The sequence below is a fragment of the Spea bombifrons genome, chromosome 8 (assembly GCF_027358695.1).
Source record: "Spea bombifrons isolate aSpeBom1 chromosome 8, aSpeBom1.2.pri, whole genome shotgun sequence".
NCBI lineage: Eukaryota > Metazoa > Chordata > Amphibia > Anura > Pelobatidae > Spea > Spea bombifrons.
In genome coordinates, this window is record NC_071094.1 from 34862849 (window position 1) to 34934937 (window position 72089).

The 72089-nt window shown below is 38.9% G+C and overlaps 2 protein-coding genes across 2 annotated transcripts; one reads left to right on the forward strand and one right to left on the reverse strand.

Annotated features, from left to right (window-relative positions):
* Nucleotides 1-11906: 11906 nt before the first annotated feature.
* On the reverse strand, nt 11907-22438 carry LOC128503602 (UAP56-interacting factor-like). Its single transcript, XM_053473737.1, has 9 exons — nt 22298-22438; nt 16868-16990; nt 16340-16476; nt 15349-15449; nt 14073-14154; nt 13854-13903; nt 13528-13602; nt 13124-13238; nt 11907-12479 (listed from the first exon to the last, which is right to left on the reverse strand). Exons 1-9 carry the CDS (start codon nt 22365-22367, stop codon nt 12384-12386), a joined length of 849 nt encoding a protein of 282 aa, XP_053329712.1. The 5' UTR covers nt 22368-22438; the 3' UTR covers nt 11907-12383.
* Nucleotides 22439-26814: 4376 nt separating this feature from the next.
* LRCH2 (leucine rich repeats and calponin homology domain containing 2) lies at nt 26815-51450 on the forward strand. Its single transcript, XM_053473648.1, has 21 exons — nt 26815-27157; nt 36023-36167; nt 37017-37143; nt 37355-37460; nt 38327-38463; nt 38986-39119; nt 39391-39478; nt 39839-39950; nt 40401-40504; nt 40586-40653; nt 41237-41350; nt 42751-42828; nt 45959-46004; nt 46643-46753; nt 47701-47745; nt 48919-48963; nt 49349-49406; nt 49726-49838; nt 50086-50223; nt 50537-50614; nt 51331-51450. The coding sequence occupies exons 1-21, from the start codon at nt 26833-26835 to the stop codon at nt 51448-51450; spliced, it is 2292 nt and encodes a 763-aa protein (XP_053329623.1). The 5' UTR covers nt 26815-26832.
* Nucleotides 51451-72089: the final 20639 nt, after the last annotated feature.

Consider the following 72089-nt stretch of genomic DNA (forward strand, 5'->3'; position numbering starts at 1 on the left):
CTGACTTCAGGACATAAAAAAAAATACCCCTCCTGTGAATATTAATAAAAATAATCAGAGATAACTGTGTAAAAATATACGCCAAGGTAAATAAATAAACAGTAAAATCATTCTTAACGCAGGAACATGCACTATTTCAGCACATATGTTTTTTGGGAATTATGATAACATATTTAAGAGGGTCAGGCTTAATGAGTCACTGGTCAAAGCTTCAAACAACGAAAGAATAAAGACAAAATACATTAAGATAGCTTTAATTTGGATCTAGGGGAATAAGACCTGTATATCTCTTATTGGCAAACAAGTATTCTAATTTAGAGTGTCAGCATGTGGATACAAACTCTTAACATTTTATATTTAGAATCATGCAACTGAACGTTGGAGAACTCTGGATAAGGTCATGATAACTTCTAACAGTTTATCGATATTTATTCAGTGGATAAAATCCTAAATGTTGCATAAATATGTTTCTTTCACAAGCCAAATGAAACAAGTGAAGGTTCAACTAAACAGTCTTACAGATTCCTGTATTTGCATGAAGAAAGTTTATTCATATTTCAGAAAATGGCTACCCTGCTGATAAATGAACCTATTTATAACAGTTCATACAAAAGAAGTCTTAAAGTCAGCAGGGTCAAAGCCCCCCAAAAGCATGAAGAAGTCCTTTCATAAAAGAATAACTCCAACCAGGCATTCAGAATCAATGCCACTGTACAAAGTATTTATTTCACGTAATGAGACTATTGTTATCCTCAGAACTGAAACAATATATCAGTCTGATCCTGCCACAAGGGCACCCCAGGCCCAAACATGAGGAAAGCTTCCTCTACATAAAGAGTCAACAACTTTGTTTTATTTTGTATCTTTTGGGCATCTTGTTGGAGTTGACCCTACATGTAAAAGTGAGTCCCAACATGGACCTCCTTGCTCACTTGTGCCCAGCAGAATACTATTTGTACCTATGGAGACTGAAACATGTACCTGGTGCTGTTGGCTTTTTCCTGTAGAGGGAAAATTGCCACACTTTTTTTTAGATCATGGTCGGATCAGACTGATATATTGAGGGAGATTTTTTTCTCCATAAACGCACATGTAAGCTAGAACTTAAGATGTGCCCAAGCAGTTATACACTATAAGGCCGGCTATTAAGTGTGTGCTTGTCCTTAGCAAGTTGATCTTAACCCTTTTTGTATAGTATTTTATCTCTTGGTGTTCACTCAAGGTGTGAAGGTGAGTCTGCATATGGACTTCCTTGCTCACATTTGCCTAGATGTAAGTGTACTCCACTGATGAGACCCATAAAGGCCACAACATATGGGGTATTGGTTTCTTCATACAGAGGGTCCGACTGATTTGTCATTGGTGATTTTTTTCTCTGTAACCCAAGCAGGGGTGCACCATAGGACAAGCTATGAAGCGGCTGTCCATCCTGAGTGAGTTGATCTCAAACCTTTTTGTGTGGTAGTGCCACAAAAGCGCCAATGTATACTTTAAATGGCTTTTTATTTAATTGATTTTCCAGTAACCCTTTTTATTGATAATGTACACTAATTATGTTTGTAAAAGATACCAAAAATACTACATGCTTCATATTGTCCATTCTGTTGATGCCTTTTGTTGGCAGCCATTTTAATTTTAGTCACATTGGTCAAATATAAAACCATTAAGGGAAAGCAAACAAGCTTCTACATTAACGAGAAGGCAGAGGTAGTTGTAAAACATGTGTGCGTTATTATATGGCTAATCATTCATGCAGTCTTCTAAAGCCTGGAAAGTTTTATGTTTAACTGACTTTGAGTGGTAAGCACATTACAAAACGAATAAGGATTAAAATGGCCCTCTCCAAGGCTTACTTTGGTATGGGAAAATATATGTTTTGTAATTTTTGACAATTTTTAGGTCATATATAAAATCATAAAAATGAAGGTGAATTTTGCTTCTTACTTTATATAAAGGGATATTTCCTGTCCAGAAAGTCTGGTTTCTGGAAGCATTGCATGGGGTAGTAGAGTAGTTAAACCTATGTCGCTGTGGATTTGCTCCGTTGTAGTTTGCTAGCAGGTCGAATGCTTATAGAACAAGGTCATATTCTATGATTTCTGTTTGTATGCCCGAAGAACTTGCCATTGATCAGACTAATGCACTGAGCTGCGCAATGTGTTCTTTCCACTCCCATATTCCTGTTGCATAGAATCGGCAAAGTAGCTTTGAGCTTAGCTCCGAGTCCTTGAACGAGACCTGGCCATGCAGAATCTTTCATAGTTTTCCTCCTTTTCACTTCCTCATTCTTTTTATTCTACCTCTAATAAAAGATTATGCCACATTTCTATATTAACCCTATTCTTCTCCAGTTTCCTTGCCTTGACATACACAATGCTTACATGCATAAATACAGTAAAATGAAAATAATAGCACCACTTACTGGCATTTACACTCTAAAGTAAATTATGAGAGTCAACATAAAGGGAATACAACATATTAGGTGTCATATGTATCTGCCACCCTATAGTGAGTGTAGACCCTCATTCTATAAACTGATAATGGCTGCTGATTCTGGCAAATGATGGCCACTTACTGGGAGCGTTGGGGCCTGACAGGCAGGAGGACGGAGCACAATCGTGGTCAAACAGTTCAGAGGTCGGGGCAGGCAGCAGAGGTTTATGTAAGCTCAACAAGCCAAGGTCGAGGGACTACCCGGGGTAGTTTAGAGATGAACTCAGGCAAGAAGCCGGGAGGTCAAACAGGGTCACACAGGTATATTGAACAAACTAGCGTAGGGGGTGAAATGTGCCTGTACCAAGTCAGACACCACAGCTTGGAACACACAAGCAATGTCTGAAGCCAGAACAGGGGTTATATATGGTCAGGGAAGGAGGCCCTACCTTTCCATGGCCATCCCTAACTTCCTGTAGAGAGATCAGTGCTGGACCACCAATCAGAAGGCTGCACTGTAACAGAATATACACCGCTCCCCGGTACAGGAGAAATCCCGTCACGGGATGTGGCACACAAGCAATGCGAGTCCAGGGATGCGGCCTACATAGTCAGCGTCCTCCGCCGTTGTGGCCTGGAGCAGGTAGTAGACCTGTTTCATTTGAGGATTCTGATACTAAAACTTAAAAAAAATAAAAAAATAACCTCTGCAAACTTGCATAAACATCGTATTGCAGCATTTAAGCTGTTTCAATACCAACATTTCAGCCTATGTAATATAGCAGGGTCTTCATCAGGGCATGGCAGGATTATGACAATGATAAAGGTATCTAAACACTAGTATTGATATGTATGACTCTTGTATTAGGGAGCAACTTACTATTATTACTAATAAACACAAAGATGAAGACGAAACATGATGCAGCTTCTTCTAGCTACCACGTCCCTTCCTTCCCCCGTCCTAGGACATCTGCTGCTTTTAATAGTACAAGCTGATCAAAACCCATACAATCTTTATGTGGTTGAAATGAACAAAGTCAATAAATGGAGTGGAAATGGATTCCGACTTGAAACTGTGGAATGTTTGCGATATGAAAGAAGAAACGCAAGATTTCTGAAATAATGCACATTCAATGCTTTTATATGCTGCTGAAGCAGAAATATCCCTGTTGTGGCTGTATTTATTCATACTAGCAAAACATGGCATGTGATTCACAGGAAGTGCAGTCATCTAATCAGGATAAAATAAACAGAGCTTAATAGAATTTTCAAGGTCTGCATTCTTGTAGTAAAAATGAATGTGTCATTATGATAGATAAAAATGGTAATCCATTGCGAAAAGCTTAATATCTATCATTTGGTTTTATGTACTGTTAAAAGGGGTTCTTTAAGACATGAGCAAAAGGTTGTGAATAGGGAAAAAGGACCTGGGACATACCCATTTACATTGCATAGAAACACATACCTTCCAGTTGCCCCTATTTAGATGGGACAGTGTTTTTTTACCCAGAACCCTCTGCTCATTGCTTTAATTCCCCCAGATGCCCCTCTTTTCTTGAAGCTCAGAATGTTTGTAGGGTAAGCGTGTATAACAGTGCTCTACAGCCCTAAAGGTCATATAAAAGGAAAACATAAAATCTGGTTATAAATTAAAATGTGTAAATTAAATATAAATTTCTTCTATTGTATTAATAGCTGTCAATAGATCATAAAGTCACATTAAAGTCTCAGTAATGTCTTGACCCCAGACACTCCTCTAACTGCACCTCCTAAAATAAAAGTGTCTCCCCTTGGCCATTCATACTGTTAGAATAGATGGACACATAGATCGCGAAGCCGAGCTCTCTATAGAAATGCTTGCAGGCAAGGATGAACTCTAGAGAGGGGTCTAGATGATTGGTAGACAATTTACAGAGCTTGACAGAACTGGAACCAGTGGGCCGCTGACCGCTCCTTACTCCATGCTGCAGGTCAGGTGCTGCAGTGTGGGCCACCGGTTGGATATGCCCAGGTGCACACTGCGTAAAACGTAAATATCATATCTCATATCCAGCTGTCGGTCTTGCAGTGCCAAGGCCACCTCATCATCCCTAGTCTGACCCTGCTGATGTATATAACAATTAATAGTTACTGCATTTATGAACCACTAGTCATAGCAAATATGCACTATGTACAATATCTGTTTTGTGCTCTAACATGGGATGTTATTTTAATCTTTAATATCTCAAATTATTTTCTCTTTATTGACAACAGTAGTATAAATAGCACATTCCATGACATCACCATTTGCCCGGAACACGATGTCTAAAATAAGAAATGAGAAAGGCATTTGCTGTATGTTTAAAGCAATACGTATGAAATATTAATATTTAGCTAAAATGTCCCCACAACACATTAGGAAAAACTCAGCATTCACAAGTAATTATAATATATCATTAAATAAGATGGACATTATTGTTAATGTTGGCTCAAGAGAGATAAAAGAGATGCCCCCAAGCGGGACACGCTGTAGGAGAGGCTATGAAGTGGATGACCATTCTTGGTGAGCATCTCAAATTTGTTCTGTATGGTATAAATAGTGTGAAAGCTTGAAATATCCACTTGCTTGACTTCACAAGGTTTGACTTAAACATTCTGATGTAATAGACCAAATCCACTTACTGAAGCTCATTTTGTCAAGAGACTGAGCTACCTGCCATCCCAATTTTTTTTGTTTTCCCTGTTCCTGATATCTCAACTGCTCTGGAGAACCCCTCAATCTACTCAACGGCCCAAATTCTGGAACGCATTCTTTTTGACAGTAAAAGTTGTTTTTCTTGTTCCATAAATTTAGGGCAACTTTTTGGTCCAATTTCTGCAAGAATGCCATCTGGGATGAAGACCGCCAGCTCATCCCCTTATATTGGTTTAACAAAACAGGAAACCCAATTGTTGAGCTGTAGAACCCAGAGAGTTTTGTAATTGTAAGCAGGCAAACATGAAAGAAGATGCACACGCAGAGTTAAACAATGTGGCTTTTGTATTTCATGCTTTTGGTGATTTTTTGGGAAAAGCAGTCATGAGCTGTTTCCCTCTCATCCTTATAAGGGTAAAATTGATTCAGCTTTAGGAAATATGTATGACTTTAGAAGTCGCTGCAAAAAATCCATTAGCTTTAGCAGGATATGTGTATGGGTGGAGTCCTCCATGAGGTTATTATGTTTTATTTTTTCAATCATATCAGCATAATTCTGGGACTTTTCCGTTATCACGAGTTATAATTCTGTCTTTGCCAGTGCCAGTGAAAACATAACTATTCTGGTTTTAATGAAGTGGACGTTAAAATAAAGTTCCTGCTCCAAGGGCTACGCTAAACATTAACGTGAATGAGCTCATTAAAACTTCACATTTTGTATTGTTTATGACACTTGCAGGAAGGAAATATATGTCTGATGAAAATGCACTTTCAGTCCTCATTAAATGTATTACCCAAATTAGTCTAATACCTGTCTTCATGGAAACTTCATTGAGTAACATGCGCTCAAACAGTGACATACTAATGGCAAGAGTCCACGAAGAGTCTGAAAACTCCAGACTGTGTTGCCCCTTAAGCTTGGAAAATGTATATATATATATATATATATATATATATATATATATATATATATATACATGCAAGGAGAGGTTTATACAGAACATAAAGATGCCTTTTACAACAAAAGTATCCTCTGTTTCTGCCTCCTATCAACAAACCATGAATATAATATACACAGTTAGTGTATCCTTGGAATAGTTTATTACACATGTAATATCTCATTCAGTTTACAGTGGGTATAAACCTACCTGCACACTGAATCACTCTGTATTGTTTGACAGATGTAATCAGAACAGGGAATTCATGGCAAATGTAAAAAATATACAGTGTGCAATGCAGAATAGAATAAAAAAAAATCAAAACTAAACTCTGTAAAATACAGTGAGGCTGTTGTCAAGGTTGTTACTATGAGATATGTTTAGTTGTCAGTTACTCACATTTATCACACAAAAACTCACTATTTTATCCTTAAAGTCTATGAGATTACCGATAGAAAGGCAGAAGATGACAAATCTATATATAATAGATATTCCATGCCTCTTTGGCAGGGGCAGTGTTAATCTATCCATCAGGGGAGGGCTGACACCTTCTAGCCCAGGGGACAGGTAAAGCCAAGTAACTAACATACACACTCACACTCATGGTAACACAAACATATGCACACTCATGCTAACACACACATATTTACACACTTACACACTCGTGTTTACACACACTTTCTCTAACACACACATACACACTCGTGTTAACATGCAAACACTTACATATACATACTTACGCTAACACACATTCCTTCTCACACACTTACGCAAACACATAGAGGCTAACACACTGCCTCTCGCACACGCTTTTACATACACATTTATGCTAACACACACTTACACATACACACTCGTGCTAACATGCAAACACTTACATATACATACTCACGCTAACACACATTCCCTCACACACTTACGCAAACACATAGAGGCTAACACACTGCCTCTCACACACGCTTTTACATACACATTTATGCTAACACACACTTACACATACAGTCTTATTCCAATAGACATAGTCCCTCCCTTAGCCTCCCTAACTCTCTCCTTCAGCCCTGCTGTGTTCCCGCGTCTGTGAGTGGACTGGTCCATGTCGGTCTTGCCCTTCAAGAACAATTTCAGTCCAGCCCAGGTGGCAATTGTCCCCAAGGCCAGCCTGTCTCTGCTATCCATACAAAGGCACCTCTATTAAGAACTGTTCAGCTCTGTTGAAGCAGCAGCTCAGTGTTTCATGATTATTTGATCCATTGGGGTTTCCCCAAGTGAAACAGTGAATGTAGACATGGACCACCTTGCCCACCTGTACTTAGAGTAATACAAGCAGTATCCTTCTGAAGAAAGCAATGGAGCCAACAATATATATTTGTGTCTGCCGTTATGGACTGCCATTGTGGGTGGAGTGACATTAAAATGCTGACCAAGAGCAAGTGAACTAAAACTTAAGATGGTGTTCAGCACGGGTATACTGTAGGACAGGCTGTTGATAAATTGTCCTTTTTCAGTGCATATTTACTAGAAGAGGGAAAAATAAGAAGCACAATCAAAATTTTAAATAAAAGTTACTTGGGGCTCAGTGCCACTACTATAACTTTCTACAAAAGCCACTCAGTCTATTATTTTGCTGATTTCTAAGGGGGATTTAGCTGTTTCACGGTAGATAAGCGTTATGTTGTGCCAATTTATTTTTTTGGTTGTAAAGTTTTGGAGTAAAAGATATACTGACAGGTGGAAGGTATTTGCACAGAGTACAAGGCATCATTGTCAAGTTTTCAATGGGAAATGGCTCAGAAAATAGACTCAGTCCTTCACTGGTTCAAAAGGATGAAATATCCATTTCATTTGCCTGCACAATACCTGGTTTGATGCAACAAGTTAGCTCGGCTAAACATTTCCAAAAAAAAATTCTAATTTATAAATATAAAAATTAAAGCAAATGTGTCTCAGTCCATACTAAACACAAAAATTACTCCTGTAGGAGACTGATGGGATTGGGGTCTCTTTGTGGGGTGATGACAGCTACAGAGTTTGTGACAGTTTTAGGCCTTCTTGCTTTGCACCTTTCCGTCTCACAAGTCGCTCATCAAACTGGACCAAGCTAAGGCAACTACATCTTAAGTATTAACCCTATTCTATGAGACACGCTGTGTCATTCTAAAATTAGGTTCTTCAAAGTTCCAACCACTTCATACCCTTCTTAAAAAAAGTGAAAATAACAACATTGTAAAGCCACATTAAGAAGTTCCAGGAAAACAATAAAGTCCTGTATTTACTAAGTAAAGCAGATTTCCCACTATTTCTGCACTTTTGGATTATAAATGAGTCACAGATATTTCATGCAACCCGGTTGTTTACAGTGTGAGACAGTCAGGTCAGAGATGAAAAGAAAACCGCGATGAATCATTGTTTAAATCGACAGTAAAGAAAACCTTGCCGACTCCTGGCTGCAATCATAAAAAGAGAATAATACTCTAGCGAAGTCAACTGCTTATTAATGGACAGCTGTACCATAAACAGGAATAAGCAACTGTCCTCTCTCACACTCCAACAGTTGTGCGCTGAGGCTCCTATGTTCAGCCATATGGCATTATGGTATCCACACTCCACAGCAGCTGCCGAGCATGAGGTTAAATACCCATATTTATAAAGCAGATTCTCTTGGTATAGGGCGATGATTACTACTTGGATATGATGGATAGGAAAGTCGCAAAGCAGACATTGTTAAAGCTGTGTATCCACCTGGGTTACAGCTGTAAATGGGACAAATGGGTATATTCGCTAACTTGGGCTTTTGGACAGTTGAACCTCTAATCTCCCTGATAATAATAATGCATATTTATCCATTTTGAAGTAGAAGCTCATGGGGATTGACCTTTCATAATAAAAAATGAAACCAGATAGAAAACATTTTCAACTCATCTTCAACTCCTGGTGTGAGTCCCAAGGAACATGGTGGCTTGCCATCGCTTGCTCCTTGCCCCCATCCATTCAACTAACATCCACTGGCAAGAAAAGAACCCTTGCTAATAACACAATCCATGACACTGAGGACTCTTCTGTTGTAACATACCCTACATCCTAAATTGTTTAAAGCCCAAGCATGGCCAATTTGCCAGTGTTCTCTGATGCTTCATTGCCATCAATGCCATGGTAGACCTTTTAGACTTTATCCTCTATGGACAAAATGATACAATGCCCTCAGCTGCATCGCTCCAACACAGCTCGAATGATAGCAGCTATTTAAGAATGGGAACCATTGGGTTAAGTCAAATGTTTACTCAGTCACAAAAAAAATCTGCTTGGAAATTTTCTGGATAGGCTTAAAATAACCAGACAGATTCAGTCCCAAAAAATGTAACTTTCAGCATCTAGCACTTTACACGTCAGTGTCAACACTACCACCTTCTGGACATAATGAACTACTGGAAGACATGTCCGCTTGTGTCAAATATATTTAAGTCTAACTGCTTCAATTGCATATTATTTTTCTGCCTGGTGTTAATATTTAAGCCAATTAAATATCTTCATAGATTATTCCTCTGATACAATTTTTGTGCAGTCTCTTTCTTGTTATGGAATTGTGAACACTGACCTTAACTGACGCAAGTGAGCCCCACAGTCCTTTAAATAATAGCCTGGGTTTTGGGTTTGTGATCTCCTGCATGAGTTGCCGATGAGCTCTTGTATGGATTTCGGTTGGCCGACCACTCCTGGGAAGGTTCGCCACTGTTTCATGTTTTCTTCCCAGAATCTTAGAACATTTTAACTCTTTCTAGACTGATAGATGTCTTTATTTCTCATCTGTTCTTACATTTCTTTAGATCGTGGCATCATGTGCTGCTTTTTGAGACCTTTTAGCCTTTTTCACTTTGCAAGACAGGTTCTATTAATTGAAGTTTAGATTCAGCAGGGCTGGTAGCATTCATGCCGGGGTGTGTCTAGTGAACCCAGTTATCAATGTGGCTAATTGGTTGAGTTAGTAACTATGAGGACTATTACTTTTTCCCTTCAATGCATAATCATCATTTAAAAACATTTTGTCTTTACTCGGGTTATCTTTCTCTAATAATCAAATTAGTTAGATGATCTAAAACGCTGGTAACAATGTTGATCAGTAATTATTGAGTATTATGTGAAAAGGTGTTAGCAGGGGTAGTTATTTGTAATATTGGCTATCCACTGAAATCCAGTTGGTGTTGTCTTGGCTCAGCAACAACAGAGCTTGGGTTCCTATTGAACAGTGCATCCTGTATATAGTTACGTGTCTACCGAATCTAATCCTAAATATCCTACAAAACAAATTGCTTGAGTTTTTATGTTTCACGTAAATATTAAATTACCTCTTGTGATGAAACTTTGGGACACAATCCTTTTGTTTTATCAATTTATTTTGTTCTTTTAACCCACACGATTGTTAATAAACACAAAGGACCAAGAACTAACTTCTACATCACATAGATCAGTAAGCAAGATGACAAGAACCCAATGAAATAAGGCACTGGGTGCTGGTAAATAAGGCGTTGCTTGTCACAGATAGTATCTTAGTACTTCACAGAAATAGTCAGAACACGGGCCCTGGGTGACACATAATGCCATTTTGCTGAAGAGTTATTTACAGGCTAGAATTCACACACATATACCTCAAAATAATCGTCTTGTCTAGAAAGGGGAGATTTTTTTATGCCCTTCATATTACAGCTGTCTGTAATCAACACATTATTGTCACGTGAAAAAGAAATACGGTTACGAAATCTTTTAGGGCCTCTGAGGTTCACATAACTTTACATCTTTTTCTATGTCGGCCCAATAGAACGTATCACCTTGTATTAATAACCCCCGGGCTATATTCCTTTTTATGATCGCTTGACCCAGAGGGCAGTATTCACAATGGTTTTTCAGGACAATAGTTGGCTCATTGTTTTGTGATGTGAATTATTATGTGATTATTATTATATCATATTATTACATGTGGGGGGTCATCTATTGTTTTGAAGTACAGACTGAAGGTACAGGGTGGAAGTTTTATTAAATAAGTGATGCAATGGAACAGAAGTGACAGGAGTATCAGGCAGCATGAGGGATGTACAAACAGCCTTAAAGGCTGCATCTGACCCACTGGCCTCCAGCTATGCCGCTAAACGTTAAATCGTGCACTCAATCAGTACTCCCAACTGTACTGTACAGGTCTTCATATGGGCATCTGTGAAATAAAGCCTTGCACCTTAAACGGCCTGGCATCATAGGTCCCCCCACTAATGTCTATGACTAAGAACTGCTTAATCAGAATTTTTTTTATTTGATTTATAAAGCATCATTATATTCCAAAGCGCCATACCTGGGAACCCTGAAGGTTGAGGCAGGAAGTCCTGCTGCCGTCTCAGGACACCACCCTCGCCATATGGAGTTTTATGGTGGTGACCCTGAGAAGTGTTCCCAGGTATGCGCAGTGCTGTGCTCTAAACAGTTGCTTCTTGGATATCACAGCCAGCTCATGAATGATCCCATGAGTTTAATTTTGTACTTTGAGACAGATTCCAGATTGTCACAACCTGAGTGAGACCTTTGTAGACTCCAAATGAGTCCATGTGTCAGTAGTTCTTAACCCAGTCCTCAAGGAAGGATTTAGTAACTGCCACACTCTATTCTAGTAAGGAGATTAAAAATAACTGGACGCCAGGTATGTTTTAAAGGCTGAGTTGGGAACCATTGCCATATTCCACTCAATGTTCCCATGTCTCCTCACTCCCCATCCAGTTGTTCCCGATAACCCACCTAAGGTTACCTAAGGTTTAAGCAACAGAAAAGGGTGCTATTTTTCTGTTCCTACATCATATTGAATACTTTGTTGTGGCAATCGTAAATATTAGTAAACAATAATAACCTTTATTTAACAGTCAGATAGAGGATTAGAAAGGCAGCTGAATGAAACTGCCAAGGCACTGAAGATGTCCAGCTTCCAAACACTGCAAGAATATTATCCCAATACACTTAACAAATGGAATCATTAATTCGATTTACTTCAGTTACATGTGCAAGCAAAAGCAGTCTGCCAAGCCCTAGATATAATTTACAGTCTCTTTCATCAAAGTTGGTTTCCGTTAATTAAATCGGTGCTTGTGTGAATGCAGCACGGAGGTGGAAATAACAGCATCAGCCCTTGAGTCACTAATTGGTCTTTGCTAGATAAACATATCATTTTTATACCACCTTCTTTTTCACCTCCGTTGTAAGTATTACCAGTGACAAATAAACTGCAAATCTCAGTTTTGTTATTTAAGGGTAAAGGTATAAAACAGTCCTGCAGGCTTTCACGGCATCAATTGGCTGCGACATTGATTTTATACAAGAAGAACAGTCCGTCCTCTACTTCTGGATGGTGAGAACTGCCCTTTAATCTGGAGAGAGGAGAACCGATCGTTCAATGTGACGTTGGTCTGCAATGAAAGAAAATACAACGTAACTTATCTTTCTGTAGTATTAACGCTACACGTGTTCTGCAATAGGGCTCAAGATTTTAACAGAAATAACAAATAACTGAAACATTTTGTTACGATTTTAAGTTATTAACTTTATGATGGCCTAGCTGTTGTTTTTTGAAGGGCAGGAGGGTACAATAAAACTAATACTGACAATCATCCAGCATATAGGGCACCATTTGGAATGCTCTCAAAATCAATAATAGGCTATAGTATGAATTATAGTATAAATCTTTAAATTATTATTTGGTGTTAAATCTTCTCTACTAGCCAAACATGGAAAAATGTCTAGGACGTAACTATCACTAGTAATTCAAAGGCTACAGATGAAGCCACCAAATTATGTTTATCTGTAGATTGAAATTTAATTTGTCTTTAATTTCTGTTTTAATACATTTCATAAAACATAAATAGATCTGTTCTATACAAATCTACGTGTATATATAAGGAACTTTTTCCTTTTCAGGTTGACTCTGACATCATAACGTTTATTAAAGCAATATTTTTTTTGATAGAAAGGTAATACTTCATTGGCCAAGGTGACACTCGTCTATTGCATGTCCCCCACAAAACCTTAAGCAAATGGATCATAATTTACTTACGTGGTTAACCGTGGCTCGGTAGTTAAATCTAAGCGGGACTCCTTTTGGTAAAGGGGACTGGTCTATTGGTTTTCTGAACCTCAAACCTGGACGTTTCATTCCTAGTTTGTTATATCTATAAAAAAAATAGTTTTAATATGATAGTAAAGAAAACAACAGCAATAGGAGTTTGTTATGATAAAATCTATTAAATATATGCGTTTGTGTTAAGGATACAATACCACATGAATGGCTAATAATAAGTACAAGGCAAATATAACAGGCCAAAGGATCAGATGTAGGGAAAATAAGGTCTACAAAATTTGTGTTAAACAAAAATCTTAAATTGATGGGAGGAAAAATGGGGAAGGAGATTGCATTTGGGCGCTAACACTTATAAGGCTAAAAGGGAATTTTATACTCACGTTTTAGAATGGCTTGCTTTAGGGTTAGGGACTGAAACAGTTAAAGTTGATCCAAATCTTTTATCTGTCTGCCATCTAGTTAAATGAGAATTAGAAAAACAAACAAAGCATAAAGGGTTAACAACCAACTAGTTAGTCCTTATCTAAAACATGCAACTTGAGTTAATATTGGGTACCTGTTCTCAGAATACGTATTTAAAAACAGCTATGAATTATTTTAAAAAAAATATTGTAACATACCATTTTAAGAGCTACAAAATGACTACAACAAAACCAGGAATTCCTACACATTTCATACAGCAAGTTCTATTTTAATGAAAACCTACCTGGCATTGGGTTGCCTCTTGCCAGAATTTAGAGTCATGTGTTGCGTTAACTAGAACGGCAAGAAGAAACAAATTTTGTACACATGGAGTCTGTTTAATTCAGATACATGATACATGAAAGCAATGTGTGCCATTACTTTCTCAATATATGAAAAGAGTGTCCATTCATCTGGTAATGTGACGGTTAAAATGTGTGAGGTTAATAGAGACAAAGCATACCCTTCTGTTTTGATTGACAGCATTTGATCTTTGTTGCCTTTGTACTTGGTTGTACTGCGGTCTTCTGTTCTGTGCTTTATTTCTAATACAGAGGAGATAAAAATGAAGACTTATTGCACGGGACAAATTGTATTATTTTCTTTTTACATAATGCTTAAATAAACATTGCTCAAACCTTTATTACTGATAAAAAAAACGTAAGGAGACATATTGTATTCATTTCATTTTCAATGAATGAAAAAAACTCAGTTTTTAAACATTTAAAGATGTAAATGCAGAAATTTAAAATATCCCATTGGTTAATTACTAAGAAATTTTTTTAAGGCACAGTTACATAAAAAAGTGATACACTATTCTATTTTATAATAAACCATTATTTTTTTTCTTGATTGCATCATTTCACCTGAAGCTTGCAAAACACTTTTACTTAGTGTATAATACACCACCTGTTTCTGTATGTCATCGTATATACTAATTCTTATGTCCTGTCTACCCATTGTACAGCGCTGCGGAATCTGATGGCGCTATATAAAACAATAAATAATAATAAGTCATCTTGGTGGATACATAGACATGTGCCACTAAAATGATGCCCTCTAGTGGGGGAAACCAGACTCTACATGTCTACAACTCAATTATTTGTGTATTATAATTTCATTTATTGCTAATAGATGTATTTAACCCCTTAAGGACAATCTTCGTTCCTTAAACGGGCTTTGTCATTAAGGGGTTAAGGCGCTTTACATGATATCAATAAACTGCAGTTAACCTTTTACTGACAAAGTTCTTCAGCCCTTTCCCCTGTCTGGGACTATAGGTCCTCACTTTGTACGGCTTGGAGGAGAGAAGGGATATGAGAAAAATATTAAATGCATAAAGGTTTCAGGAGGAGAAATATTAGGACGAGAAGACATGGGACAGGTATGAGGCTATCCTAAACATAGGACAAGGCCAAGGATCAATTAGGGTTTAAGGTTCTTTTTAGTAAGAAACAATAGGCAGACTAGAAAGACCAAATTCAATGGCCCCCCTGTTTGCTTTATTCAAACCTGCTATACAGCAAGACATTCCCTCTGTACTGATTTGAGACCCGTCACCAGAACGTCTCCCGGCTTCAGGGGCTACAAGCTTGAGCTTGGGTGAATTCTGCCATGAACATGTCTGCCCCACTCTTTTGGATTGAATTTGTGTTGTTGTAGATGCTACCAACAGATATTTTATGTATAATATTTTAGTAAGCATGTGTTATAATACGCAAATACATTTCTAGGTTTACCTTGCAGTTAAAACTCGCCCAGAGACAGCTGCCTGCCTGAAGTTCTTCTTCTGCGGTTGACGTCCCTCTGAGATTAGGGACTGTGCTGTGTTCACGGAACTCTGAAAATTGTAGAAAACAAGAATAATTTGCTTTCGCTGAGCTGCTGACTAAGGTGAGTCGCAGTAATGCAGGACCGTACCAGGGGACAGTCCGAGTTTTAGCTCCCATCTCAAGGTGAAGGGGCAGATTATTTATAGGAATGCGCATGACCATTCATATGTGATCTTTGCTAGAAATGTCAATAAACAGAAGACAGCTTCCAATCCTGTTGAGTTCTCCTGTTGGTCGTGCAAAATGCATAATAATCACTCCCTGATTTAACGATACATTCTGTACAACCTGCTTAGCTGTTTTTGTATAAAAAAAAACATAAACAAAATAAGATCAGTTCTTCATAATGCATAGTGAAACCAGCGACGTGGACTATTTAATCTCACCTGAACACACCTGCTACAGACTTTAAAGAATGGAACTACTGACGAATAGTGTAACAAAAGGTTTAAGGAAAAATACACAGAAGCATCGCTTAAAACAACAGACATGCAAAATAACTAGAACCAGAAGCTTCTGCTTACGTCAAATATCGCTGTCTTAGTACATAGCACCGTATGGTTGTTGTGTAGCAGAAATATAATGACCTCATAAGTTATCAGACTACAGTAACGAGCAGGTACAAGATACCACAACCAAGAGCAAGCCATAACCCTTTGTTTCCTTTGTTGTGGGGGGGTTGTGGATGTAGCACCGTGCCGTTATCGGACTTGTAGGTACCCTGTCCCTATCCTAATAATAATTACTGATTATTTGCCTGCCTTAAACTAAGAACCCCTTTCATCTCCATACTCCCTGCGCCGATAAGCAACCTAACAGAATATTGATGGGAATCATGTGAAAAGATGGCTGCCCTTGTTAATACAGATATGTTGAATTTCCTGCATTCACAAACTACCTGCTTATTTAAATGTTGGCGATCCAACGGGCTCACTCCTTTCATGGAGGCTGCTCTTCTCCGTGTCACTGGGCCGTCTTGGTTATTGGCTTTGCCAGAATATCCACGTTTTAAACCAAACCTCTGTCTGCCAGCTCCTTGGAAAAAAAAACAAATGTTAGTCCCTTTGTTAATGGTAACATTGACAAGAAACTGGATAAGCTAGTCTTGGTCTTTCTTTGGGTTTTGGTGGCTACCTGGTTCATTCATTCTTTTTGTAAGATTGGGGGTTAAGGGAAATAAAGTCTCACAACATGCCCCCTACGGCCATATTGTTCTGCCACAGGTCACGTTCTATTCTGCGATCTCTATTCTCTTATCACAGAGATGTACATTCTTGGTGCGTTGTGGATGCTCACTTTTAAATATTGCAGCCCGTAAATCTGTAAAAAACATTCTTAATCCATTTTAGTGATGGGGTTATTTTATCAGACTGACCAAAGCAGTAAGAGTATATGAAAAAAAAATTATATGTTAAATTGTACATACCTTGATTTCTCTGAGTTCCTCTAAAAAAACCCTTATTTTGGAAATTGCCATTTCTCGCTTTGTTCCTTTGGTTTCCTTTTGGCTTTGCAACTGTCTCAGCATTCTGAAGCTTTATGATGTCATCTGAATAGGAAATACAATATCAACAATATGGAACATTAGAAACCATTAGAAATATGATTGCAGCCATATATTGTTAAAATATTAAACAAAGTATTATATATTTACAGTCCTAGTGTTTCATTATTCCAATTTCTTACATGTATCGTTGGAACATTGATTTATAATTAAAGACATATTAATTAGTTACAATGTACTTTGATTGCCCCTGGGGGTCTTCCTCAGTACTTCTTAGCAATCTGAAAGGAGAATCCCACATAAAAGTAAATACATAAAGAATAGTCAAGCTTGTTACTGACTCCTGGCAAACTGGAATTATCAGATGACGCAGTCAACTTCAAGTGAAAGCTAATGCTGGCTTTCGGACCAACAACTGCTCCCGTCAGCCAAGTGCTGTGTCAACAGAGTGAGTGGGTAACACAGCTGTTTATGTGACGCCGAGGGACTTGTGTTTCTTAGTTCCATCGTAGTAAAGAAAGTGTTGGTGATGGAAAGCCACAGTGGATCCAAAGACAGGACCCAATCAAGGGAGGTTGCAGGCCAAAAGGCACAGCTAAACCCACCAAGAAAGCAAAGCCTTCAGTGTCCAGATAAGGTGCTAAATCAATAAAAAAAAGAAAAATACACAGATTCAACAACAACAAAAAACAAATGCCAGAGAACAATCTTTCATTATGTTGTCCTGTTGTGCGACCATCCTAATTAATGACACAAACCAAAGTAAGTGAATGAGCAGCATAGTGAGAAGGATTGTAATACCAAACATAGTGGGAATTAATTAGAGAAACAATGGACGAAGAACCCCCCAAAAATCGAATTTACTGTACTTACTCCCACATTTTTGGATTATGTATTTTCTTCCTCTTCACAAAAATCTAGCTAGCAGAATCAATCCATAGTACATTAACTAGAAAATGAATAATTTAATGCATGCACTCCATTATGTAAATGAATGTTTAACAGTAAAATATATTCCAAGTGTGCCTGCGTTCACGGAATTACATTTATAAATATACAGTACTGTAGACTATGAAGTATATAACCATAATAAATATTTTACAGCAACTACTGAAGCAAATCATTGTTTTGTCTCCTTAATGTCTGTTTTAATGAAATATGAGGCATTAGTGCTTGACTCGGAGGGATGTTCACTAAATGTTATTTAGGAGGCGAATGTGCACAAGGATCAGGAGCACTCATATGTCATACCTCCCAACAGTCCTGTTTGCTGCATTAATTATGTCATATTAAGAGCAACACAAGTTTTCCCCAATCCAATCTGTACAGTTCATGTAGGATTATTATTATTATTATTATTATGATTATCTCAATGCAAGACACACTTTAGTAAATGTAACCTGTAGTATGTTCTCACTGGCAACAATGCTATTTTTTAAGAAGGCTTAAAAAGCATCTTTTAGGAAGCCTTGCATGGAACCAAGTTCAAGACACAATTCCAATAATGCTCTAGAAACCTCTTATATAAGAATGTTTTATGACATTTTATGAGTCAGGAGTAGCCCTAAAGGGAGCGAATTTCATGGTAACATTCATTCACGACAGATCCTTTATTAGAGGGACAAAAGGCACCTCCAATCCATTTTTGTATCTTTTATATTTTTAAAGTAATGGTCAGATGGCATTTGTGATTTCTTTCCTTTCCCTTCTCATTAATGTACCACTCGGTGCTGCTTTCGCCCCTCCTCTGTTCTTAGAAATTGAAACAAGGCCTAAGGGGTAAATAAAATCATACAACGTTATGAAACACAAAGGGAAAAAACAGCCACGGGCCCATGGAAAGACTCAAAGCTGTCAGTGTGCATAACGAGATGTACTAACGGAGAGTGGCACCACAGACAATGCAAGCCAGTAGCTGCGATGTGTGGTTAAACAATAGACTGAATGCCCTTCCAAATGAGTGCGACTTCATGCCTGTCGGGATAAGTAAATCAAGATCAAAGTGAATTAAAACCGGCATGGTGATGTATGTGGTACAAAATAAATATAGAACAAAGTGAATTAAAACTAGAATGTTGGGGTACATATAACGTTCGGGTATAAAATCACATCATGATGGATTCTGGATAGTGTTTCTACCCTGATAGTGTTTCTACTACTACTGAGTGCCTAGGCCATGTTCCTTTGGCTTCGCAGTCCCTTCCTTTTGTTTCCATCATTCCCTTTGAACACCTTTAGTACGTGTGGTAATGAGCAAAGACCTTAGAAGTCTTCTTCCAGCTCAGCCTTCTGCAATACCGCTCTTCTAGATTATAAACATGCTTGAGCAGGGCCCTCCTTACTAACTATAAATCCAAATTGTTATGCTGTGCCCTATTGTTATGGGCTATTTACCCGTTATACAGCACTGTAGAATATGATGGTGTAATTATTTAAAATGCTAAACAAGAATAAAGTTCCCCCCAGTCCACAAGCATTCTAAAACTGCATTCTGTATGAAAGTACTCTACAAGCAGGACAAAATCTACAACCACAAACTCATTTCGTTACAGACTTAAATATAAAACATGTATTAAAAAATGCCCACTGAGAATCACTGCAATGCTTCAATGCAGTGCATGTGCTGATGATTTATAAATAATTCTGAATAATTATCAAGCATGCTTGCCATTCTTGGGGATTATAAGAGGTTCATTATTCTGGAGCTGTCCTCTTTCATTATTGCATCATCTATCAAGAGGAGTTAAGGACCATGAAGGAGGTTGTGATTTGAAAGCGGGCGGCACACGAGTAGTTTAATTGCACACCTCATTGATGAAACTGGTTCCCACCAAGTGGTCCATCAAAGAGCGCTCATAAAATCCTCAGATGAGATCACAAATCTGATAAATGGGTGTTGTTTGGACTGCATGCTTCGTAGCTATCAATGAGATGGGATCATTCAATGCTTCATTCATTCATTCATTCAATGACATTTAATGAGTTAAGGTTTAAAAGGAATAGTTACACAATACACTGGTGGTCTCTACTACTGGCTTCAGGGGCCATATTCATAAAAACACATGGGATTATGTGATATGATACAGTTGTGACGGAGGACATCAGTACGAGGCAGCAATTACTCCATATGGTATTTATTTGAACAGCTATAAATTCATATAAGTAAAATATTTCCCCTTACCTTGGTTCTAGCAAAGCTTAATAGGGGCGGCTGTGTTTTACAAGTCATCCTAAATGCAATACTCACGTTATACAAGCAAACTCACAGCTACCAAGCCTAATATTTACAAAGAAAACATTATGTACCAATAAAAAATACATCAAAGACACATAAGGCTTTGAAGACGGCTTTCAAACAAATTATGCTGAAAGGTATCGCAGCATATACTCGCGTAAAAATATTGTCTACACTGTTTATTTATTTACAAGTGCCTGAATGTTACACATGGCATGGATGTTTAAAGGTTCTCCCTAGCCCTATTTTAGCACACTGGGGTCCATTTTAAATTGACCTCAATGCTTGTTACTGCATGCAAATTGGTACAGGCATATTTTAGTTATTGGGGGTAAAAAATTAGATTTTTCTTCTTATGGATATCTTGGATCGTTGATGCCAAGATTATTGTTATTATGGCACAGGTGAGAACTGGGCAAGAGGGTAACGCTATGGGTTAAGCTGCACCAGTTTGTCTTCCACAGTGGTTTAACACATGGCACATGCCTAATCTGCCCTGGCCACATTCCAACTTGTAACAGAAGCAGAATTGACAGCATGTAAGAACCAGTCAGCCCATTTTCTTATCCTGTTGGCCTCGTCATATTCCGCAAAGACTTATGCCCATCCATGTTTAAATTACTGCAATAACATCTACAGCATCTGATGTTGGGCTGTTCCACTTATCTACCACCCTCTCAATGAAGTCACATGTCCTTACATTAATCTCATCCTATGTTGTACCAAAATTCCTTCTTTAACTACTGCATTTCAATGTGTCTATCATATCCCTTCTCTCCTAACTAGCCCTCTCATCTGCTAACAGGGCTAGAATTACACCTGCTTTTGCCCAATCACAGGCAAGACCTGTTCTTACGGTAAGTCTTGGTCGCCAGTGGGAACAACTGTTTATTTAATTGTAGTGGGATTAAATATTTGCTTGTCCTGAAAAATGGCAAAGTCGGTCCTGCATAATTAATGCGGCAAGATTCCCTGAATGTCTTTTCATAGTTATATAGCCATGTATTATACATGACCAGCGCATGACTTCTTGCAGATGATGCTCCTTGGGTTTTGCCCTTCATTATGTATGAATAAGTTAATGAGGTGTCAATGTGAGTAAACCTCCAAAAGCCAGACTCTAAATTAAGACTGCATCTAAAGTGTCCAAATAAAAATAGCCAACATGAATGCAGCACGTATCTATGAAACCAAAAAGTAATCCCATCAACATATGGACCTGTGATACACGCAGCGAGCAGACAGACACACGAGACAAACAGCTGAACAAAAACAGCTTTTTTGGTAATGGAACTGTTTGACCTGCAATACTCAATACCTGTGAATTATTCCACTGCATTAAAGCTAGTCTCTATGGATATGGATATTCTTGCTCACAATGATTTATATGGAAAGCACACATAGTATACCCACCGACACTCACACATTACCTATATAATACCTACACTCTGATATTCTGCACAGGTGAATAGTAGCGTGTTGATGCAGTAAGAATATGGTATGGTCTGAGCGATATTTATTCTCACCTTAACCATGTTTCACTAGGTTATTTTTAGAGTAATAAACTGCACACAAAAGCCACAAACCCGGAAGAACATAAAAACAACTACAATAAAAAGTCTGACTTCTAGTTTATGTGCACGCTTGGGATATGAGAGAGGGAGTGTAGAAGGAAAGAAGTAAATAGTAAATAAAAAATAGAAGGAAAGAGTGAGAGAGAGAGATCTGAGATGAGTCATGGGTAGATGAGATGAGTCTATAAATAACCCCACTTCACTCTTTGCCATCTCTATACTGTTAGACACAGCTCGACTGGGGGTGGGGTCACATTAGATTATAATTGAAAAAAAAAATATATATATATATATATTAATACCGTATATATATATATATATATATATATATATACACACACATACAGACTAATGGCCGCATAGACAGGCGCATACAGAGCTGTAACAAACCCACCCTCTCCTACTCTCCATGAAGTTATCTTTCTACATTCTAAGTGTATGAGTGTCTTCCAAATGTTCAGCCGGGCCCCTAGGACCCCATGAGCAGCCAAGCCTGAGATCTATTGAAACTTTGACAGATATCTGTGAAGTCCCAGCACCTACCCAGAGACATGTCAATCTTGCCATTGTCCGCCAGGACACCGGGCGTCTGCGGGTCCTGTTGATCCTCCATGGCCGGCTGTGCAGATAGTAGTTCAGCAAAGACTACAAATAGTGACACTGAAGCCGACAGCTGTGCTCAGTGCGCCCCCTGCCGGCAGGAGCGCGCCATCACACCTCCCAGCCATCACCTTCCATGTATGGACGCAACTAAACTGGCACACCTACTGGAGAGGGACAGTGACAAGCTCGCTGACTCCACCACCAGGGATTGTTTAGGAGTTAAAACCTCCATCCTGTGTTCAACTAAGACTCTCATCATACTCAGCCAGCTACTGGAATGCCTGCAAGTAATTACTGAGTGCATGCCAACAACAGGGGGATACTTGCCTGTCTTTGTTAATCTTGTGATGCTGGGGGGCATTCCACACACAGGACTAACCACCTGCCCATGACCCTGGCTTTGAAGGTCACAATGAGATAGATGAGAATTCAGTGATGATAGCAGTTAAAATGATGTGATGGAAAATATGTGATACATTGTAAATGTTTCACAAACTGTATTAAATTAAAAGAGTGAGGAAAGTATGTATTATAACGAACATGTTTTATTATAAAAGCCCCATAAAATATCCACTATTTCATTCAAAATAAAGCCAAGAAAATTAGAAAGTCTGTCCCCATTAAATGAAATTGAGTGAATTCTGCATTGCGATGGACAGCTTTGCAGCAGATAGTCCTGAGGTGTCCTTCTTCAATGGCTCCTGGCAATTCAGGATGAAGACAGAGGTGGAGGCTTCCCTTAATTGTGTTTTCCTTCCATAAATATACAGTCTATGATTATCTTTTTATTTATATTAATACTGCAGTCACAAAATGGTTACATTTTAAAGTAATTTCCAGTATCTTAAAGGAACAGTTTTATGTCCCTGACACCCCCTACTATATCAGAATGCTATTCTCTGTATTTTAATATGCATTCTTCTAAAATGACAATGAATGAAAAAGAAAGTACTTAACTTACACAGAATTTGGAGCCATGCTGCAAAACTGCCTGCTTTATCCATGATCTGGTACTTATTGCCACTGATTGGCTGCGTGAGCTGTCAATCAGTGTCTGGAAAGTGCTTCCACTGAACTCAATGGGATGCATGCAGCATTCAGCAGAGCCAGTCATGGAACGGACAGGAGGTGCGCTCATTACATGCGGGGCAGAGCATTTAGCTGAGGGGCAGTGAGGAAAAGGGGCAAATGCATTTAAAAAACAGACCACACAAAAATGTAAAGGGATCACACAGCTATCCTATGCATTAAAGTGCATATCATGGCTGGAGTGCCCCTTTAATTATGTAGAAAGCACTGCATATACCATAACTAATCCTTTCCTCTGCTGCACATGAGATCTTTACATCTCAAAAGGATGACCATCAGAACTCTGTAATTAATAAGAATAAATAATATTTATTCTGGGCCTGAGCATCACTGTGAGTTGCTGAAAGGCTGCCTCAATTCTTGGGGCTAATGAGATTTCTGTATTTGATGTGACATTACTGACTCACTGCATGTTAGTCTACAAAGCATGAAATTACAGAAAAAAACTAGTTTTATCTACCAATCAGTAAAAAAATGCAGTCATGTCTCCAGAATGCAGGAAAGTGGATGACAGCTCATCCTCCAAAGAGGATCTCGTGGCATCTTGTTTTACAGTCTAACCTCATTTGTATGAGCATAGGTAGTATCGGGTCAATATGGTGCTGTATAATAGCTCTTACTGACATGCTATTTGAGGATGATGAGTTATGTAGTCCATCATTATCCAACCCTGAATATATCACATATTATATTTATGTATGATTATTATTATTTATTTACCCTCCATTACATTTCTAGTTACACGTGTCTTTTTGCTTGTAAGCCCTGAGTAGAAGGGATCTCCTCATCATCTCTGTGTGCTTCTGTATGTCAGAACGAGTATACAATCCCCAGCACCGAGTACCATGGTATGCTATAGGGATTTACAACAATATGATAATGTTTGACCTATAAACAGTATTAATAGATGTTAACCCAAATTCTCAGTATTTCTAAGCAACCTCTTGTGTTGATAACTATGTGCGTGTTGTATTGCAAAGTACCTTTTCTTTTTGTACAGTCAAATCTGAGTTTATTTCATCCTCCATGGTATGGTGATAATTTCAGATAACAGCAGTGCCTCTAGCGTATACAACTGGAGCACAATCCAAGGCCTCAGGCGATTAATTTGGTATGATTGCCTGAATTTTAGGTTGGGTTCTTGGTGTCTGAATTTTAGAGTTCAAAACAGATTCACGCCTTACATTCTTCAAAGAGGAATTTATACTTTGATTTATTTGGATATCTTCTGCTGTAAAAAGTGAGTTTAGGTCATTGCCAAGGTCAAGCCCATCCCATCTTTCTGAAGGCCAGAGCAAAAATTATAAATTGTGTGTGCATTTTAGTCTGAGAGTGGACTCAAAAGAGCAACCTACCTGGCTTTACGTGTGACACACCACAGTCCTCATCCTCCTTCAGCTGATGAGTGTCTACAGTGAATCAAGGATGGACCAAGAATCGAATAAAATCCAGTTTATTGGTTCATGGTCCCACGCAAATGACCAGAGGATGTGGCACACAATCACATGTGATGGCGCGGAAGGTAAATGTTATGCGAAGATGAATCTTGTAACACCATTAACTCATATTATACATGGGCCATACCATCTGCTATAAAACAGGACCTGATACAGCAGGCAACAGAGTACAGGTGAACTTGCATGCCGGCAGGACAATGTTATTTTGACTCAAGGAGTCAGTATGCTAAGTGTCAATAATACATACCATTGGTGTTGGTTACTTTGTATATTTAATGCACGCATTCCCTTAAAGCAGAAAAAAAAGATATTTGAAAATACCAAGCTTTGATGTTGGTGTACATGACCAATGTGTATTCATTTGTACAGGGTGCTTCCAATCAAAAGAATTATGTGCTAGATTTTAACCCCATTGAACATGCGTAACGCGGAAGAAACTCCGCTACACAACATGCAATAGTGGCTCTGTTAAGACACAAAATAATAACTATATCTTTAAACAGTCAAGACAATGGCACATTCTTAAAAGTATCACCAAAATAGCGTACTCACCTTAAGTAGCCATACGCTGAGTTAGCAGATTTCACTTGAGGTGTGCAATTATTGTTATTCTTTTAGAAAAAGGCATTAACGGTACCAGATTGAATGACAAGTCAGCCTGATTTTATGTTGGCATGGCAACGCCGTGTTCTTTATATAATTTGAGAAAATGTGCCTAGTATAATTGTTTGAATTACGTGAGGCAGAGAAGCTGCTGCCCAAACCCTGTGAGTATGGCTGGAAATTAGTGGATTAAATTACTAGGACCAATTAAACTAAACGGGTCGCTGTCACTTTACACTTCCCCTGTGGCGTCAAACGCCATCTGGAACTCTGAGCCTTTATGCGGCAAGATACGTATACAGTTGTTAAACATACCGAGAGTCAAAGATTAGTAACTCCCTCTGAACCTTTTTATATTAAAATATATATATATATATAATAGATAGATAGATAGATAGATAGATAGATAGATAGATAGATAGATAGATAGATAGATAGATAGATAGATAGATATAGGTATAGATATTTATCTACCATTACATAAATTATGGTGGGTAAAGGTGATGGAAATCCTTCCATTTAAATGTAAGGGGTAGTAGAAGCATTACACTCATCTACATACACCAGACAAGCCAGAAGGCTTGTTTTTTGTTTTTCCCTCAGAAATCTCATGGTGCTACCACAACCACAAGGGATTCTGGGTAAACACATGCAAATAAGGTTAACAATAATCACCTTTTGCCTCTATATCCACTTTATACACGGATCTCTTGAAAGTGATTGCCCGCTGTACAGGACAGCCTTTAGATAAAACTCGGGTAAGAGGTGCAATAGCCAGATCTGGCTATTGCACCTCTTCCCGAGGCACCCGCAGCATTTGCCAAGCTAGCACTGGAGATGGCACTGGAGGCCGGTGATCGCTGGCAGGCAATTGTGTCTGGCTTAGCATATGTCCTACATACAGGTCAGTAGTTGGTTAAGGGAAGGGGAGGGGAAATGGGCAAATACAGACGGGCAACTCCATTCATTTACAAAACAGACACAAAGTAAGGGCCGTTAAAGTGCATGTGGCCGGTGAGTGTCCCTTTAAAGCAATGAGGTTCCTACAAAGTCTCCTCACACATTAAATTATACATTACACAGGGCCAGCTCAGCCTAGGTGCCTGGGTCTCCATAATGAATAGTGAAGCGATGCGTTCCCTTTAGTGAATAAAGCGCTACCCTCCAATCCGCAAACACCCGCCCAGCCGTGACTTTTGTTATGGATTAGCGCCCTGCCCCCTGCTCCCGTCCTGGTTCCACCTACCCTTGTGGTTGGACGCATGCGCAGTCCGCTGAGCACTTGCTATAACGGTGTCATTCTAGCAGGGCTATTCCTTGGCAGAAATGGCGGCGAGTCTGACGGCAGCAGCGGCGGCGGCGGCGGCGGCCGTAACGGGAGGTTCCGGCGGTCCCGGTGGAGGCGGGACAACAGGAGGGGGCTCTGGTATTGGAGGTGTTTCTGTGGGATTTTATCCGTTAGCGGGGTCCTTGCCCCCTAGTTTCTCAAATGGACCTCAGTGGATCACGGGGACCATCCAACAGCATACAGTGCGAAGCCTGGACCGGGCCTTGGAGGAGGCGGTGTGCACCGGCATCCTCAACCTGAGCGGCCGCAAGATGAGGGAATTTCCGGGCACCGGCTATGACCTGGCGGACACAACGCAAGCAGGTGGGGCCCGCGAACCTCCAGCAGTAGCGCTTTGGGGGTACCCCCAATTCAACCCCCACCCGGGCATTCGTTGGGGTCGGTCATAGGGAGCAGCCCTTTGTGCAGACGGAACCCCGAGGGTGCTGTTCGTGGTACCCGAGCCCCCTGCCCAGTGCACAGCATCACCCCCACTGCGAACGGGGCCCTTATTATTGCCCATCCACACTCACGTAGGACCCCCACAGTATCCCTACTTATACTCGGCCTCTGTAGCCAACACTGATACGGTTACTGAACCTCAGTTGTGTCCGCTCTTACCCCCATCGTTTGCAGTCACTGATGCTCTATGTGCAACCTGTAGTAGTCTCCTCTCCGTCGGAACCTCCGACCTATATAATATGCAGCCTATAGCATGAGGGTTATCCTTGGCCATCTCTATGGTAACCCATCGCTGGGGAGTGGGGACACCCCTACACCTGGGAACCCCCACTTCCTGCCGTGTAATGATATGGGATTCCCCTTGTCTCCCGTGCATTACCTTTGAGTCCTGGGGGGAAGCTGCTCATCCGACATATTTCTATGGAATCCCCCATCCTCACATTTACAGTCAGAGCTGAAGATACTGAATGACTGTTCTTGCTGATCCATCTAATCGCAGCCATTGTGCGGCGTGATGCGATCTGTTAAGACCCATTAAAACCACGATTGGGTTATACTGAACAGCCCAAATCTTAGAGTGAGGTCATACGTGTTATAATTTGTGTTAAACACGCGTGTTCGTTTTGAAGAGTCCATTATGTAACCTTAATATATGAATGATTTTTCTTTAATTGTATTTTTTACCTAAACATGTCTTTTTATGATGCTGTTATTCAGCAATCAAAGTAAGGTAAAGATACAATCATTAGATATTGTTTAGTAGTCCGGTTTATGAGCTCTTGCCGGCTGGTAGTCCTTGTGTGTTGAGTAGCTGGTTGCTGTTGAGTCCCGTGGTCTCCCTGTAACATTTTATTTCCCTTTCCATACATTAACTGTACCGTGTTTCGCCTACGTTTCTTTTCTTTCTCTTCGTCTCTCCATCATAACAATTTTCTCTCCGTAAGTTTTACTGTACTGAGTGGGTGGTAGATAAGAGGAACAGCCTCCCAGCAGAAGTTCTATGTAATGGGCAGACTAGTTCTATGTTTCTAATTCGACAACAAACTCGACCTTTGCTGAAGCTTGAATTGCTCCCTAAAGTCCTTTTAATTTTCTGCCGCCCTTATATTCTTTCACCGTCGCTCACGAGGAAGCATTTTGCATTTAAGCTTTGCAGTCTTAGAATTGTGATGACGTTTGTAGGTGAAAGGATGAGCTTGCGTTTGTTTCTCGTTCGTCAAGAACCAGAACAAGTGCTGTTAATATAAACAGTGTGTGTGTGTGTATATATATATATATATATATATATATATATATATATATATATATATATATATATATTACACACACACACAGCATGCTAAAATAATCAACCTTAAATATACTGTCCAACCGAAACTACGTCGTGAGGTGCATGGAGATCATCTCCTTGGACTGGTGTGGTGCCAGGCTATGTACGTGCGCAGGCTGGATATGGGGCTCAGTAATGTTATATTGGTATTGTGTTTCAGATCACTGGTCTGCAGTCGCCTATTTGTTTTTAATGTTAAAAATGCATGTTTTCTTTTCCTTTATATATTAATAATATGTTTGTTCTTGAACTAAGCCTTTCCGGCCCGGCTTTTGCTTTCCTTACGAAAGAAAGTTTAATTCAGAAAAAGCTGTTCTTTGTAATCTTCCCGTTGCTATGGATCCTTCTCGGGTCTTCTCGAGTCCCTACGAGGTGCTTTGTTGCAGCATGGGTTTTATGGTCTTTGTGTTTCGCTGGTATAGATGGAGCGTGTGGCTCCTGTGGAGGCATGCACTGTATGAACGTGACCACATTGTTGCGCACGTTTTTCATTGTGGACCAGATTGTGCAAATTGAATGTGAAATCATTGGCTGCCGTTGGTGTCGTCTTGATGTCATTTGCATGCTGTAACTACTTTCTGGAACCATGGTCCGTATTTTAGATGAGATGTAAAAGGCATGCAGAGAATGTAGCGATGCCGTGTCGATGAGGCATTTAATGGCACGATACGGCTGCACGAAGCATTGCCTGTTCCCGTTTCCGAGGACACATTCATGCGTGGTTGTTGCTGGCTTCGATTTCTTCCTCTTTCATTTCGAGGAACAGAGAATGACATGAAGGAAGCTATTCAGCAACAGTGGAGCTGCAGAATGCTGCGTCTGTACCGATCCAACAAAGCATCCCACCACAGCCTCCATTCACAATCACACAACATGAACACACTCTCATTCATTCTACATGTAGAATCTGGTTACGTGCTGCTCACGCTTTTAGTAAAGAAACTTCCCATGATCCATTCATGATTTCATGGAGCAGAGATTTTAAACTGGCACCCCAAGGCCTCTTCTGCCAAATGATCGCTTCATTTTTTAAATCTGGCCACAATTTACATCTGTTTGTACAGACTGTTTCACTGCTGCCTCGGGAGGTGTAGCTCGGGAGGCTGCAATGGAGCAAACAGGCATGCGGGAACAGACCTTGCGCTTCTACCACAAGAACTAAGAAAGATAAGACGATGAAAAGGGAGCAATAGACGGGGAGAAAGAGGAGAGATAGTAAGAAAATGGGAAGAAAAAGATACAGGGAGGAGATAGCAGCAGCACATGGGTTCCTTTATGAGAAGTCACCTTGCACCCTTCCTGTTTAATCAAAATGCATATACAATATAATTTTTGAAATTATTTGGTTATGCCGTTTTCATTTATTTATGTCTGAAGTAAATGAGGAATTATCTCATTTAGTTCCAAACTATTCAGTTTTTCAACACGCCGTGCGATATTAATAGACATTGGTTTTTTTTTCAGTTCCGCCTTAACTTAAAACCTTTAACTACGAAGGACTGTATCTTGTGTACAGAAGACTTTCTGCAAATCTACATCTTTTTCCATAATCTGACACTTCAGCCAGTCCGGAAGCTGAAATATGTAGAAGACGCAGAGCCATCAGCAAAATAAACGGGCAGAAAATGTCCTGCGTGATTGTGTTCTACTCTCTCCTCGTCCAGGTTACTCACAAAATTCACTGACTTCCCCTGAGCTGCGCCGCTGTCTTTGTGGCTTCAGTAAAGCCACCCAGCCAAGTTTGTCCCCATTAGAAGAAGCTTTGGTCTCACAACTCCCCTGTTAATTAGTGGGAAAGGCGTTAGTCCGTTGTTACGTTTGATATCGTTGTTTTAAACAAACCTATTTTTATTCTGTTTATTAGAATTCTGGTTTTTAAGTTTGGACAATTTTGCAGTATATTTCTTCTTTGTATTATTATTATTACCTTCTGTCTGCGCATCCATTCATTTTGTAACCCAATAAAACTGCAGAAATGCTTTCTCTCTAATGGATTCTTCCATTGCTTTCTCTATAGATCCCATTTACCTGTTTTGCCGGGACAAGCCGACATTGTTTACACAGACTGCTGGGGGTGACTGTTGCCATTTATACAGGGGTATTTATTGGAGGTGGTTACATGTTTGTATGCGGGATACTCCTTGAGGTGTCCTTTCATCTTTGCGTATTACAAGCTTTACTTGTTGCTTGGACCTTGTTTTAAAAACGTATTCCCTCAGTTGTGCCACACAGTGTATTAACCGCATTGTTGATCATTACAAATTTTGGGACCCTTACAGAACAAATGGTCTGGACCCCTTCCCTCCCCAGAAGACCCTCTCAAGTACACCACTAGGCTTTTCTCTTGTACTCTGTTTGCGGGCAAAGATTGCACCAGGCAGGCTTTTTGGGGGCACTGACAAGCTGTTTGGCAAAGATGGCATAGACAGACTGGGGTGGCACTGACAAGCTTTTTGGGGACAAAGATTGCGCAAACAAGCTTTTTGGTGTCACTGACAAGCTGTTTGGCAAACATGGCATGGACAGACTGGGGTGGCACTGACAAGCTTTTTGGAGACAAAGATTGTGCAAACAAGTTTCTTGGTCACTGACAAGCTGTTTGACAAAGATGGCATAGACAGACGGGGGTGTTCTCAGAATGCACTTTGCAGGTTTGCAATTTTTTCATTCACCTTGCTGCCGTTTGTGGATCACGTCCAGCCCCAGTGTGCGGATGTCATTGAGACATCGTGGGAGACTAGCAACGCCTCTGCCAGTAAGGGCTCCTTCATGCAATGAACTTACTAAATCATGTAACAAATGGTATATTAAGTCGTGCTGGCATATACCCGCCATGTTCCTTAATCCAGTGCACCCCTAATGTAGGCGCTTGTAAAAGGCAGGTAGCACAGCTTGACTGATCGTGCCTAAATCTGGACTCATAGAAAGGTATATAACCAACGGGGTACTGTTAATACCTTTTTAAATTGGGGGCTGTGTCAGCCACTTGTGTAGGAGGTCGCTTTGCTCATAATTAAAGGGAACCCCACGGATTTGTTTCATGGTTTGGAAAATGTCCATTTTGTGGGATTGGAACAGTATTGGTGGGAATGTGTAGTTTGCAGTCTGTTCCTCCGTATCAGCTTAGTGTGTGTTTTGGGCAGTTGTCTGTGTGGTTTAGCCCTTAATCTCTTTAGACTCTAGTAAAATAGGCTTAGAAGAAAATCAAACACTAATATAAGGGGCTTATCTTGCTGAAAATAACAAATGTCTGTTAAATTGCATTCCTGGCCGGGCTAATATGGTTGCCTATTGATTTCTTCATTGAATATCAGCCGTGCTCTGTGCCTGCAGCCTTCAGGTCTAGGAATGGTAATGAGCCTTGTACCTCTTAAATATTGACAAAAGGAAATACCTCAGAAACCTTTACCTATTAACGGTTAATGTTTTAAGCATTTTTAATTAATATTATAAGGACATATGATGCATATAGATAAGTTATGTGCATAAACCATTTATGATCTTTAGTATAGTGTGCTTCTTACAGTTCATACATTAAAAGGATGTATATGTGTGTGTATGTGTATATATATATATATATATGTGTATATATATATATATATATATATATAATGTGTGTAATCTTTTTATTCTGAAGATGTCCCTGATAGCCCCACAGAGGAAGAATGCATATTAAAGGACTATTTGTGGACCTAAATACTCATTCTGTGAGAGAAAAATATCTTGTCTGAGTTAGAAGCTGCAGCTGTGCAGCTGCTGTCCTCGCCCATTGTCCAACAATTCTTGCCACTGATTGGCTGCTTGAAGCAGCCAGTCAGTGGCAGGAACGCTCGTCCATTGAAACCAGTCCGCATTGTGAACAATGACAGACTTTCCTTGTTGGCAGATAATGATCTTTTCAACCTAATTTAAAGAGCATCATAGAACAGTGATGCGAACCGAGAAAAAAGCCTACTGTTCAGTGATGCTGGGATTTTCTGTGATAAGGAAATATTCATGGCTTTTATTGAACATGTATACATTATTTTATGGTTTCCTGAATTTTTTTAATGTATCTACTGTAGTTACCATATACTCGGAGGAAACATTTCTCCTACCTCATTGTTTGAATCCGCAATCCCAAATGAATTCTATCATGAACTTGTAATTTCTTCCTCTGCTTCTTTCTTTCCTTTCAGTTTTCTTTTCTTCACTTGCACTTTCATGTTCCTTTCACTCCGCTTTTCTAAACCAATTTCCACATTCTGTTTCCTATCAAGAAATCTATCAACCGTGTGGCCGCCAGCGTTGGGAAATAAGTCCATATATTGTAGCATATAATGGTATATAACTAATACAGTGTAAATCTTATTCACTTGGATAGTCCATTAACCAACAGTATTGAGAAATATTTGAAGTATGGTATTACCCTAGAACAAGGTTGTCCAACCTGCGGCCCTCCAGCTGTTGTAGGACTACATATCCCATATGCCTCTGCCAGCCCCTTAGCTGAAAGCACATTGTGGGAGATGTAGTCCTGCAGCAGCTGGAGGGCCACAGGTTGGACACCCCTGCCCTAGACTTTCAATACAACCTTTAACAAAAGTCCCTTTACCATTGGTTCCATGACAAGTCTGGTAAAGGTGCCCTTCAGGCATTATTGCATGGATCAGTCTTTGGTCACCTTGTAATTGCAGATGGGTTCATCAGGATTCTCCAAGTACTTTAGCATGTTTCCCTGCCTCCAGCGCGTGTCCCTTACATATGTAAGTAGGAGTGCGTGTGTGTGTGTGTGTGTGTGTGTGTGTGTGTGTGTGTGTGTGTGTGTGTGTGTGTGTGTGTGTGTGAGTCACTAACTGCTCCGGATGTCTTGGTTCGGGGGGCTGTCAAACAAGACCCAAATGCGCAAGCTTTCCTGGGCAGTGATCATCAGAAGCTGTTAGGCTGTTAATATGAATATTCATAATGTAAGCATGTCTAGTGAGGCTGTGTGGCGTAGGATGTCCTTTCTAGCTTTACAGCTTTTTCTTAATGGAAATAGACATTAGATGCCAGACTACTCAAGAATAGCCACAATGGGAACCAGACCCCCCATTCAGTCTTCATCTTCGGAGGTTGTATTTCCCAAAGGGAATTCCTTCTCTCCATGGCCCAAAGCCCTGCAGGTGGGCCAGATCTTCTAACAGGACTCAAAAGGGGTACTACAGCTCCCCTACCAAAAAACAAATTTTCTCTACTATGGCCATTTTCAGTACAAAAAATGAATGGTCACACATGCACAAAGCTTAAAAACCAGAAGAAATGCATAGTGAGTTTAAAGATAATTTACAAAAATGTGCCCTTTTTGCCCCGAAAACTAAAACTGCTTTTCACTGTTCTTGACAGTGACTTTTAGATACTTTTTCCATCTTTCTCCTTGCAGCTGCTTATCTGTTGTCTGCTGAGCTCAGATGTCTGTTTTTCTGCTGATGAGAGATAATCCCGTGTTTACAACCCCGCTATGAAAAAAAAACATGCATATAAAAAATACATATGTTAATATCCGACCCAAATGCTCATGTGGTTCACTTCGAATACTGTTTACAAAAGCATTCTAGCGTTCACCCATTGAACAAACTACATTTTAGTCATTTCTAATGTAAAAGTGTTCTCTCGGAGTTCGAAAGGCTGGCTCCATTGTGGAAAAATGTACATTGTGTTGAAATGCTACCTATGAGAATATGATAGCCGTGTATGGTCCCTTTCAATCATTGGGGTGACAATTTTGCAAATGTATGGGGGTTGCTGCAGAATCGCCCCCCTTTTGTATTTGCCCCTTTAAGGTATAGCTTTGTTTTTGTCAGCTGACATAGTTTTTGTAACATTTTATGTTTTTCTGCATATATTTGTGGCCACTTTTCCCCAGAGCTTGCTTTTAGAAGGCTTTACAGAATTCAGCAGCCAGTTGTCTCTTAATGTGAAGTGACGCTAAGACAAATAGGATACCTGTAGTCATTATTACTTTGATTATTCTATATAATCACCCAAAATTGCAAAAAGGCCTGGACAATGAAAATCTAGTCAATGTGCGGTATTAAGTCCCTCCAAATGTCAGTGTTTAAAACAACAAAGAGGGAAAGACAACAAACTGATGGTAGACATAGGCAGTAAGAGTTAATCAACTTAATCTGTCCCAAAAAATGGTTGTATTCACCAAGCCCAAAATAAGCTAAGAATGCACTAAGGTCACCGTTTTCATATAGCCAACAAAACCACTGAGTTATGAATGAGTGCATGAACCCCCCCCCCGAATCTAACTAAATGTATTGTCATGCAAATTGATGCAGGCATTTTTCACTCATTGGTGTTGGGAAACGAGGCTTCTGTCTCATTGAGCTCCTCCCACAGCTCCACCCACAGCTGGCAGTACAGAAAGCAGGAAGCATACTTCAGTATATTTCCTGCACAATCCCACTCCAGACCCACGGACGCTGAGCTTCGTTTGGAATCAATGAAAGTAGCTCATCGGGACCAAGGACACGGCTGAGAGCATCCCAGGGCTCCCTGCTGCCACAGCCACGAATGTTTGGGCAAATGTGGCATCAAGCAGACTGGCCAACAGGACATTTCATGGATGGCCATTCCGGAACGGGAAGAGATACATCTAACTTTAATAACTCAAGAATGCATGCTCCGATATCCAGTCTGTGAAATTCACTGATTAGATTATTAAGGCTCCTTTGCTTTTACATTTCTACTTTAGTGCACTGAGCGTTTCCTTCAAAAAATATCTTATTGTCTAAATGACATAATTCTATATAAAAGCACTAATAGTGCTAAACACATACCCATTTATTCGTGTGCAGCCACTGGATTTGCAGGAATGAATAATGCAAACCATGCCTGCGGATTAGAGCGGTGCTTGGTTTTATTGCTGTTTAGTAATAGACTCCAATATGTCTTGAAAATGGAATCTGCCGCCTTTTCGCATTCTTGTTGATGGGTTTTCTTTGCATTTGGAAGAACAAACAAGCTTTTTGTGCTCAGACAGTTTTGCTTTCATATAAAACATTAAAATGTTGTGTTACAGTTTGTAGTCCTCAGCCAAGCAGACGTGCATCTTCGTAATGCGTAAACAGTAATGAGCTTCCGAGCGGGTTTATGGATATACGGCGCACTCGCGTGCCTGGAGATGCTTCCGATGTAGGCTATTACCTCTGACATCAATACTTGGCAGTAGCGGGGATCACATGGCGGATGCTTCTGATCTCATGCGACTAAAGATAGTCGAGCATCACTTCTCCCATGTGCGGCAGTATACGTGGCACTAAAAACTATTGATACGAGAGCCGGCTAGTCTCTCCTGTACTTGATTATTAGCTACTAATCCATATGGGATTAAATCCAACATCATCGTCACTGTTTCCTTTTTTTTACAGACCTCTCCAGAAATAGGTTTACAGAGATCCCACCAGATATCTGCATGTTTGCACCACTAGAAACCTTAAATTTATATCACAACTGCATCAAGTGCATTCCAGAAGCTGTCAGAAATCTTCAGATGCTGACGTACTTAAATATCAGGTGAGTGTTTGGGGCATTATAACTTTTCCTTCCTTTTCCTTTTTTCAATGATCTTTGTCTCCTAATCTAAAAAATAATAATGTTGAAAGCATTGTGCTAGCCAGTGTGTTGGTAACAAATACAGCTTGTGTTAAACCTAAACCTGTATAGACTACAACGTCAGACCCAACCTGTTACCCGCATAGATTGAAAACTTCAGGCTTGTGTATGTGTGCGATGGCAGCAGGGGTTGGGTGACCAATGTCCAAAAGAATCACCAAGGACACCGCACACAATATGTTTGTTCTTCTTCTTTTCTTTGGTCAGCAGCAACAGTGGACAAAGTAATCGTAGATCAGCAGCGATGGAAGAGGCACTATATATCCTACACATAGGCTGTAAATCCCATAAAGAAAGACGCCCGGTGCTAATCTACAGCGATAATACCGCAGTTACTCTTTATTCTTGTCTGCATGACGCTGTTATCTTGAACTAAGTTGCCACATAACCAGTTTTCTCAATCCTTACCAGCCCCTTAAATGAGTTTATTATATGTATAAGATACAAATATACAAAACATTCTTAGCTTTAATCTTTATCCCCAATCCCTGCCTTTTGCATGTAATGATAGAATCTCATGATTAAAGAGACGTGTAATAGATTGTATTTTAAATAATCTGCAATTGATTAAATGAATATGTTACTAATACAGTTAACTCGGTAATGGCATTTTTTAATAAACATACTTTCCTGCTTGTGATTTTTTTTTTTTGGCTAAAACTAGTCACATATTTGCCTAAAAAAAAAAAAAAAAATTATAGTTCAGACAATTTTTTTTCCTCACGTTTTCTTTTATTTATTTATTTGTAGTCGGAATCTTTTATCAACATTGCCAAAGCATCTCTTCGACCTGCCGTTGAAGGTTTTGGTTGTCAGTAATAATAAACTCGTTTCCATTCCAGAGGAGGTTGGGAAGTTACGAGATTTAATGGAACTTGTAAGTCATTTTTTTTCTTTTTTCACGCTCTTAGTGGCAAAAACGTGCCCGTGTATAATTTTGTGCATCTGTATTTTTATTTTTCTCTCAATCGCTGGTTTCCGGTTGCCAGCTTTTCTAATGTTCCTACATCATTTGACCGCAGTCAGCAGTATAGTTTAAGTAGTACTTGAATATGGTCATTTAACGCCGTTTTTTTTTCTTCTTCAAGGATGTTAGTTGTAACGAAATACAAGTCCTTCCCCAGCAAGTAGGGAAACTACATTCACTCAGAGAATTGAATTTAAGAAGAAATAACCTTCAAGTGTTGCCGGACGGTAAGCTTTATATGAATTTTGTTAATAGTTTTATTGGCTAACTTATGTATAGCTTATAACAGACGCTCTCCCTGATCACCTCTGCAGATATTTTGGGTCCCATTCAGTAGGGAACCTAATTGAGACTATTTTGGTAATAATAGTCTTTCTTTTTCAACTGATTATTTATTAGCATTTTGAAACATAAAAGCAAGACAGGCTGTTGGTCACCTGGCATTCCAGTATTAGTACACAGAATGTTCCAGGCAGAAATGGAACAGAAAACAAAAAATGAATAATTATTACATCCCCCAAACAGCGTTATTATACGTTGTATTTTAATACATTTGGGACCATTACAGTTATACAGAATATTGCACTGAATCAGTAAGTCCTTTTGGTATAGAAACTCAGAGTTTGACGTGGTATACGTCCACGTAGGATAAGTAAACAAGATAATATACAAAAGCTCTAAATTATTGTCGAGAAGAAGAGAAACGGGCCTATTGTCCCTGGCAAATATACACAGAAGCTCTTTGGCTACTTCCAAGTATTTTACCCTTCGTAAAGCTAGATCACACGCATATATATATATATATATATATATATATATATATATATATATATATATATATATATATGGTTTATTATTGCGTGTTCTTGCGCATAGTAGACAGATGATGGTCGTTACACTATACATTTTAAAACATTACCTAATCTTTGAGAAATGTTTGTTTCCATGCTCGCTGTATCTTCATATCTTCAATTCAGAAGTCATTTATCGATGTCACATTTTGCTATCCTCTCAGCTCTTTTGTAACTTTGCAGTGGTTCCGGTGTGATCTATCAAAACAATATACTTTTTTTTTTTTTTTTTTTCTTTCTAGAATTATCATCGCTACCTTTGGTAAAGCTGGATTTTTCTTGTAATAAAGTTACGGAGATTCCAGTAAGTTACAGGAAACTGCGCCAGTTAGAATCAATAATCTTGGATAACAATCCGATGCAAATGCCTCCAGCACAGGTGAGTACAGAAGCAGGTAGTGCTTTTACACGCTTTTTGTTTAACGAGATCTACCAGATATGAGCTGACAGCTGAAAAACAGGTCCGACCTACTGTGTTTGTTTAAAAATACATGGTTTTATTAGCTATGTGGCTAAAAGACATGGTTCAGCTCACGGCTTGTTGGCATAAGCATGAATAAACCCATTCTAGTATAGCTGGAAGATAACCTGTAAACAAAAATCTGTACTTTATAGCATTTTTTTATTTTTTGGGCTTGGTATTTATAACTTACCATGACCTTGGGCAGAGAGAATAGAATAATTTCCAAAAAATAAAATATAATGATCCATACCGACCTATCACGGCAAATCGCTCACAAAAAGAGATCTCCAATGGGCTCTGTTTTATTTTTTTTTTTTACTTATTCTAACATATTTACCCAGTGATTTTAGAATAACCATATTTCTGCTGCATCTGCATTAATGAAGATTTTTGTTTATCTTGTTACGCTTTGGATTTGTTTCCTTTTCTCGTTATTAGATATGCCTGAAGGGTAAAGTGCATATATTTAAATTTCTGAATATACAAGCTTGCTGCAGATCGGAAAAAAAGCCAGATTCTCTCGACTTGCCCTCGTTAGTGAAACGACTGCCTTCTCAGCCCCTCACAGACAGGTATATTGCTTTGCTTTGTGTATAATACACTTCAGATCAATTGAAAACTTGCCCAACATCATTTTATACATATAACATTCTATAAAACCTTCTAAGTGGATATAAAGCTTTTAATCCAATGCATTGTAATGCCAAGCAGTGATTTAGAATGTAGAATAACGATATCCCCAGTAACTTGATTGAATTAAACGTCTTTGTAGTTAGAATTGCGTTGCTGTCTATTCTCGTAATTGTTCATCTACCATGTATAAATCATGTTCATTTGTTACAGCATGGAGGACGTTTATCCAAATAAAAACCACGGTCCTGACTCTGGGATTGGAAGTGACAATGGAGATAAGCGGCTGTCGACTACAGAAGTGAGTCTTTGCCACGCAGAGTGCTTGAACAAATCAGGATGGCCACACGGAGCGATTACAGTCCTATATATTGTAATGGAAATCGTGGAAACGTGCTTTTTATCAGTTTTTTCATCTGATATATATATATATATATATATATATATATATATATATATATATATATATAATTATAGCTGGCGATTATATATGCATACATATGTGTTTAAATTTGTCATACAATTTTATAGATTTCAGTTTCAATTTCATTTAACATCATTACTACTCTTCAGAAAACACACAGGTTTCTGTATATCGTGCATTGATTGACATTACGCAAAACTAAAGCTTATATATATATTTTTCTTCTTTTTGTGTCAGCCATCAGATGATGATACAATCAGCCTTCACTCTCAGGTATCTGAATCAACAAAAGACCAGGCACTGAAAAACGACAATCACTTATTGGGGTGTAAGCTTGATTCCCATAAAGGTAACCCAAAAGTTAATTCCACCTTTCATAAAGCTAGACCATGGAGCGGTATTACTTGCCCTTACACATTTTCACTTCATATCTATGGTTTTCGTAATATTTTTTTGTGTATCAAATTTAAAAAGGTCCCAGTAAAAGAATATAGCTTTTTAGGTTTCAATATAATTTTGTAAGTCCTGATCAGTCGTGCTTATTAATAATGCTTTTGTTTCATATTTAGGGATCCTAACAAAAGAATACAGCTCTTATAACCTAAAGTTAGCCTCTCTAAATGTATATTTGCTTTTTTTTTTTTTTATCCTGGTCAATCATAATTTATTAATCAAATGAATTATTAATTACTATTATATGACTAAATGGTAATATGTTTACTGCATGTCTTTAATGCTTTAATTTCATGTTGAAATGCAATGCAACCTAATAATGCGTTCTTTAAAATTACTAACGCAGGACTGGATCAGGAGATTTATGACTATGATCCAGGTGCGGAGGAAAACTCTCTGTCTGAGCAAGGGGATGTGCAACTCAGTGGCCCATTTGTCTCTTATATTAAGGTAATACGCTTAAATGTCAAACAATCCGTTTCAGAATACTTAAGTTGCTTAACTCTAAAGATTTTATCCTGTTTCCTCAAGGAACGGGGAAGAGTGACTGATAAGTCTGATAAAGTGGAAGAAAGTGAAGAATGGGAAGAAGAGAGGAGGTATGTTTAATACTCATGCTGGATCTGCATAACTGCTTCCCTCTGAAATGCAGATTTATTTAGGGGTAAATAAAAAACAAAAATTGTAGCCAACAATAAAAGTTGGCTGTGATAAAACCAGCAAGGCACTGATACGTAGACCTTTACATCATGATAACGTGTCAGATGTGCTTTTTTGCCACCAGAAATCTTACCCTGTTTTAAACACTATATACCATTGACTTGTGTTACAACCATACCTGGAAACCTGCCCAGTTTCACCTATGGTCTCGATGCTTTTCCAGAGATATGGCATTTGATCGTTTCCATGTCCACATACACGCTACCTTCTTACTGACCCTTTAAGTTCTTACCAGGGATAGCCCTGCCCCCCCTGAGTGAGAAGGGAGCTTTGGACACCCATTACCGAGTATTCATCGAAAAAGCAGGAACATGTTCTGCCTTTTCCATGTGAAAACTCGTTCTTTTATGTTTAAGCACATTTTCTTCTGATTATTTTGTGAGCTGTCAATATTTGAATTCATTCAGTTTGAACGTGAAATTTAGTGTACGGCTGAGAAAATACCGTGGTTTTGTGTCTTAGGCTGCAGAAGGAACAGCTTCTCATGGAAGAAGAAGAGGAGGAGGATGAGATAAAAGAAGTGATGGATCTAAGGAAAATAGCAGCACAATTGTTACAACAAGAAAAGCACAACAGGTATTGTGTGATGTGTCTTCACATGGCGACGAACTACAGAAATCGCTTATATTCTCAAATCAGTGGGTGAACACGGAGTGAAATTTAGAATGTTTGCTAGTATAGGTTGCCTTCATTTTTTAAATCCTGCTTGATTAATCCACAATGCGGTTTTTTAAGTGGGAATAGAGGTGGTTCTGGTCGCTCCTCACCTTTAGTATTGTCTTCTGGAGACCACATCTCTATATTGCCATTCTGGAGAGAGTTCAAAGGAGGGCTACAAAAATGGTTTATGGGTTGCAAGATAAAAATCATCAGGAAAGACCTATGGGATATAAACATTTATTTATTGGAGAGGATAGAGAATATGCTAGAAACAGTTACATATGTTTAACAAAGTACAGGAGGGAAGTTTATTTTAAAGGAGTAAATATGTTGGAACCGTAGGTCATAATGTAAAAGTAGATGGTCAGAGGCTTAGATGTAATCTAAGGGTAACGTAAAGCTATCCTAAATCTTAACACAAGACCAAGGACTGATGAAGGTTTGAGTCTTAGCTGTAAAATGAGCAGACTGGATGAGCTGAATGGTTCTGATTTCCCGACGTATCCTATGTATCGATACTCTGTAGTGTACTCATCAAGTTCTGTGGGGGTGATTGGTTGTGAGACAATGCTCTTTTCAATAAGGTGTGAAGCACAAATATGCATATAATGTATGGATGTAGTAAGGATTTTATATGCGATTTATTGACTGTGTAGAGATTTCTTATATGTAAGATATTATTGTTTTGAATTAAATACTATGAATAGCAATAACATTTACTCAAGGCTCTAGACCAACGATCAGACAGGTTTTGTTATTTCATTCAAATAGTTTTTCCTTCTGGAAGGACCAATCCTGCCCTTGGCCACAAATACTTAATGTAGGCAAGAGGAGAAAGATTTGGGCAATAACCGTAAATAGAAGCAGCGTTACTGTTCGAAGAATGATTTAGACACACTTTTGGCAATCAAGGGAAATATACAGATTGGTAATTTACATTTAATGGGCCACATTCCTCTAGGAAGGGATAATTTGGCAGTTTTCATATTCCACCCCCCAAAGAACAGCACTTTTTTTTTTTCCTTGTGAACGGTAAGACGTAATGAGCTTCATGTCCACCAGTAATGTACCTTTTTTGCATTCTTGGACAAGCTATGATTTGTTTTACTTCTTCCGTTCCCTTGTTACTAATAACTCTGTGTAACATTGCTTTTCTTCCTTTCCTGTTTTTAGCAAGTGTCACGGAGCATGCGTCTTAAAACCCATTTGTCTGTTTCCTTTCTTGCAAAACTAACAACTCCTCCACTTTCCTGCCTGCCTTGCTCTTCTTTCTCCCATCTCTGGGTTTGGTTGGTCTGCTCACAATATGAATCCAGACGAAGACCATTGAGTTATAAAACTTCATTCAGTGAAAAGCTCTTCCAAAGGACGAGAGTAGCTGGCCGAGCATTAAGGTATAAAGTTTGGGGGTTTCTGTAGGTTCTGGCGGTCGGTCACTCATGCTTTCTATAATAGAGTTTTGCATGCAGTTTATATATAATATATATTTTTATTCAGGAATGTATTTTGTGATGCTCATTCATGTCATTTTTGCCTTGATTTGGGTATCACAGCCCAAATCCACCTTTCTTCATAATAATGCTTTTTGTATTCAAATCAATCTATCAATGGCATCAAAATACTTTTATGAAGGCTCATAAAATGCCAGTGATACCCGGTACACCCAGGGCTACATAGAAAGAAACTGTTCAGTCAAACCAGAGAGGTGTCCATTGTGTATATCTGCGGCTTCTTGATACATCCTCAAGCTGTGTAAATAAAATGACTCCATTATATATGTGTATAAATTTCCCGCCTTTTCTGCGATCTCAGGTTATGTAAAACGCCTGGTACCAAGCCTTTCCCCCCCAGATAGTGTAACAAATGCGTGGTTTCTATCCGTTGCGTATAACATCTGCTAGTATTTAGAGCACATGGACTGGCCACCGAGCACAATGGGCAGATTCCAGGTGGGCCGGAGACCTTCGTGCCTCCTTCTAACCATAAAGGTTGCCGGTACGTTTCCATTTGTGACCGCCAGCTGGATACACGTGTCGTTAATCTATTGTTGGCCTTAATGGACAGATTCTTGGGCTCGCTCCATCACATTTTACTCTGATTTAGTGATATCCAAGCATCCTGTTTGATTATTTTCTTACTAACCTACAACAATGGGAATCTTGATCACGTGTCTTTGAAAAAAGTTTTTCTAAAGGCTGTGATGCAACCATTTGCTTAATGCCATTAGAAAGTTAATCTGCAACGGTCAGTGTGTGTGTGTGTGTGTGTGTGTGTGTATATATGTATATGTGTATATGTATGTATATATATATATATATATATATATATATATAATTAGTCCTCAGCTGTGCTTTTTTGTTTGATATGTGATGTATAGAGGCATAGAAACAGAGGAGGATATTTTGAAGAAAACGCCATTATTCGTTGCTGTTACTCCTCATAGTTGAAATTGAAATTCATTGATTTTCACGTATTGGTTTGCATTATGTTGAACCTGATGGCCACATCCATGCCCAGTACAGCAGCAGTGGAATATCATAACATACCTTTTTAGTATTTATACATTTTATAGTATTTTTTTCTGTCATAAAGGAATAAAAATATCAAACGGCCTCAGTTAGATTGCAGCCTCTAGAGCCCTGTGAGAGAAGCAGACAGAACATTGATTTCATCCCTAAGGCAAGGTTTCCATTAACGTCGAGAGCATCTTCCGGAGCTCAAACAATACATCACAGAAGGTGCTCCCGGCTTTAAACAGCCACCATCCGTGCATTAGGCGGACGCTCGATTATTAAACCCAAGAAAGCAAAACAATGGAGACCTGGTGCCTGTTAGGCTTAATATTAACACATTCGGGGTAAAGCTCCCCCGCCCAGACCTGTACAAATAAATATCTAAAGTGAGATTTTCATCAAACACAGCATTTTTTTGTATTTTACTTGTTTCTGTTAGAATGTGGTCATAGACTTCTAGATGTGACGTTGCGTATCTTTCATAAGCATGACGGAATGATGGATGTCTTTCATTCTACATTTCGTTGTACGTTATCATAGCGTTTCACGGCAATTTTAATAGCAGACCTCTTTGTTCTATTGGTTTTCTCTCTTGCACGTGGATGACTGCTGGTACTTTTCTTTGTCTCGCTTGTCACAGAGAGAATTATGTTTGTAGAAGCGAGTGGTATCGCAGTCTTTCTGTTTTGCTTCCTATATCAGATTAGGCCTGTCATGAATATAAATGTAAATGTCATGAAAGAATATTAAGTGGATAAACGGAAAATTTCATGGACTGCATTTCTCCTCTGCTTAAAATGAGAGCTGGGAGGTCACTTTAAATTTTGGTTGTCTTTTGGGCATGGTGGGCTTCTGTAGAATCCCCCCATGTGTATTTGCCCCTTACTTGGTTTCAAAACCATTCATCAGCTAAACCCGGCAACACATTGTGATATACGTGTGCCAAACAAGCGACAGAGCAGTGCGTTTTAAGGTATTACACACGAAAGGTAGTATTCGTGCATTAAATACTCCGTCACTGATTAGGGTGACCGCATGTCCCGGATTGCCTGAGACCGCCCCGCAATGGGACTTTAAGCCTGTGGAGGCCACACTTGTATCGTGAAACATGAGAAGGATAAAAGTGAATGAGCGGACCTCTTCATCTGTGATTGGAAACCAGCAGCTAACGTTAATAAAGCTTCCATTAAAGAGACGCCGCTAGCAAATCACTTTAGCGAGCGCTGCATTTTATGAACACAAGCATGCTGCTGTCGGTGTGCTTGCGCACATTATGCTGACATTTCTGTAGCGTATGTAGTCTGAAAGTTTTTTTTACCCATTGTATACATTTTACGAAAAAATCGGTTAGAAAAGTATGGGGATAAAATTGCCTACGGAATATCATTGCTTTATATAAATCAAACAGTAGGGGCAATATGTTGAATAAAACTTAAAGCAAGGAAAAATAATCTGGACTAACAGTATGGATCAAAAACCCACCTCATTAATGTGACCCCAAAGGGGTAATTGTAATCGGGCCAATGAAGTCTTTATTTAGTGTAGCTCCAACCCCTCTGTCTTTAGAAAGCCAGCATTTTCGTGGGGTCGACAGCATATTTTTACTTAATACGATGGTGCTCTGGACATTTTAAAACTGTAATGTCAGGATGTTGTCATAGAAGTAGCTACTTATGTGTATATAATTCTTACAAACACTTAATATAACGTAAAAGCAATGTTACAAAAAGAAAACCTTACTGTGCGGGGATAATGCCGTAAAAAATGGTGCATTACGTGCAAAAAAATTTTGGGTGCAAAACCCCAACAAAATGTAGCGCCGTGCCCAAAGTCTTCAATGAAAGGCTGGGAACACTATTTCTACAAACCACGTTGAGCATATTTTTAGCCATTTTCTGTCCTGCGCATTCATTACATTTGTATTATTTTTTTTTTATAAATCATTTGCATCAAATCATCTTATACATTGCAAAAGTTATTTTTTATTTAATTATTCTTTCTCTTCTGTCAGTGTCCCTTCAGGAGATAATTCCCAGTTATCACCATGCAGGTGGCAGGTAAGATGGATTTTGCATTTCGGGGGGGGTGTGGGGCTGGACATGAGTTTAGTCACCAATTGTCAAACTGGTCTAATACGTCAAGTATAATCCAAGAACGATGGCATAGAGCACGAACTCATTCTTCACTCACACTTCATCATTCTGGCTACTCTGCTGAATACTGAAGGTCCTCTTGTCATGAGATCTATGGCGTTCATTGGAGAGAGTGCCTTGGCTTTACTAGCAATACAAGATAATCTGAGCAGCCTTCCCTCAGAGATTTAGAGGGAATCTAAACATGTATGGGATAGGGATAAAGCTATCCTAAATCTAAGACAAGACCAATGACTGATTAAGGTCTGAGTCTTATCTGATGTCAAATCCTGTGTTTCTATACACTGTATGAACACATTAGTGGCAGACACCCTCCCTCCCCATAGATTATCAAGTTTCTTTGACGTTGGGATGGACTGGCAAGGTAGCTTTTTTTTTTCTTTTGGCCAATTGGTTGGGCTTGCAGTGGTGTGAAAGTTGCCCACCTCCTCTTGTCTATCATAGGTTACATGTCTATGTATACTTACAATTATAAACTGAAAATGACACTTTCATTTCATAAGTCCTTGCGTGCGCACCGTTTATTATTATTTGTACATTAGGGGTCCGAAAGGGATCATTCTGATGAGCAAAGTTGTCCAGATGCAGAGTCTGCAATATTTCACTCAGAAGAGAGGCGAAGATCCAAACAGACGCGGAAAGAATACTTCAGGGTCAGTCGATTTAAGGTTAATGGTTTAACTTTTAAAGCTGTATATTTGTTATACTATGTATTCTTCAAGAAATAGCAGCTGGCTATGAAGTAACACTACCTTTTTATTTGTTTTATATATTTTATATGTTTTTTCATTTTTGGTAAACAAGTTCAGCGTTCTAATTGTCATTACTAAAAACCCTCACTAGATGGCAGTGTTGGCTCCTTGTTTGCAGGATTTATGTTCATTGCTATCGTTATACTGGCTAATTACGCTTTTGTCGAACGTTTACTATTTTTTATTTCTTTTTAAAACATAAAACATAACAAATGCTTTAGGAAGATAGATGTAATAAATTAAAGGTGGACTTGGGTATTTAATAAAACTTAAGTTAAAGAAGCCTCACTATATTATAGAATTACCACTAGTGATTATTTTCCTTTTACATATAGCCTTTTAACCCTTTTTTATATGCTGCAAAGATATTGGAGAAATTTCAGAGGAGCGCTACTAAAATGATGGAAGGTTTGCAGGAAAAAAAATATCCGGAAATACATTTCTAAATGTCTATATTGGAAGGGAGAGGGGATGTGATAAATACATACAGGTCAGGTCGGAAGATTATTGGGTCTGGATAGAGTCAGAAGGTTATTGCAGCGTAGGAGTAGACGTATGACTCCAGAGGACTGATTAAGGTCTGAGTCTTTACATCAGGAAAAAATGGGCCAACTTGGTGTTACCTGCTGCCAAATTCAGTGTTTCCATATTAACCTAAGCACAATCACCAGATTATATTCTTTATACACAGATCACAGTCTATTAGTACACGATGTGCTCTGTTATCTTAAAATACCATGCTGTCAACAGCATTCCAGTCCAAGCTTCTAGGGTGTACTTGTGCCGCGTTTTGGCACAACTCACCTGCTTTGTGGTGTCTTAACATGTATTTTTTTTTCTTCAAACAGTATAAATCTTCTCGTAAATGTTCCAGCGGAAATGAAAATGATGAGGTGAGATTGAAATGGCTATAGCATCTGTACAGCTCATTTGTTGTGTACCTGTCAGTTATTCGTTGTGCGTGACATCTAGTGGGTCTGGTTTCACCTGTAGGAGATTTTTGGTATACGGAGAAGAGACCGGTATTAACGTTTTCTATGTTGGATCATGTCTCCTCACCATACCTGGAAACTCTGCCCCAATCTTAGGGTCTCTGGTGAAGGGCCAAAATTTCAGGGTCACACAGTCTGGAGCTGACGCACCCCATTAGTGCTGTTGCTTCCATTAGGTTTGTGGTTGATATAATCTCTGCTTGAATGCAGGTGACTCAATTAAGTGTATCTTTAAATAATGAAATACAAGGTTTCCGTCAGGAACCATTTGGGGAGTCTGTACACAGAATCTTCCCGATGGGCTATTAAAGGGTTAATCTTTACAGAATCTTAGAAAGTTCCCAGGTATGCTTATCACTGAAATGTCTTTCCCGGTTCTTTGGAAAATAAACAAATGAGTAACCTCCCGATCTGCTGAAATACGCCATCAACAGTATGTCACGGTGCACTTTAACATGATAGCTAAACAAGGAAAAGGTAACGCTGTTTTTGAAGGGTTCAAGTTGGAATTGGCACATATATAGTGAGCTTTCAACATCCTTACTTCTAGATGATTTATGAAGGTCCAACCCAGTGAACTTCTTCTGCGCAAAGAGCATGGCTGACCCTGCGTAGAGCATAGCCAATTCAGCTTAACTATCCATAATGCAGGGCCAGTCTGCCCCCGTCTCTAGAGAAACCTACTAGTAATGGGTTGAAATCCCAACCCTCCAGCAAACTCAATGCTAGCTCTAGTGAATAAAACCCCGTGTGTTCTTCATAACATGTAAATAAAGCCCGGTGTCCTAGATGTATGGAGGTGGGCCTGCTAGCCAAGCCGTGCCTCCCTGACGCTAGGTAGCCGGTGGATGAGATGTGCCACCCGACCCTTTGCAGTCACGAGTTCTCACCGTGTCATGCTGACCCACCATCAGCGCGGGCTCGTGTCTGTCCATCTTCTGCAGAGCTAGACCTGGCCAGCCTTGGGTATTCAGCTACGTTTTATTGATCTAAAATAAAATTCGGCTTTTCTCACTGACAGTGTCATGAACATTTTCTTTTCATTAACGACATTCTTGTCTCATTTCATTTTAGCGGCACAGTGCAAATGTTTCACCCTCATCTCCCGTGTCATCGGAGGTACATGCAATTGTGTTTTTTACTCATCTGTTATTGTTTTATCTGTTCACCGCTTCTTTCAGAGTCACGACCCCGGTTTTATAGTTAACTATAAGATCCTGGCTGATGGTTGGTAGATATCCTGGTGCATGCTGGGATATCCCACACCTTGCCTCCAGGGAGAATAACGAATCCGTGTTGTATATCAATGCAAGCGGAACTACTGCAATTAATTAGCTGGGAGATTTAGGTATTAGGTACACCGTTCGTTTATCGGTTTAAATCATTGTTCTTTAAACTGTAGTAATTTACTGAGTTATTATTGGCTTTAGTGCGATTATAAATCACTAGTTCATGACTTAACTGCTTATTGTGTGTTTTTGTTGTCCTTTTCATTTTGATCCAGGACTGTGAAAGATCTCACAGTAATTCCCCAACTCCATTTGGGCTGAAACCAAGGTCAGGTGAGTAATTCAGCGATCCGCATTGCAGGGAGCTAGAAGTCGGTGAAGGAGTATATATATTGTAAATACTTTAATAGCAGAATATTTTATAGATCGTTCATGGATATAAAATTATATATATATATATATATATTTATTTATTTATTTAAACCAGTTTCCTGCAGTCCCTTTTTTGTTTACCAGTTATTGTAAAATTACACAAATTTCAAAGTAATTTTCCCTTTAATTAGCAATGTCGCAGTCATACCAGATCTCTGTTTAGTGAGATGACTTCTGAGTGCAAAGCGTTCACACAGATAACTGACTTTTCTATTTGCAGCTTTCAGTCGATCATCTCGACACGATTATGGGTCATCGGATCCTGGATTCACAATGAGAAGGAAAATGGAACATTTACGAGAAGAAAGAGAACAAATCAAGCAGCTGCGTAATGTAGGTGTGACTGTAATGCAGATTATGCGCGCTACAGATATTTCAGGGACACGCACCGGAACATGTGCAGATCAAAGGGAAATTTTAGACGGTAACCAGCGCCAAGTTGAAATTCCAAGCAGGCATTCTCCCCTGGGATTTGGTTTTGTTGAGACGTGTAATATCATTGTACAAATGCATGTTGTTTTGGTTAATATTAGAGTCTGTAATGTGAATATTAAGCGTCCAATCTAATTGACCCCACCAGAATCTTGAAACCAGGCTAAAGGTCATATTACCAGATGACATTGGAGGAGCGCTAATGGATGGAGTGGTTTTGTGCCACCTTGCCAACCATATACGACCCCGTTCCGTTGCCAGCATTCACGTTCCATCACCAGCAGTGGTAAGAATGCCATGAATCCGTAGAATGGAAAAATCTAGACCGCGTTACTTCCATGCCTATACTTTTACCAGAAACACTATAGCCTGATACTTTGTCTTTTTTTAATTGTAGGTGTCACACTCTCAAACATTTTAGATTTCAGCAGCCTTATGAAACTTATTAAATAAATTAAAAAAAATACACTGTGTTTGGAAAAAGGTTTTAAGAGGACCATGCAGGTGAAAGTTCGTCATAGTTATATGGAAGCGACACAAATAATTTCTGTAATAAAGCTGCCTTTATAATCTCTTTTTTTTATCTGACTCCGTTCCAGCCTAAACTCAGCATGGCAAAGTGCAGACGAAATGTAGAGAATTTCCTCGAAGCCTGTAAAAAACTTGGTGTTCCGCAGGTAAGAATCTCTTAAAGAAGCTTCATTCAGAAGACCATTTCATATTGTGCGCTGTGGAACAAAAATGTTCACTTTGTATGCCAGTATCTAACTGTCTGCTGCATCTACCTCACTGGCCACTTTTTTCTTTCTTTCTTAATTTAATAGGGAAAATAAGGTGATTATGAATATTGAGAGGTACAAACACGGATTGGAGTCCTAACAATAACCTTGTTAAATATTGACCCTTTTAGTCAATACTTTGTGCTACCTCCCTTAACCAAGAGAACCGCTCTGAGTCTTCTCCCACCACATCAAGCCTTATAGGAGAGTACATGGCAAGGGATCTGAGACCTTTCCTCCATACGGCATCTTTCCAGATCCCTCAAATATCGAGGTTGAGGCTGATGCGCTCTCCTCTATTACACCTACAGGGGAAAAAAACTGAAGCTCCCTTTTAATTGAATGAACATGAATTATCCTTTATTTTGTTTTGTATGAAAGTTTTGTACTGTGCTCGGCACTAGGTATTTGTTTACCTTCTGGCTCTCTCTAATACACATTGTGGGATGTAAATCAAAGTGCCTTGGCACTTTCATCTCCTAAATTCTATACTTTTAACACAACTAACATATCTTATTGTACTGTGCTTCACATTACTGTATTTTATATATTTTATAACACTACAATTCAAATTTAAGGGGTTTTTTTTTTAATGCTCCAAATTCTTTTTTCAGGACAGACTTTGCTTGCCCCACCACATCTTAGAAGAGAGGGGATTGGTGAAAGTTGGCGTCACGGTTCAAGCCCTGCTAGATCTACCTTTATTGAAAGTGTCGCAGCTTTCTTCAGTGTAGAAGTGCACTGACGATCTACCGGATTACGATCGAGCCTCGAGATGGAAATCACAGGACTTTAGATCACTGAACCAATACTTCTAAAACTGGGAAGGCTCCATTTGGGCCGTGTGCAAATCTACTGAACCATCACAAAGATTGTGAATTTTCAGTGAAAAACAAATGGCACATTTTCGCCATTCATAATGTAGGTTTTTAGAACGATATTTTTATTTTGTGCAGTTGCCTTTTTTAAATTTTAATTTCTATAGAGATATTGTATATAATTTGCAGGATGGTCATATATACATATATTACACACACACACTAGTGCAAGGAGTACTGTAGTCATTTTCTGTTCTATTTTATTTTTAGTTTAATCATGAAACTAGCATTTAAAAATGAGTGTAAGTAATTTTAAAATCCAAACCAATCAGTGACACCATGTTAAAGTGGTCAGTTTGATGTAATTATTTATTGCACTTATTGTAATTTATATACGTTTGTTTTGCATATTTGGCATCTTGAGTAAGTTGTCTTGTGAATAAGTGACTGCTGCAACACAGTGGCCTAACTTTTTTTATATTATTTTTTAGTTTTTTTTTATCTTTATAATTGTAATTTTTTAAGTATTATTTTTATAGTCTGAGTTGGTGCCAAAGTATTTTTTTTTTTTATTATTATTTGTAGACTGTTTACGTGTAAGTGCCTGTGTTAACTGAAAAATGTTTCTGCAAACTGAACTGACGCCTTCTAATATTGGTTTTATGATGTGAAGACTTCAACAGGGTTTCATATATATGTGTGTGTAATATATATATATATATATAATATTATCTATAAACACACATGTATATATAATTTAATTTAACAACCTTTTCTTGATGTGTAGATTAAGCAGATTAATCCAGCTCCAGGCTACTTCTGTATTTAGTTTCAAAACAAATTTCCTTCTTGCTCAACACTTAATTGTAATTGTTTATGCCATCAGTCATTACTTGGGAAATGTAAAGGGTTTTAAAATATCCGCAAAGAGGAGGTAGGGCCACAGAAATATATCTCAAGCTAAAGCTTAACTATTGATCAAAAACACAGTGGAAGTCGGCGTGTTAAGCACAAAAAATGTTCGGTGAAGTTACAAGTGCTACGGTGAACTTAAAGGGACGGTTTACTGTACCAGGTTACAGTACCCTTATGGTCTTCAAAAAGGAAATAATAAATGACTTGGCTTAGGTAGAAGCTGCAGCTGTGCGGTTCCTCCCTGGTCAGTTGATTCTTGCCACGGATTGCCTGCATGGCATATAGCTGGAGAGTGGGGAAAGGGGTAAATGCATATACGATTTTGCAGAATACTTCCATGCGTTTCCAAGGGAGATTAAGAAAATGTACAGCTACAATATGCATTAATGTGCACTCGATGGGTTGGGTGTCCCTTTAATATTCCTGTTGTCAGCTTTAACTTGTGGGTTTCTTTTGAGAATGGAAACATACTGAGCTGCCTGTGCACCAAGTGGTTAATGTTTGTCCTTGGTGTTGTCTATATCTTAATTTAGCATGTAGTTGTAGAATGTTCTAAATAGGATCTACTGCATGTAACATGTAGAGAGAGCTGAATTGAGATGGATCAGGTCCTGGTGCGTTTGGGTTCAGTAAGTTACTTTCTGTAGATGGAATGGTTTCATGCGCTTGCGCATAACAATGACGACGTGGTTGTGTACCCAGGCAGTTGTCAGCACTGCATTGTCTTAAAGGGGCACTATAAAACTTTTTCACTTCTCATTTTATAGTTCTGTCAAGAACTAACCCTTTCCTGACATAAAGCCGCACTGACCGAAGACAACAGCAATTAAACATGCCTGAGAATGAGATGTTTTATACTGTCCCTTTAAATATTATTTAAGCTCGTATTTAAATTACCAGCTGACTTTATTCTGATCGCTGATCTAAGTATATGCTAATTACTGGATAAAGGGCGTTCGTCTTGTGGATTTTCATGTATGGCATTGCTCTGTAGTGTTTGTGGATTCGGATCCCTGATATTATACATATTGTCATTATGCCACTTATTACTTGAACCACAACCTTAGCGCACAGTATTCATTGCAGTTCTTGATTACGTGACTTTATCTGACTTCACGTGTTCTGCTTGTGGAAGTCCCCACTGGCCAACTTTGGACTTTGTGCCAGCATTCCTGATCATCCGGCTGCTAGGACATAATTACGGCGGTCAGGACTGCCCCACTGACTACAAGACTGGTGGCATATATACTAGGCTGAAAATATGTGTTTACAGAGGATTTTATTCACTTTTTTGGGGGGAGATACACATGCAAAACTTCAGGAGACTAAATACAGACTGTCTGCAGACTCATGTTGGACCAGTTTGTTTTTTATTTTTTGCACTACCTAGTATTGGCGTCGATCACTTAAATGGTGTACACACAGTGTGCGGAAGGTGAACTAAAACTAATCCGCAATCCAGTGATGATCATCTTGCTCTGGGTGTCAACCAAGAAAGCCTACATACACGGCTTAATGGGGCACCAGACATTTACACGTGAAAGATCATAGTTTATTACCGTTGGCTTTTTGTTGGCATTATTAGTGTCCCCGATCTGCCTGAAGAACAAGTGGCTCTTAAACTATTGTATCATTTCTCCTAGTCATCGGTGTGTGTCCTAGTGACAAGTGGCCTTCCAGAAACTAAGTGGGGTGGTATTAGGTGGTCCATTTGGCCATGTTTACCCCTTGAAACCTTAGCACAATTCTGCTGCTGTCGTACTTTCCGTAGGATTTCTTATACGTGTAAAATTTGTATGTGCTTTTTGGATTTTAGTTCTATTTTGTGCTTTTTCAGAAATGGTTAGCAAGAGCGGCTCAAACGTGGATTTGTTTCTTAATAAAGCTCCGTACGTCCCGCGTATTATTTGCCAAACTACCTATGATTTCGGAGGTGAGAACGCTAATGATGAGAACGCTGAATGAACTCCCGTTACGGATATTGGTCTATACGTATATCGAGTGAGTATGATGAGCTTCCGCGGCAGAATACCAAAAAAATATTGGTAGGGAGAAGCAAGCTATCAGGACTTTTAATTGCTCCGTGTTTAGTGTTCGAACTATTTTAGATCATGTTTGTCAAATGATATTGTATAATATAATGCTCACATATTTCAGTAGTTTTGTGCTTTTTAAATTCCCTAAATCAGAAGGACCAGCTCCATCTTTTTTAAGAAAGGATGCAGCAGGTTAACAACCCACTTTATTCCAAGGAATATCAGGAAGGACTCCAGTTGAAGCCCTTCTGTGTTTTTCCCCACCAACCATTGATGGATCAAAGCATAGGGAGCTCGCACCTTGATGTTTAGAATTTGATTATTTCTGAAAGCACTCTGTGGACAAGGCGTTTAGCATGAAAGGGACAGATTTTTACTAACAAACTCCAGAGATGTATTGTATTAACTTGGCAAAAAATCTTGATCTTTCCAGGAAACACTAGAAAAGTTAGCGATTTGGTAGCCATATGCTGAGCATGTTGTTGATGTATACGGATTGTGTTTTTCTGGCTTTTGGACATCGTGTCCACTCTTGTAGAAAGCATTTCAGCTCGATATTCTTGAAAGGGAGCTTTGTTTTAAGATTACTCAACTGAAACTATTTGATTTATCCGTCGTGTCCTCGTTTGTCACTACTGATTTTAAAGGGTTACCTCAGGTCAGCCACCCACGTCTCTACGGCAAGTAAACGGTGAATTCCTTCTGTAACGCATCTGCTTGACCTTTCGAGGCAATTGTGGCCCCTTTTGGCGGTCTCTTCAGTGGACTTTGCAGATGTAAGGTTCCCCCCCCCCCAGGATAAATAAAACCCAGATTTTTCCAATTTAGCGGGCACAAATAACCAGAAAGAATGGTGAAAATATTTTAACACACATTTTGTTGTTTAACAGAGAATACAAAATGGCTCATTTAGAGGGATGAGAATATCTATATAGATATAGATCTTCATTTGGTTTTCTGAATCCAAATCCTGACTCACAGACTTGCCTGTCACGTGTACGATGTTTTTAATGGCCCTTTTTCATTTTTAATACAATGTCCAAGTCATCTGATCTGTTGTGTTGCAAGGCATAATATTACTGTACAAAGCCCTTGATCTTTTAAATACACTGTCACGATTGAGTGTAACCGGGTTCATCCCCACAAGGGACAAAGTACTGACCACGACCCATGGATATTCCTACCTATATATATATGTGACTCTGTAGATTGTTGGTTTAAGATAAAAATGGCCAGAATTAGTCTGATCTGCGTGGAGGCTGCCACGACCTTGAGGTCCGAAAGCCAGTACTGGCAGCGTTGTTAATAGATAGCAGTGTTCTGGGGTTTGTTCCTGTAAGAATAATGTAATCTGAACATTCTTTGATCTGTAAACCTGTAGCTCAGATGAAATTCCAGGACACATTCCACATAAAGTGTTGTCATAAGGGGTTTTTCAGTATAGCACAGACAATTCAGCATGGTGAATGGGGGAAGATAACTGCAGTTCCCTAACTTGTTCTGAAGAACCAACCCCGGTAAGAATCTGCTCCAAGAATAGCATGGATGTCTATGTATGGGGCATAGTTTCTTGAAACCTTACTGATTGAGCTGTGGATGAAGAAGGGTCAGCTCAGCCCTTCTTGGGGATACGTTTGCCAGGGATCTACCTTTTTATATCCGCAGGGAATTCAGGGAGTTTATACTACGACACTCCTGCAGGTTCTTCTGCCAACGCTCACTTCAGAGAGTAAACCTCAGTATTTTGCCTTCCAAACAGGGTGAATATTTGACTATAACCGCTCTCAGATTTGGCTTTTCTTAATCCGGTATTGGCGCTGTGTATAGCATTCTCAGTAACTCCAGGACAATAAAAGGGTTTGTACAGTACTCTTGTTAACCCTTTTAAAAAAATGCAAATACATTCTTTGCAGTTCATAAATATTTAAGTAGTAGTAATTTTTCTGAGCTGTATATATATATATGTAAATATTTATTTGTAATTTGCTGGATATTTAAGTAATTTTTGGTAATGTTTTTGTTTTTCATTATTAAAAACAATATAAATCTGTATAGTAATTTTTCTCTTGTTTCTGTTGATAATGCTTCCAACTTTTCTATGTTAGTCACTGATTTTATTTCCTGTATATGTAAATAGTTATTTTTTTTTTAATTTGTATCAATTTTGCATGGACAATACTTTGTCTAAGACTGTACATATTCTAGGAATAAAGTACAAACCTTTTTCATAAATGTCAATTTTTTTATTTCTTTTTGAATTGAATATGTATACAATGAAATGTATGTATTATCGCAAATGCAAACCATGTGCTGTTAAGGGATCAGCCATGACATTTTTCACAGCACTGTCTGAACGAGCAAGAATTGAGCTTCAGGCACCTGTTACTTGTAACTGGGAGGCTGCTGCTCGATCTTCAGGGGGGGTCTTAATGGCGAGTGACTCTGTCCCTTTTAGCTCTTTCCCTGCAGACTGCCGTCACCTGTGACTGACCCTTAAAGAAAGGAGATGGGACCAAATGAGGAAGGGGCGGAGTTTATATAGGAACGGGAGGATCATAAACAGGAAGAGTTGTGGCCTCAACAGGAAAGGGGGGGGAAATTAAGATTAAGGGACATGTAGGTTTTTTTGCCCACAACACACTGTCCAGCAGACAACCCCCCCCCCTCACTCACCATGCAAGTAGCCGGCAGTCCAAACTCATACCTTGAATGATCAGCGGCTGTGAGGTTATCTTTTGTTTCCTGTACGTCTGACATCTTTGTTTTTGCTACATGGTCGGAGATGCAGCAGCTGCACTTCTCCTTTCCCTCGTGTGCAGTGGTAGCCCCGCCCCTTCCTATTGAAGACGTACATATGGTTATAAAGCAACTGGTAGGATCAGCTGTCAATCACTCCAAGTATAAGGTTCACTTGCAAGAGAGACTCCCTAATGTCAAGAGGGGACCGTGCTGATCTGTCAAGACATAGGGCTGTGAACTAGGCCGTTTCAGCAGCTCCTGTAAACTGCTGGTGCGGTTCATTTGTTCTTCACAAGATATGTGCCAGTGCTTACTAGAGGAAGCTCTCCAGGGATGGTGCTTTCTAGCTATACATTATTTAATAGACACAAGTATTTTTTTTCCCCACATCATGTTTGGACTTAACCTTTACAAATTTCTCCACCTCAATTGTCCTCTCTGCGCTGACCACTTTCGCAGCTTGACCACTACCATATTTAGTTTTTTTTTCCTACCCTATGCCAAGATGACCTCATAGGAGATCGCAAATGTGAAAAAGAAATCAAAACAGCTTTCAAATTCGGGGATCGTTTTCTCTGACTTTATCTGGTCCCTGTGGCTGCTTCTCCATAGAGGAAATTTAAATTTCGATGGATGTGATTAATCGTTTATTTACTCTAGTTGATTATTTTTCAGGGATAATATAATACCCCATATTTAAATGTTTTCTCTTTATCAACTTGTAACAACATATTTTTATATTTCCTTAACAGAAATTTTAATCTGACCTCCAATAGCCTCAGGAAACGGTATATCTTCGGACAATTGCCGTTCCCCGAAAGCAAGATAAGATAATGGCAATAGCAATTGTTCTGTTATTACCCAAGAAAAGGTCCATGAACTTTTGCCGTTTCTTCAAAACTTTTTTTTCCACTCAACAACATCGCACTATACAGAGCATATATAGGTGCTTGAATGTATTATCGTTTGTTTTTTATTTTTGGGGAACCACACGGCTGCCTGGGAGGGCACGTATTGGGGGCAGCTCTTCTGCCATAAAATCTGGGACTGATCTCTTTATTGAATGGTCGGACTCTGAGGTGCGCTGCTGCTCAATGGGCTCTCTGAGCTCGGCTTCACTCAGCCTTCTCAGTGGGAGCACCGCAGCAGAAGAACCTGTCCTGGTGCTCGTAAGTGAGGACCATACCTGCTGATGCGTTTAGTGCTACTGAGCATGTGCAAGGCATTTACATACTATTGTTTCCTGGTTTCAGTAGAGGCAGCCAGGGCAGGAGGAAAATGTGATGGCAATGTTCTAACCCCAATACCTTAACAGTGCATGCTTGATTTGCATCTGATAGTCAACAATTACTGCAACTCTGCTTCATTCTATTCAGTTTAATTCTGTATTGAGATCATTCAAGGACGTCTTGGTGAATCATTTCTGTGGAAGTCTGTGTTATCTGGGCAATAGCCTGCTGTGTAAACAGAAACAAATGAAACCCATTGCCAGAGTGTCGTCTTCTATCTTTATCCTCTGGTTTATTGATATATTTTAGGTGAAAGAATGGCTAACCCGAGTAAACACAAAATACACTTTTTAGATAATTATTTCATGTATAAAAGCATGTCCACCTCTGAATGGCTCAAAAAGGTAAGCCGATGGCAGCACAACCATTTATTAGGTTTATGGGGGCAATTACTTTTCCACATGGGTGATATAGGTTTTAATGAACTCTTTACCTTCAACAAATGAAATAATTTAAAAGCTACATTTCGTGTTTATACATTTTGTCTTCGATTTAAAATTTGATTATCCAAAGCATTTTAATTGAGCAAATAAGCAAAAATAGAAGAAATTGGAAAGGGGCGAATACTTTTTCACAGCATTTTTATACCGTTTACAACAAGTTAATAGTTTGTTGTAATGTCAGTATTTGTACGTCTTTTTTTATGTATTCACTTTTATGGGGGCTCATTGAGATTTTTATTTCTACATTTGTTGTAGTAATGTCCTGCTCACCAGTTTTTAAATATTAGAGTTGTCTGTAGTGTTTATCATATTATGCCAACTGACTTTCCTGTTCATAGGAAACCTAGATATGTTTTTTTATTTTATTAGAGATTGGGGGTTAACCACTTCCTGATTGTAGTTTTACAATAACAAATACAAAGCTTGTGTTTATTGTATTGCAAATACAAACACTAATTCCAATTAACATCAGTTGAGACTATTGGTATTGTGTTAATCTATTAATCTCTTCCTTTTAAGTCAGAATAGTAATTACATTTGTTTTAGGGTCACATCTCTAACCTAAATTCATAATATATATTTCATTTAATACATTACTTTTAGAACATACTTTTTGTCATAGTTTATGTATGTGGATACCGCTCTTAATTTTTGATGTTTCGGCCACTCAGGTTCCTATTCACCAAACTCATCCAACCATGTTCATCACGCTAAAGAACACGTTTTCACCTTTTCTAGCGGTGGGGCTAATCCCAAACAGTCTTTCGTCTCTCATGTTGACCCCAAAAATCAGGGCTTCACCCAGAGACTTCCCAGGTACAGGGACATTGCACTCTAAATACATAGACATTAAAACTTAGTTGTTCCCTCCGCCTTGCAGCTATAACAGCTCGCAGTCTCAGTTCCCATTCATCCCAAAAGTTTATGCTGGGGTTGAGATCAGGGCTCTGTGCAGGCCAGTCAAGTTCTTCCATACCACACTCATCCAACCATGTCATTATGGGCCTTGATTTGTGCTGGAATTAAAGAGTCTTCCTCAAACTGTTACCATATAGTTGGAAGCATAGCATTGTCCAAAATGTCTTTGTATGCTGTAGCATTAACACTATCCTTTACTGGAACTAGAAGGCCTAGCCCAATCTCTGAAAGCATCCAAAGACCATTATCCTTCCTTCACCAAACTTTACAGTAGGCACTATGCATTCCATTAGTTAGCATGCGCCAGGCATCTCCCAAACCCAGATTTGTCCAGATGCTGAACCTTAATTGATCACTCCAGACAACAAATGTCCACTGCTCCAGAGTCCATTGATGGCCTGCTTTATACCACTCCAGGAGACACTTGGCATTGTACATTGTGACCTGCTTGTGAGCAGCTGCTTAGTCACGGAAACCCATTTCATGAAGCTCCAGATGAACAGTGCTTGTGCAAGCGTGTGGGTGTGTGTGTAAGCATGGATGTGTATGTGCATGGATGTGTGTGTGTGTGTGTGTGTGAGCATGGATTTGTAATTGGATGTGTGTGTGAGTATGGGGGGTGTAAGTGTGTGTTAGTGAGAATATGTGGATGTGTGTTGGCATGAGTGTGTAAGGCTCAGTGTGAGAGTGTGTGTAAAAATGTGTGCCAGTGCATATGTGAGTTATGGGAAGAGAGGAGAAAATATAATATAATTCCAAATATAATAACGAATAAAATGAAAGGGAGAAAAGAGAGATTGAGATAAAGAGGGGGCGAGAGATAATGAGAGAGGAGAGAAAGGGGAAAGATAATGAGAAGGGGAGAGATTAGAAGTTGAGAAGATATGGAAAAATGGGAGAGAAATGGAAGAGATCAGATAAATAAAAGGAGATATAATGAGAAAGGGGGTCATAGAAAAGGGACAGATAAAAAGAGGTGAGTGAGAGTGAAAAAAACAGAATGGGGAGACGGGAAAGTGAGGTAAAGAGAAAGGGGAGAAAGAAAAAGGATGAGAGAGATACAGAAATGTGAGAAAATAGAGAACAAAGTGAAGTAAAATAAAAAGGGAACAGATAAAGAGGACAGAGATATGAGGGATAGGTAAAATGAAGAGAAATGTAAGAAATAAAGTGGAGGATCAAAGAGGAGAAGAAAGATAAATAGAAAGGGACAGAAAAAAGGTGGTTAATGGGAAAAAGAGCGATAGAAGAGATCAAAATAATTTGAATGTGTTTGTATGTTAGAGCAAGCAATTGTGTGCATGCAAGGCAAGTGTATGCCAGGAGGTTTGTGTAAGTGTCAATGTTGCATATTTCACAGAGGTTGTTAGAAATAACGAAATCAGAATTTATTACAAATAAACGTGCAGTGTGCGCAGCAACCACTCTCAAAGCGGACTCCACTGCTGTCAAATCTAAGCATTCATCTATTTTAGTTATGCTTTACCACCTAGATGTATCTAAAAGTCCCATTTTATTAAGTAACTTTCATTTGGGTATTCAGTTCTACCAGACACTTGTTTTTGTTGGCTTATGATACTTTATCAGATTGATGCATCAGTTTGCCGCTCAGTTCTCTGTTCCTTTTCTATAGAAAACGACTCATTGTTTTAAATGTCCAACGTTTGGAAGCATATAGAAAACTTGTCATTTTCCCCCAAATCCAACATCTTACAGTCTTCAATGTCACGTTTTGTGTATACAAATTTTACGGATTGACAGATAAAGCACAAGCTATATGTATCATAATGGATTAAGCCAGGGTTAGAGTATTCATGCATTAAATTGCAGAGTCAAAAAAACTTGTTTTGCCCCATATTGCGGATCTTTTACATTTTGTGAACTCTTTTGTTTTCTACAGGATGTAGACTCAATCTTTCAGTGTATTTGATATGGATGTCTAAAATTATCACATTAGGGGACTTTGCACCCTTTGCTGAGTCAAAAGAAATTTCCTTTCAAGGGAATTATAATTTTTCCTTGGAACAAAAACAAACCATTCATATTTCCTGAAAGTAAAACTAAACTGACTGGCCATGTTGAAAAAACAACATGGCTTTAGGCATAAGACACCAGAAGAAAGTACCTTCCCGTTTAGTCCAAGGTCCAGCTGTGAGTGCCTTTTGTGCCAAGCAGCTCATCAGTGATATCCTAACCCCAAACAGCCTGTTTGTGCCATCTTTGCCTCCAGCTTGTCAGTGCCCCTACACAGCTAATATGTGCCTTCTTTGCCACAAACAGCTGCGACCCCTTTAGTTATGCCACTGCACTCATGTTACTAGGTACCCTACTGACTACACAACTACATCATTAAATATAAAATTGTTCATCTTTTAGGGCAGAGACTAGCTCTAAACAGAAAGCAATCCGGGAATTTTGGTTAAGCTCATTGCACATTTCTTACCCTTTGGTGGTTGTTTCTGTTCCCCAGCACACCAAACGGAAAGGAATGCATCTGTTATTTAAATGGAAATACTTAGTCGGAACTTGTATCGGTTTCAATTAGCATTACCGAGACATTCCGGAGGTATGACACGTCAATGGTATATTTTTAGGGTGGATTTTTTAAATACATATTTGTTTTTTTAATCTGCGGACAATATTACATGGGTTCATTGTGCACATAGAACTGGAGCATGTACAATTTTAAATTACGTTATTTCACAAAAAGGGAGATATAAATTATCTACAGGTCATTATTAATCAGGGAGGGCAAGTAATAGCCGTGTCATCTTCAAACGTGGGATATTACGGTTCATACGTCAATATATATCCCAATTTTATCTCAGTAGATACGTCAAATGGAAGATACCTCTCTGCACCTCTTACTCAATAGGTCAGCTGGGGAGATGAGAGATTTCCATGTCGTGCACTCTTTAGAGGCTGAGCTCCCGCATATGATGTCATATTCCAATGCTAGTCACCATGCTTTCTGCAGAAGTCCTGGGGTAGCTGAAGTCTTGCCTTGGGTAAGGTTTAGGGCAACTCCTGACCAAAATGTACTACTGCATTCATTGACATATCATCTCTATCTATTACTAGAAAAAGGTGAGCAATACCACGGGTACCTAGCCATTTCTCATTTCTAGAAGTTGTGGATTCCAAATCATTATATGAGTTTTAAGGTCCCTTTAAACTACTGCGTTACCTTCTTGCTGCAGCTCCCGGATGAAGCGCTATGTATGACAAATGTTCTTATTAACATAGCAGCCAACTGAATAGTCCCATCATCGGGACCACTTCATGGGCTACTACGGCAAACCCCCACCTAACTTTGCACCAGAATCAGTTTTTACACATACCTCCCAGCAACTCAAAACACCATATGATGTAACAAATGTACTCTTATTAAGGAGTTTTTTGGCAATCCAAACAATTGAAGTTGTGTTAAATTTCTTACTTTGAGTGTAATTAAATTCATTGTTGTGTTCGAGGGGGCTCCATAAATCCTGTTATATATTGCACTGAGGAGCTACCCTTAGCCTGACCACTAGCAGCACCCCCCCAACTCCTGAAACGGACTGACCTCCCACCCACTGCGTATTAATTTGACGGCTGTACGGGGTGGGGAGAGATCCGTATTGCATTGCCACAGATCCTTGGGAATTGCTCTCAAGTGCAGCACTCCAGCCTTCAATAATGCACTTTAAAGCATATGACCGCTAAGAGGTCTCTTTAACTTTATGTGGTGTCCTCCTTATGCATTTGCCCCATCCCCTTCCCAAGCTATTTGCTGTTTAAGAGGATTTTTTGTCGAACAAATTTCCAGGCACTGTTTGCTGCAGCTTCTCCCTTAGGTATTTATGTTATGTTACAGAGTACTTTTATATGCGTTCATTGTTCCCTGGGACACTGGAGTTTCCCCTAAATACTCTCTGGTGGCGAGGGGCTATAAATAAAAGTCCTTTATTCCCTTCCAGATGGCAACGTGCCTGCATCTCTACTTGCAAAGCAACACAAATGCCTTCGTGTAGGGGCTTCAATACTATAAGGCAGTACTTGTATTTTGGAAAATACTTTATCTTGTATTTTTTCATGTAGCAAAATGTCATAATGTCACATCCCATAAAACCTTCATTTTTGGAAAGGAAAAAATAATCTGATCTTCAACATGTGGTACATGCGCAGTTATATGAGCCAATTTGTTTTACGTGTGTTGAATATAAGTGTAAAGCCAGTGCAGCGTGTAATTAGTGAGGAATGAGTTCCAATGCATATGGAACTTATTTTATTCAATCCCCTTCACCTACTAATCTGAAATAAACTATTATTTGTTCTGCTATATCTTGGTTTGGCTGTTTCCATTCTTTAAGAATAAATTAATTGAATCCACACAGTGGAAAATTGTTAGGAGAATAATGATATACCAGACTCAGTTCTACATAATTTAACTTTTATTTGTATCATTTACTTTCGGATTTCAAAGTAAAGTTGGAATTGTGATATTCAAGTACGCAAAAAAAAAAAATCTATATAATATATAAACAAAATGAAACATTGCCATCCAATTCTGTTACAAAATCACAAATCTTTACCGTTATAGTTCTATGCAGTAAATAGACCTATGTAATGTGTAAGCAAGCCCTACACTGCATCCAGTTATAAAATGTATCTCTTAAAACCTATGTAAGCATATGTATAACCATTACACATTGTCTGTGTTTGGACCTTTCGTAAGACAGGGGCTGAGGGCCGTCGGTGTGAGAGGAGGAGACAGAATGGGAGCAGACGGGTCTTGGTGATGGTATGGAAGCGGTTCAGGAGTGGGACTGGGAATGACACATTAGAGGAGCATGATGGAACCTACAAAGAGCAGGAAGGCCACAGGGGTAAGGCGTCCAGATTGCACCCCTAGGACTTGCCCCAACACCCAGATTACACAAAAAATTTACCAAGCTTGCATTCACAGGATTTACCCAGGACCTAGATTGCACCTGCAGTGGTCTCTTCTCACAGCCTCAGGTCTCCTTTCAGTCTATGTCAGGTGCGCTCTTTATTCATTTAGGGCCAAATCAGTAGCAATAATGGATAAATTGTTAGAACACACACACTCTCTATCCTTACAAATGCCTGCCCATGAACAAAGGAGGTCAGTTTTAGTGACAGATCTGGAAAATAGGATGCAAGAGGTTTTTCATGGAGGATGAAGCTGAAAAAGGGCCACAATGGTAATGTATATTAAAAAATGTCAAAGCCCATTAAACCCAGCAGCTCATTTTCGGTGGGATGATTTTATCATCGTGTGAAAAAAAAATGCCTGCGTATAAAGCAACAAGCACCAATTAGGCTTCTATGCCAGGAAGATATCATGGTTTGCTGCATGAAACCACAGTTCATTTCACTTAGAATTGTATCTGTTACTGGAATATATAATAAAATCCTGTTATTGCATAGTTTGCTTAGCCTCAGGCCCACAATTCACAATACGGAAACTTTCACATTCCAATAAAGCCTCTAAAGATCCAAGCATTACTGATGTTTGCTCTTGAAATATAAAAACATAAATATGAGCTATAAATGTGGTTTGTTTTGTAATTAGCATGTGATTACAAAGTTTTAATCATTAAGGCTCTGTGCTGAGAAGCACGTCTAAAATGAGAACAGCCTACCTCTTGCCTGAATTTTGCAATCTGATATCTCGCATACCAAGCTTTATAGCAGATGGACATATCCTTTAATGGGAAATCCCAGAGTTTTTTTTTTTTCATTGGAACGGTTAATTTATGTATAGTTCAGAGAAGTGTGTGCAAGCAGTTAAGAAGAAGGCTTCAAATAGGAGTGAGGGAAGGAGTAAGAGTGTGAGAGTGTAAAGGAGTTAGGGATGGAGTGAGTGCTCACCCATCACTCCTTCTTAAGATACTCCCATAAGCATACCGTATGAAAACGGAGCAAGCCTAGGGTCAGTGGCATCTGTATGTAGTATTCCTTTAAAGTCTCCCTATTTATTGACATGCAAACTCACTTTAACACCTACTCACTCCGCCAACATACACTTATACACACATACACACACATTCTTTCTCCTGCTCCTCCACTCCTCCTCCCAGGTACCACCAACTCTTAGCTCACCCCTAACACCCCAACGCCATACACTGACACACAAATACACATAATAACACCAAGTGCTAACACACCTCCGCTCCATACACTAACACCATACACTCAAGCACAAGCAGACTAACCCCACACACCAACACACACTCTAACAACTTCCACTAGCCATCCATCCATAGAAACTCCAGATTCCCAAGGACTTTACCGAGAAGGTGGTAAATAAATGAAACATCTTTCAATCAGATGTGGTAGAGATTGATACAGTGAAGGGGTGTACTCATGTATGGGATAGACATACAGCTACCCTGAATCTAAAACAAAGGCAAGGCTTGATTAAGGTCCAAGTACTTACATAACAAAATAAGGGGCAAATAGTTCTTATCTGCCACCAAAATGTTTCTATGTTACTAAGTAACAAACCTTTGTGCCAAAAGACCTCACCTACTAAAATCAGCACAATCAGAATAAAATGTACCTGCCTGTTCCCTCTAGTGAGTATTCCCCAAACTCGTCCCTTTGCTTCCACGCTTGACCGTGTGTTCTTCCCAACCCTGACATGCTGCCTCACTGCTCGTGCTGTGCAGGATCTGGGTTGCTTTCCTGATTAAACATAAGACAAGAAACAGATGTTTTTTGTTACATAAAATGATTCGTAGTTGTGATAATAAACATGCACTCACTTAAAAAGGAGGCCAGGCACTGTGAAGCTAAGTATTTTTTAATCTCAAAACTTTTACGTTAGACTTAATTTCTGTCATCGTACAACTTATATTTTGGCCAAACTTTGGCTACTGTGACACTTCTCTGAGTCATGGATTCATTTTGACTAATAAAACCAGCTTTTACTTAACCCTGAAAACAATTTAAATGCTGTTTTTCAGCCCAGTCTACTAGTCTGCTACACTGACACATGCGCCTCATTTATAAACACTAGAATGGCTCAGTCTTAATCATCCGGATTAAACATTTGACTCATGAAAGTCTGTAGGGCAAAATTAGTTCATTGGAAAAATGACAAAATAAGATAAAGGCAGGTTCTCTTCAGTGCATCGAAGGCTCTATGAAAATTATTTCTATCTAAGGGAAATGGTGTGTTAATATGAGGTTGTTAGACTAGTACTTTCTGTAACCAGGTTATTCTTCTGGTTAGACTCTGCTTGGCTAATACATCTGTGGCTTAGGCTGAAGCATGCTGGAGAAATAGTGCAGCTCATGAGAAACACTTCAATTTCCCTTGAAAGTACTTTAATATCAATTCTTCAGCCTGTTAAATTAAAAGTAATAATAACAATGTATCTTTAAGAGAAGCTGCAGATCCAGAGCTGAAGGCTCAACGCCACCTGTTTTTTTTTTTTTTTGTTTTTTTTTGTGTAACTCATTGGCTGTTTTAAGTTGACAATGAGTGCCAGGAAAGCATTCTTACTGAAATCAGTAGGTTCATTAGATTCCCCCCAAGAACCCCCTGGCTATGAAGTACTGGAGCTGGCTAGAGGTGAGTACAACACTTAGGCTCAGGCTACAGGAGATGTATTCAACCAAAGAGCCAAAACTGTGCAGAATCACTCTGCGGATTCGCAAAAAGTAAAATAAGACACCCAACTATCATATGCATGAGATATTACATTATGACTTGTAAGGACTTGGCCACGCTGTCTAACTAGGGAATAGCTGTCCTGTTTTTGGAATATGGAGTCAATCAACTTCTTGAAAAAGATACCCCCAGGCTTAATTACGGGTTGTTGTAGGACACAATACTTTTAATGTTTGTTTTTATGTGCAAGGCTTACAAGTATCTGCCCATCTCCAAGGAGGATTGCAAAACAAAGCAGAATAATCATTGTGTAAATACAATTTCAAATGAATTCCAAATTGTTTTTTAAATACATTATTTCTAATTCTCAACATATTTCAGTATAAATGAAAAGCAGTGAAAACCGTGGTGAGAAAGCAATGGAATGGGACAGGTATAGCCAGTCCCTGTCCCTTCTGTATGTGCATATTTGGGAACTCTGTTTCACCTGGAGCCTCAGGCTGAAGTGCCACTTTATTATTATTATATTTATTGTTTTATATAGCGCCATCGAATTCCATAGTGCTGCCACTTTCCTGGGTCACTCTGCTCTGTCTCCTGGTCAATATGCGGTTATCGCGGTAACAGTAAGCAGCAGCTTTAGCGCCAGGGTCTTTAAGGTCCGTAAGAGCGACTTTATTGGTCGCCGGCAGGGACCTCCTCTGGCATCAACCAATGAAGCGCATGCTATGAAGGATGGAGGCAGTGTCTTGTATCTTTTTGGCAGTGTCTTTGTGTGTAATATTAATAATGTCCAGAGAGCATCCGATGACAAAGGCTAATAATAATAATTATTATTTTTATTTATTTTCATAATGATAATTTATCATTTTGTCATCATACGCACCTAGAAAAAGACCCATTGCCTCACTGCCAGTAATACAAACGGCACCAAGTACTTTCCCAAAATAGCATGAATGGAAAGACCCATAAAAAGTCTGTACGTTTTTCGAACACATTAACATACTTTGGGCCTTCAGACAGTAGGCTCACATAGACATTTATTGCTCAATTCAGCCTGGCATAGCAACATTTCAGAAAGTAGCATCCCCAGTAACCATATTTAACCCCTTCAGTCCCAGGGTTTTTGGTACTTCAAGTCCCAGAGCTATTTTGCCATTTTTTATCATATGTGGGCTTAATTAAGATACCCCTTTTCCATGTTTACCGTAATCACACAAACTACACATTCTTCGTTTTCAGAACAAATAGGGCTTTCATTTGAAACCATAGAAACAGAAAAAAATATTTGGGAGTGCTAGTATGTAAAACAATAAAACAATTTGCAATTTTCTTCTTCTACACTATAACCAAAGGGCCACATTCATCCCTTACATAGTACCCTATACGGTAGTAATTTTAATAGTTATGGCTTGATGGGTTTTGGGGTATTGAATGGGGGTGTTATACTTTTTACTTTTTCCAAATATATCCGAAACATGGTGTCCCTTAAGCAGGCAAGGGGGAAAAATGAATTAGTTTAATATGGAAATTAAATGCAATGTGATGTGCAATAATAAAAAGGTGCATTAAGGAAAAGTGCTTTTTTTTTCTACATATTGTTCATTTAAAGTCAGCTTTAATAATGATTACATGCTTGGAATTATTTGTTCTACCATTATTGTAACACCTGTATATAAGGAGCTCTGTAAAATTACTAATTACATACACAATGATGTTTTTTTGGACAATATGACATCAGAGCCACACTCCCCCTTCAGTTCATATATAAAGCTACACTTTCAACACACTGCACCGACAAGAGGATTCATCCACAGCATCAAGTGAGTTTCCTCCTATTCATTCATCTAGTGTGTTTAGCAATGCAATGCTAGGCTTTCTCAAGATTATTGAACTCATTTCATATGCAAATAATAAGAACAGCATTTTGCTTCATATTATCTTAGAAAGGTCATTGAGCTTTTTATTTATTTATTTATTTTTTAGAACTTTTAGAGTGTAAAATGCATTCTTTATTTTGAAAACAGATATACTGAAAATGTTGTCATTATGGGAATATGGGGTTTTGGCAAACAAAGTGCTGCTATAAACTGACTTTGAAATTGATTAAGTATGATGTAAAGTTTATTTTCAAATGTTTTTTATTTTTAAATGTTTTGAAATATATATGTTATATATTAGTTTGATTTAATTTTTTTTCCTTGGAAAATGTCTCTCTTTACTTTACAAAATATTGATTTTGAGGGAATATGTATTCCACGTGTAATTGTAGCTCTATGTAGAATTGGATCTCTAGGTTTGTGTGATGCTCATTTGCCGCTGAATTCTTGTAGATGAATCTTAAAATGTTAATACAACATTCTGATGGCTTTTTGTGATAGTCTGAAGCCCTCTAGGCGGCACTGGTAGCCATTAGCCACATCCACTCAATGCCTTATCCAAGCACATTGACTTTACATTTTCACTAGCTACTCAGGGACAGCACTAGGTACTTGGTTTCATCACATCTCCCAGTTCCTAGCTATCAACTGAACCTCATGCTCCCTTCCTAAGCTTTTGGTCCAACCCTGACTACTTTTCAGCCCCACATGAAGGGAAAGGGCACAGCGTCAGGTCATTTGTGTGCTATTAGAGGTGCTCATGTCTTTTCTGCCCACTAGACCACCAGCTGATCAGCTCTAAAAAAACTTAGTTAAGCTGCTGTCACTCAAGGACAAAACCAAGCTGAAGTCCCAGCCTTATCTCCCCAGTACAGCCGTATCACCTTACCTTAATTTCTACAAATGTATGCTTCTTCTAAAAAAGTGGGTGATTTATGACCTTTTGTTTTCCTCACATGCCACCATCTGTCATTCTGATCCAACTTCCAGACATTTTCTTTATCCTGTCTTCCATATTTCACCTAACCCTTCAACTTTCCTCCTGTCTAATATATTCCTTTAAAAACAGGCAATGAAGGTTTTAGCCTTTTTAAAGACAGAAATATACAACCGCCTTTTTTTACAGCTAAAAACTTCTGCTTTCCTGCCTCATTTAATTATGATGCAAATCTATGTTATAACGCTTGATTGGGAAACGCAATGCTTTCCATTACAGAACAACAATCAACTTCTGTCATGCCATTTCCATATTTTTTTTATCCCTCAATGAACTCTTGGATAAAACCTCAGACTAGTGCATATTTGCCTAATACTTGTCTGTTAAACTTTGGAAAAAATTGTTTTCTCTAACAGAAACCTTATCCCCACTTCCTATTTTCTAAACAATTCTAAGCAATTCCACCCAACCTTCTTAGCCAACACACAAACGCACATATATATATACATTACATTTATTTATAAAGCGCCGACCGATTCCTCAGCGCTGTTACATTCATTAGAGTAATTTATAAACACATACAACAACACAATATTATATATTATATATATATATATATAATATAATATTGTGTTGTTGTATGTGTTTATAAATTACTCTAATGAATGTACAGTATATATATATATATATATATATATATATATATATATATACTGTACATAGGTCCTGTGCTAAGCTGCTTGGAGGTATCCTGCCTATGGAAACATAATACTCAATATATATATATAGTGAGTTTCTATAGGTCTTATCTGCTTTATTGCAATGATAGGCGATATCTTCTTTAGAAGCCCTCAGATCTCACGTGTGAATAAGGGGTTGAAACCTTTTGCGACTCTCCTTATTGTTTTAAGAATATGATGCAAACAGGGAAAAGAAAAAATGTCGGTGCGCTAAGCTAGTCTCAGGCTCAAATAATACAAATGTACAATACGAGGCCTACCAAACAGCGTGAGCATGCTGCACAGTGTATACAATAAACAAAAACTGTCTGCGCTTCTTACCCTAATAAAGTTGGCAACAAATATATAAACATAATATAAATGAGAGGATTTGGTTATATGAATTGGCCAAAGCATAATTAAAATGACGAATATGTTGGCCAAATGAGGTATCAAAAAATTCTAAAGACTTTTTCTTTCTTCGCATTAATAAGGCAACATCTGTCTTATTGTAATTTTAGGTAATTATGGGCATATCTGGGAACATCTAGGCTCCAACTACTCAGAGCCCTCCCTTTTCGTGGTGTGGGTAGGTGGTCTCACTGACGTCGGTGGGTGGTCCCGCTGATGTTGTGTGTGGGGCATACTGGTCGTGGTGGGCAGGGAGTGGGGAAACCTGGTGTTTCTGGGTAAAATCTGGAGAGTTTCCAGGTGTGGTTATAGACTTCAGGCACTACCATCCAACTGTAACTAAAGCAAATGAGGAAGCGCTGATTCTGAAACTATGGATGGTGAAATGTGGGATTCGGTGGGAATATTCAGAAATGTGGAAATGCACCAGTTTCGCAATGCTTTCATAAATATTTTTATAACGGCTCAAGCACTTACCAGAGGTCATAATGATAAATTTTGTTTGCCAACTATGTTACTGTGTCATATACAATTAAACTGAAACTCATACTATGGCGGTCAGTGACAAGTCACTTTGGAAGTGTGTCTGTGTTTCTCTCAGCTGTCCTTCTGTGCCTTTTTCCTTTTCCCTCTTCCTCATTCTC

What these genes read in the sequence shown, in the direction of transcription:
- LOC128503602 (XM_053473737.1), bottom strand. Translation starts at nt 22,367, where the DNA reads ATGGAGGATCAACAGGACCCGCAGACGCCCGGTGTCCTGGCGGACAAT. An exon ending in AGGAACTCAGAGAAATCAAG is followed by an intron (nt 16,477 to 16,867) that starts GTATGTACAATT and finishes TTTTTTTCCAAG; the next exon opens with GAGCTGGCAGACAGAGGTTT. An exon ending in CTGTCAATCAAAACAGAAGG is followed by an intron (nt 13,904 to 14,072) that starts GTATGCTTTGTC and finishes TTGCCGTTCTAG; the next exon opens with TTAACGCAACACATGACTCT.
- LRCH2 (XM_053473648.1), top strand. Translation starts at nt 26,833, where the DNA reads ATGGCGGCGAGTCTGACGGCAGCAGCGGCGGCGGCGGCGGCGGCCGTA. An exon ending in CCTTCAAGTGTTGCCGGACG is followed by an intron (nt 37,461 to 38,326) that starts GTAAGCTTTATA and finishes TTTTCTTTCTAG; the next exon opens with AATTATCATCGCTACCTTTG. An exon ending in GTAGCTGGCCGAGCATTAAG is followed by an intron (nt 42,829 to 45,958) that starts GTATAAAGTTTG and finishes CTCTTCTGTCAG; the next exon opens with TGTCCCTTCAGGAGATAATT.